General features: G+C 42.0%; 2 protein-coding genes across 3 annotated transcripts; both read left to right on the plus strand.

The window, feature by feature from the left end:
* Positions 1 to 5,098: 5,098 nt before the first annotated feature.
* Positions 5,099 to 17,528, plus strand: yeats4 (YEATS domain containing 4). Its single transcript, XM_080754474.1, has 7 exons — positions 5,099 to 5,315; positions 11,743 to 11,862; positions 12,507 to 12,573; positions 13,648 to 13,742; positions 13,884 to 13,973; positions 15,857 to 15,944; positions 16,640 to 17,528. The coding sequence occupies exons 1-7, from the start codon at positions 5,265 to 5,267 to the stop codon at positions 16,807 to 16,809; spliced, it is 681 nt and encodes a 226-aa protein (XP_080610600.1). The 5' UTR covers positions 5,099 to 5,264; the 3' UTR covers positions 16,810 to 17,528.
* Positions 17,529 to 19,880: 2,352 nt separating this feature from the next.
* On the plus strand, positions 19,881 to 57,389 carry LOC308308713 (N-acyl-phosphatidylethanolamine-hydrolyzing phospholipase D-like). 2 transcript variants are annotated; one of them, XM_080754163.1, is made up of 11 exons: positions 19,881 to 20,010; positions 33,170 to 33,239; positions 36,703 to 36,795; positions 38,087 to 38,227; positions 42,823 to 42,956; positions 45,153 to 45,252; positions 47,172 to 47,275; positions 48,530 to 48,695; positions 50,979 to 51,127; positions 53,155 to 53,269; positions 55,029 to 57,389. In XM_080754163.1, exons 1-11 carry the CDS (start codon positions 19,895 to 19,897, stop codon positions 55,158 to 55,160), a joined length of 1,320 nt encoding a protein of 439 aa, XP_080610289.1. In that variant the 5' UTR covers positions 19,881 to 19,894; the 3' UTR covers positions 55,161 to 57,389. The 2 variants fall into 2 exon arrangements, with proteins under 2 accessions (XP_080610289.1, XP_080610290.1); XM_080754164.1 differs by lacking the exon at positions 19,881 to 20,010 and adding an exon at positions 21,080 to 21,273.
* Positions 57,390 to 72,089: the final 14,700 nt, after the last annotated feature.

The following is a 72,089-nucleotide window of genomic DNA, read 5'->3' on the forward strand; positions in this document are numbered from 1 at the left end:
CGGCGGTTGGAATCCTGGCTCCTCCTGTCCACATGTCGAAGTGTCCTTGGGCAAGACAATGAACCCCTCATTGTCTCCAGACCAATGAGTCGGTCGGTGTCAGCTTGCTACCTTTGGTGCGTGAATGTAAAGTGAGGACGCTGGCGTCTGTCTACTCTTTGCCACTTCACCTCCCGATGAATGAATGGACCATTGTAGAATTGAGTTCGCATTCGCAACTTGCTACAAAAATGCAATCCATTAGGCCAGAGGTCTTCAACAGGGGGTCCGGGACCCCTAGGGGGTCCTCAGAGTTACTACAGGGGGTCCTCCAAATCTTTGTGAGATAGAAACTTTTTTTTTTCTCCTTTTTTATATCAACCACTTGAACCCTAGCGTCCATATTCTGAGAACTTTAGCCAAAAATAGCAGACCTACAAGCTCACAACGCCTCGCAGGCTATTTTTTGCTATTTTTGGTAGAGGGGAAAAAGAGCAGCACAGAGTGAAAGGTCAGGTTTATTAAGTATTGACGGTTCAAGTTGTTAAATATACAGTACAGTATGAAAACACAAATTGACATGAATCCAAAATATATGATGATCGTGCTGTCAAACGATGAAACTATATGGATACTATATCTATGAAAAGGTTGTGGGGGTCCCTGCTTCATCTCTCTCTGAAGACCCCTGCACTGCAGTGGTTCTCAAGCTTTTCAGCCTGTGACCCCCCCGGATAATCATATGAACTGGCCTGGGGACCCCCCACCCCGACAAGCACTTGAATGTAGGAGTTGAGGCATTCAACAAGTGCAAGTTCACTCAACATATGAATATTGTGTATATAGCATATCTACAAACGCGATGCCTTGTGAGCTTGTAGATCAACTATTTTCATAATTTCTGCCCTGGGGGCTCCCAACCCACAGGTTGAGAATCACTGTACTACTGCACTTGTGAACCAAGCTTTATTTGATATATATATATCTTTTGTTTGTTTTTGTTTTGGAGCCCTGCTGAATGATGCCCCATACCCAACTTACCTTGTGGTATAAATGAATAGAAAGGCTGGTACTGTATTTTGTGCATTTAGAATTTCTTGTCCATACACTGAAGAAGAAAAATAGAAAGGAAGAAGCAGCTACTGTATGGGTTCCTAGCGATCCAGGCACATACCACATAGAATCTGATCAGAGTCGCGGGTTCGAATCCCGATCCTGATGACCTTTGCTGCGTGTCACTCCCCATCTCTCCCCCCATTTCCTGTCAGTCTACTGTCCTGTCAATAAAGACATAAATGCCCAAAAACAAATCTTTGACTAGAAAGATGCTTGGTTGCCGTGACGTGAGTCAGACTTGCAAATTAATTCCCTCCTTGTCCCTTAATTTTGTGCCCATATATGGTGATCCCCGATATCATATCAATATTAAGCCCATATCTTGGAATGCCCATATGTGGACGTACTCTGTCAGTCTCATATGGTCTATGACGCCAGACATCTATGATGTCAGTCATCTCCATATTTGGGAAAAGTATAATTTTTTGCATTTTCCCTTTCAAGGAGGAGTAGCGCAGCAAAATAAAGTTTATCTGGAAAGAAAGATGGATGGAAGAAAGTCAGACAACTATAGTCTGGCAACCACACAAAAAGAAGAAGAAAATCAACTACTGTAGGCCGCAACTTCCTCACTTCACAGCTGCTGGAAACTACTATGATATAGCAGTATGTATAACTGTCATAGAGCTCTAATCTCCAACTGTTTTTAAAGCCACAATAAAGCCCTTTTGCTGTGACCTTGGCCATGGTGAGTGGCTTCAGTGGATGAGTGACCCAAGGACCTCTGGTGGTGGTGGCAGGAGCTTGACAGGGTTCATCCATGGCATGCAGTATGACACTGTATGCTATTATTAAGCACACCAATAACCATCACTTTAACCCCAAAGATGACATGATTTATCTTTTTTTTAACTCATCACTTTAACTCCAAAGATGACATGATCTATCTTTTTTGATTTTTTTTTAACCTTTTTTTTTAACCTTTTTAATACCATCTCATGCCAATCATTAATAGTCAGGGGATATTAATAAAACCTGAGAATAAATGTGTTACCAAACTATTTCGTCACCAATGTGTTTCGTAAAGGTCTCGTCTAGTAACATGTCTAACAAAGATTGAAATTCAAAATCCCTATGAGAATCTTTGACAGCTAGGGTAATTCTGGGTCTCATTCACTTACTATACACACTATACTATAAGGGAAAAGATTACTCCCAAATGGGATGTGAGGGGTCTAACTAGGTGTTTTTAATTATTCTGAATCCATTGCAAGCATTTGTTTTGCACGAATAACATTCATTGGGCTAAACACAGCCCAAAAGAAACGATGGTTTAGTGATGAGTCATCACTTTTCACAGTATGGGTTCCATTTTTAGCCCAAGGAATGTTTTTTTGTGTATATAGGCGTATGTAGTCCATAGGCCTATGTGGCAATTTGCAGATTTATAGATTTATTTTTGAGCGGTGCACCTGAAAGGAACTAAGCTCCAACATCTGGCTTTGTCTGGCCTCCAAAAAACCTCAGCTGGGACTGGTGCCTTCACTGCCTTGATCACGAGGAGCGCTCCCTCCGTTCTGATGACGGCGAATGGAGCTGGGGTTTGAAGGGCAATAGTTGTTAACAGGGACGTGCTGGCCATTGGGAAAAGCGGGACAACTCCCGAACGGCCGGTTCATTCCCGGCCGGTCCAGGGCGGCCATTAGGAAAAAACTTAAAATAAAATGATGGCCTTCGTTCCATTTTGGGGGCTGGGCGGCCAAGAAAGTAAATCGTCACTGTCGGGCAGAAACCTTGTATCTCCAAGTTTCAAATTTGTAAATTTTCTCGCAAAGCAAAGCCCTGCTTCATCATACAAGGCCGTCGCACAAAAGTAGTGAAAACAGCAGATCTACAAGCACACAACGCCTCGCACCGCGAGGCGTTGTGTGCTTGTAGATCGGCTGTTTTCACTATAGTTTAAATCATTTTTTAAATGATAAATACAAAACAAACAGTTTTGGACATACAAGGTTTCCACCCGACAACGACGAAATATAACTCATGTGATTGGCCCACTGGCTTGTCACTTGTAATGATCTGAAATGGCAAATCTTTGAGTAGCGCACAATGAGGGCCTCTCCAACTCTTTTTCCCGGGCTGAATCAGGGGCCCAGCACGTCCCTGGTTGTGAATCGCTATTACTGTATACAATCAACAGAAACCAAAAAAGGATTACATATTTCAAGAATGATAGATCACACTAAAAATCCTTAGCATTCTTCCTCCACACTGGGAGAAAAACAGCATCTGATGGAATGCATTTTTAAACGTGAGTGCACTAATCCATTGCATGCTATGAGCGGTGGGGTTCATTTGGTGCCGATAGGAGCTCTGCTCAATAATACCTAGAAAGCTGTGGTTGCACTGATGCAAGTCACGATGAATTCACTGGGAAATTAATTTAGTTTTACCATTTATATTAGGCTATGTATTGTGATGTCAAGTGGAGAAAAAAAGCTTGCACTTTTCTATTAGGCCTAGGCCAGGGGTCGGCAACCCAAAATGTTGAAAGAGCCATATTGGACCAAAGAAACTAAAAACAAATCTGTCTGGAGCCGCAAAAAAGTAATAAAAGCCTTATATATCGTCGTTGTCGGGTGGAAACCTTGTATGTCCAAAACTTTGTTTTGTATTTATCATTTACAAAATGAACTAAACTAGTGAAAACAGCCGATCTACAAGCACACAACGCCTCGCACCGCGAGGCGTTGTGTGCTTGTATAGATCTGCTGTTTTCACTACTTTTGTGCGTCAGTCTTGAATGATGAATCAGGGCTTTACTTTGCGAAAAAATAAAACATCCAAATTTGAAACTTGGAGACAAGGTTTCTGCCCGACAGTGACAATATATTAAAAGTCTATATTAGTTATATTAGCCTACTGTCAAAATGACTAAGTAGGCTACAAATACATAATGAGCATTAAATTCAATATTTATTCTACACATTTTTACAGCATTGGAAAGCGTTAAGAATGTTTGTGTCATGTTTGTCCTCCTACAGAAACCATATTAAAACAAAAAAATATATATATTTTTCCCTCTATCTTTTTCCCTTAATACATTTTTGAAAAGCTCAAGGGAGCCACTAGGGTGGCGCTAAAGAGCCGCATGCGGCTCTAGAGCCACAGGTTGCTGACCCCCGGCCAAGGCCTATATGTAAAGATTAACAAAAAGCAGGTTCACTTTGCGGTCCAAAAATCTCTGACCTAGAAGAATAGTGTGTTGCCTACACAGCGACCACACTAATAATAATAATAATACCACCACCGGTAATAATAATTAAATCACTTAATCCAGGAGTCTTCACCGGGACCCCTAGGGGGTCCTCAGAGTTACTAGAGGGGGTCCTCCAAATCTTTGTGTGATAGAAATTTGTTTTCCCCCCCTTTTTTTATATTAACCACTTGAACCCTAGCATCCATATTCCGAGAACTTTAGCCAAAAATAGCAGATCTACAAGCTCAACAACGCCTCGTGCTGCAAGGCGTTGTGAGCTTGTAGATCGGCTATTTTTGGCAAAGAGCTTTGGAGGGGGAAAAGAGCAGACTAAGTACAGTGAAAAGTCAAGGTTATTAAGTATTGATGGTTCAAGTGGTTAAATATCTGAAAACCCACATTAACATGAATCCAAAATACACTGATGATTGTGCTGTCAAACAATGAAACTATATGGAATCTATGATAAGGTTGTGGGGGTCCCTGCTTCATCTTTCTCTCAACTAAGGGGTCCTTGACCTGAAAACGTTGAAGACCCCTGACTTAATCTGTAACTACAAATATCTTATACATCATGGGCATGATCAATAATCCATAAACCACCAGTGAGAGGCAGAAAATCTGTATAATATAACCACAGTTATATATTTTTTTTAAAAAGAAGAAAGAAACGACAAATCAATGCAGCAAATACACTAATCTGTCTCTACTGTCCAGTATGCCGGAACCTTTGTCTTTGCATGCTCTCTCTTCATGTCGGACCTGAAAGCACGTTGCACATTGCACGACGTGATTGAGGTACTTCCGGCTGCTTGTTTAAACGGCTGAAAAGATAAACATCATAAAACATGTGAACTTTGATGCTTCAATGGCACATTTATTAAACGTTCACAGATAAACAGTGTTGCCAAGTGTCGGTTGGAGAGCATACAACTGGATTAAGTGGAATATAAAGCTACTGTATCGTACTATGTTTAAAAAGATGGCTGAATTTGGTCCAGATTCCGGGGGTCGAGTTAAGGTAGGGTCTTTCTTGTTATAATATTGTCAATATAACAGTCATAATTTGTGTATTAAACCCTATTAAACACTAGCCATAAATCATAACTCTTGTAGGGGTCGCTTATATTGGGACGTTTACTCCCACCACGTCCCAATATAAGCGACCCCTACAAGAGTTATAATTTATGGCTAATTAAACACGTAAATATGACATTATTACCCTCAAATTAGACTAGAGTCAAAGGGAAGGCCACACAAATGAATGAATGAAGTTATAAAAACCAAGCATTTCTTGCTTATGTCTTCATGCCAGCCAGCAACAACTTAAATACTATAGTATTAGTAAAGCTATCTGCAATTCTGCATCCTAGCATTAGCGTTTCCTTCTAACGCTATGGACCAGAGCAGAGCTACTGTATATCTGCATCCAAGAAATGTCATCGCTATTAATTAGTTAATGCTATCAGCATCTAAGTTGCAATATCCTCCATTGACAGCACATGAGGGGATCTCATCCATCCCAAATACAAAAAAAGGTATTTATTTATTGATGTATTGGTTTTTGTACTAATCTAATGAGGAGAGAATTTGAGGAACACACACATGCCATGTTTCAGATTCAGGAGGATTATTATATTTGTTTTACGTTTTGTTTTTCCAGATATATTGTTAGTGTGGTTGCCTGACAGCCTCGACAGGGCAACACACTGCAGTCCTGGGGAAACTTTATTTTTTCCACTAGATAAACCTTTTTGTGAATCAGATTTGATTGATTGATTGAAGAATTTATTAGAAGTTTGCAATAGAAAAAAGTACAGTTTCATGACAGTACAAATCACTGGTACAAGGTCAACTAAAAGGAGATCCTAGAAAGCCGAGGCTTATTTCCACAGGAACCACACTTTAAGTATCTCATATAACATTGAAAGACAGACGGATAGAACATAGTACTTTATCTAGGATAATATCAGTTTCAAAAGCATAACATCAAATACAAAAGGCAGAATACAAAGAAAAAGGGGGGGGGAGCATGGGGGCTTAGTCTATTTACAAGTCACGGGTAGCTGCTGTCTGAAGGTGACTTTTCATACCAATTTTGAAGGAGGCTAGGGATTTGCTCTCCTTTAGGGCTTGTGGAAGGGCGTTCCACATGTTGATGGTATAGCAGGAGAACGAGTTAGCGCCTTGTTTAGTGTTAAATCTACGCTGATGATGATTAGTGGAGCTGCCTCTGGTGTTATGATCGTGAACATCCTTGACCTTTAAGAAGTAGTTTGTCAGGTACATGGGAATCTTGGAGGTGTAGTGTATCTTGTACACCAGGCCCATTGCAAGATGCTGTACTCTGTCAGCTACTTTGAGCCACCCCACGCTTTCGTGGTGATGCTCGGTAAGGTGGGTCAGAGGAGGGAGACCAAGCACAACCCTAATTAGTTTGTTTTGGGCTGTTTGGAGCTTTAGCTTTAAGGCAGCTGGGGCGTCGCGATACCAGACAAGGACTCCGTAATCAATGAGGGGCCCAATAAGAGCACCTCCTAGTGTCTTTCGGGATTTAATATTGATCAGTGGGGCAACTCTTTGCAAGAAGCGAATTCGTTGATTGACTTTATTGATTACCTTGGTGGTCATTTTTTCACTGGATAGGTTAGCCTCCAGGATGCAACCCAGGTAGCAGATGTGGTTTTTTCTTTCTATCACAGTGTCACCTACTTTAATTGTGAAGTTCTCAACTAGGCTAAGTTTCTGACTAGATCCAAAGAGGATACATTCAGTTTTGCCTAGGTGAATTGAGAGTCTGTTGTCATTGAGCCAGGTGCAGATCTTGTTAAGTTCACAGTTAAGGGCCTTTTCAACCTGCAAAATGTCTCTGCCTGAGACTAGGAGAGCCGAGTCATCCGCGAACAGAAACAGATTGCAGTCACAAGCAGATGACATGTCGTTTACGTATATTAAGAACAACAGTGGTCCTAGTATACTCCCTTGAGGTACTCCACAGTTTACTGGGAGGGGGGGGGACAGGGTTCCGTTGACTTCCACCATCTGTTCCCTCCCCACCAAGTAAGAGTGCATCCATCTCACTGCTGTGCTATCAAGACCAATAGCTTTGAGTTTTTCGATCAGAATAGAATGATCGACGGTGTCAAATGCCTTCTGGAGGTCCAGCATGACCATGCCACAATATTTGCCATCGTGAATTTCACGTTTGATGTAATCATTCAAATAGATGAGGCATGTATCTGTGGAATGGGACTCTCTGAAGCCAGACTGGAACTCGTAGATCAGTTTATTCTCTTCAAGATATTTAGCCACCTGTTCATAGACAATTTTTTCCATTACCTTAGAGATGGAACTAAGGATTGAGATTGGCCTGTAGTTGCCAGGGTCAAGTTTACTGCCTTTTTTGTGCAGGGGGGTTACCTTGGCTAATTTGAAGTCCTGGGGGACATAACCCTGCTTGATAGATAGATTAATAATATGGGTAATGATTGGGGCAATGGTGGCAGCTGAGTCTATGAGAAATTTGGGGGCAATTTTATCATGGCCAGCGGCCTTGAATTGAGGTAGGGTGCGCAGTTTTTTAAACACTTCATCAGTTGACACCGTGGCAAGTTTAAAGTTGTCTTTGCATACCCCAAGGTTCCTGTAGAATTTCAAGATGTGCCTAACACCAAACAGCCCAGATGGAGCGGGCAGTTTATTGACCAGATTTTTGGCCATGGAGGTGAAGTAGATGTTGAGATTTTTGGCTACATCAAGACTATCCGTGAGGAGGGTTATGGGAGTTTGGATGGATATGTTGTTGGCTATGGATCTGAGTTTAGCACCACAGCCTAGCTGGGTTTTAAATAGCTTCCATAGGTCTCGTGGTTTGTGGATGTTTTCCTCAACTTTCTCATCCAAGTAGTTTTTTTTGGCAGAAAGGATGCCATTGGAAATTGCTGTAAATCAGGAAAAACATTAGAGGAGTGGTGCTGGCTCCAGTATTGGTTGAGCTTCACATGAGAGTTAACTTGCTACAGCAGGGATCTTCAACGTTTTAAGGCCAAGGACCCCTTAGTTGAGAGAGAGATGAAGCAGGGACCCCCCCGACCTTATCATAGATGCCACATAGCTTCATTGTTTGAAAGCACAATCACCAGTGTATTTTGGATTCATGTCAATTTGTGTTTTCAGATATTTAACCACTTGAACCGTCAATACATAATAAACTTGACCTTTCACTCTGTACTTAGTCTGCTCTTTTTCCCCTCTACACCAAAGATCTTTGCCGAAAATAGCCGATCTACAAGCTCAGCTTGTAGATCTGCTATTTTTGTCTTAAGTTCTTAGGATATGGACGCTAGGGTTCAAGTGGTTGATATAAAAAAGAATACAAAGGTTTTTATCACTCAAAGATTTGGAGGACCCCCTGTAGTAACTCTGAGGACCCCCTAGGGGTCCCGGACCCCCTATTGAAGACCCCTGTGCTACAGAATATAGACATGGCAACCACACTTGCAATTTCCAATTGCATCTTTCTAGTTAAATTAATAATAAGAACATAATCATGATTATAGCAACTAGACCTTACCCGTTCGAAGATATGTGCTCCAAAATATGTCAAACGCACCCGGTGAAAGTGTGAGAGAGAGAGAGAGAGAGAGAGAGAGAGAGAGAAACATTCCTAACTGTGAGAGAAAGGGGTGTGTGTGTGTGGGGCTACAGATCCCATGGCCTGGAGGAACGGACCGTAACCCTGGCAACAGACAGCAGAGTTCAACAGAAGTGGTTAAGAAAACGCTAAGAAACTGCTTTAATTTGGGAGAAATGAAATTCGGGCTCCGTCAGCGTTGGTATAATGCTAATGGCTAATACCATGTGAACTTTGGTATCAGTTGCTGAAGTGAGTGAATAGATAAACGTAGATAAGCGTGAGCGTTAGAGCGTTAGAGCGTGAGCGTTAGAGCGTGAGTTTGCTCCTTTATTAGTAGGATATAATGTCAAACACAGGTTTAAAATAGCAATTTCTCAAAAACATCCAATGTCCCTGGGACTCATTCAAATGACCAACAGTGAGTCTCATTCAAATGACCTACAGTGAGTCTCATTCAAATGACCAACAGTGAGTCTCATTCAAATGACCTACAGTGAGTCTCATTCAAATGACCTACAGTGAGTCCCAGGACTATAAAACATCCAATGTCCCTGGGACTCATTCAAATGACCAACAGTGAGTCTCATTCAAATGACCTACAGTGAGTCCCAGGACTATAAAACATCCAATGTCCCTGGGACTCATTCAAATGACCAACAGTGAGTCTCATTCAAATGACCTACAGTGAGTCCCAGGACTATAAAACATCCAATGTCCCTGGGACTCATTCAAATGACCAACAGTGAGTCTCATTCAAATGACCTACAGTGAGTCCCAGGACTATAAAACATACAATGTCCCTGGGACTCATTCAAATGACCAACAGTGAGTCTCATTCAAATGACCAACAGTGAGTCTCATTCAAATGACCTACAGTGAGTCCCAGGACTATAAAACATACAATGTCCCTGGGACTCATTCAAATGACCAACAGTGAGTCCTGGGACTATAAAACATACAATGTCCCTGGGACTCATTCAAATGACCAACAGTGAGTCCTGGGACTATAAAAACATACAATGTCCCTGGGACTCATTCAAATGACCAACAGTGAGTCAGTGAGTCCCGGGACTATAAAACATACAATGTCCCTGGGACTCATTCAAATGACCAACAGTCCCGGGACTATAAAACATCCAATGTCCCTGGGACTCATTCAAATGACCAACAGTGAGTCCCGGGACTATAAAACATACAATGTCCCTGGGACTCATTCAAATGACCAACAGTGAGTCCCGGGACTATAAAACATACAATGTCCCTGGGACTCATTCAAATGACCAACAGTGAGTCCCGGGACTATAAAACATACAATGTCCCTGGGACTCATTCAAATGACCAACAGTGAGTCCTGGGACTATAAAAACATACAATGTCCCTGGGACTCATTCAAATGACCAACAGTGAGTCAGTGAGTCCCGGGACTATAAAACATACAATGTCCCTGGGACTCATTCAAATGACCAACAGTCCCGGGACTATAAAACATCCAATGTCCCTGGGACTCATTCAAATGACCAACAGTGAGTCCCGGGACTATAAAACATACAATGTCCCTGGGACTCATTCAAATGACCAACAGTGAGTCCCGGGACTATAAAACATACAATGTCCCTGGGACTCATTCAAATGACCAACAGTCCCGGGACTATAAAACATCCAATGTCCCTGGGACTCATTCAAATGACCAACAGTGAGTCCCGGGACTATAAAACATACAATGTCCCTGGGACTCATTCAAATGACCAACAGTCCCGGGACTATAAAACATCCAATGTCCCTGGGACTCATTCAAATGACCAACAGTGAGTCCCGGGACTATAAAACATACAATGTCCCTGGGACTCATTCAAATGACCAACAGTCCCGGGACTATAAAACATACAATGTCCCTGGGACTCATTCAAATGACCAACAGTGAGTCCCGGGACTATAAAGGTAATGCTTCTGTGTTCTGAGAGGGCTCTCCCATAGCGAGTCACAAGTGATTCTTAGATATAAAACCCATTTAGGCCTAGAATTATTGAATGCTTTAACCAGTGAAAAATAGCAGATATACAAGCTCGCAGCGCGGCACCGAGTGCTTGTAGATCTGCTATTTTTGGAATTAGTCGTGAAAATGTGTGCAAATCTTTGAATATATATGTATTTTCAAAGCGAACGTTTGTAACTCAAATTTTGCTTCTGGGTGGTCCCTGGAACTAAATATTTTGAGATGGGGGTCCGTGTGGCCATAGTGGCCAAATAAATATAATTTTGGGGGTCCTTCACATGAAAAGGTTTGTGAACCACTGACATAGTAGTCTCTCAAGAACAGACTAACTGAGCTCCAGTTAAGTGAAAAGGACCTTTTCTTTGACGATGGCTGGCCAGATTGCTGACATAGAAACATGGGTTTTTTCAAAAGAATCTTAGAAGGATTCAAAAGACACTTATAGAATCGGGTCAAAATTCGAATTTTCACCATTTTTCAAAAATAGCAGATCTACAAGCTCGCAGCGCCGCACTCGGTGCCGCGCTGTGAGCTTGTATATCTGCTATTTTTCAATAGTTAAAGCATAAAATATTGATACACAATAATGTGTACCCGTTCTAAATAGGTAAAACCCAAGCTGTACATACAGTAAGCTGCAATATTGGAGAGTTCTGTTTTATGAATGGGCTGTCAATGGAGCGTATTTCAACTTCAATGCAGATAACATTTCATTTGAGTTGCTTGCGGTTATCTTTATGCCTGAGGGTCTGGTAGTTATGGTCTGGAGACATATTTATGTCATTCTCATTTTTCATATGATTTCTATTTGTTGTAAAGGGGGTGACGATTGTAAAGCCAATAGTGTTTGGTAACGTTGCTCGTTACTTTGGGAAGAAGAGAGAAGAGGATGGTCACACACACCAGTGGTCTGTTTATGTCAAACCATACAGGAACGAGGTACTTTATTATTATTTTTACTATTATTAATAATAATTATTATTATATTTCATTATACACCAGTAGTAGGTTTATGTGAAAACGTAGAGAAAGATACATATCGTCCCTGTCTGGTGGAACCCTCATCATATGTTCAAAAATTGCTGATCTGCTATTTTCTTATCCTTTTGACGCTATATTGTGATAAACGAAAAAACACTAAAAGTTTAAAGGAGCTATAGTCAACTTTTTCATTGTAGGGCCGACACTTTATTTACATCCTAGTCTATAGACTAGAATGTAAACAAAGTGTCGGTCTGACAATGGCCACAATGATTATTTCATCATTATTTTACGCTTTTTGTGGTCATTTTTGAATAGAAACACATATATGAAGCTTATTGTTTTATAAAATATTTTCGAAACATTATTTTTATTTTAGCATCCGTTTTTTAAGAAAAAGTTGACTATAGCTCCTTTAAATAATGGATAGAAGGGGTTTCTGCCCGACAACAACAGCAATATATTGTTATTATTAGAGAATTATGTTTAATACATTGATTGACCACGGCATTATCATATTTATCTATTGTATGTACGGTAGTTGTTTCTTTTTCTTTCTGTAAAATACCATGTATTGTGTTTGGTATGACTTCGTGTTCCAGGACATGTCTGCTTATGTGAAGAAGATCCAGTTTAAACTGCATGAGAGCTATGGGAATCCACTGAGAGGTCAGCACACATCAACACATGAATGTATACAAATGACAATCATGCACAACATAATTGTGATTTATCTCAAATAATTGTGATTTATCTCAAATAATTGTGATTTATCTCAAATAATTGTGATTTATCTCAAATAATTGTGATTTATCTCAAATAATTGCATCAGGCGATAGGGCTGTCACGATTATGACATTTTACATGACGATTAATTTTCACTCAAATAATTGCGATTAACGATTTAATTGTGTCTTTGTCATCGACAATTACATTTCTGTTTGGCTTGTAGGCTTTGAAGTTGCACATGGCAGATATGACACATAACCTAAATATACAAAGAAATTACTGACATATTTGACAACTTTATACTAGTTAAAAAAGAACATTGATAGTGGAAATAGCCGATCTACAAGCTCACATTGTGAGCTTTTAGATCTGCTATTTTCACTAGTTTTGACTTTTTTTAAAAATATATGAATATTTTTCAACATGGAAACGATTATGACGATTATGAAAAATAATCATGATTATGTCAAATAATCGCGATTAGACGATTATGTAATAATTGTGACAGCCCTATCAGGCGATATATCAGCGTCATATTTGCAAAAGCCCAGACACTGCCGCAGACAGCAGTGAATTGCAGACGTGTCAATCCGTCTGCTGGAGCTGCCTTTAAACTATGACACATCAGTGTTACAAAATGCCGATGTAGCAGTAATTAACCAGCCATTTTCACAGAAAAACACACTGACAAAACACCAGTATCGCAAGGAAATGATGTATTTCTGTTGACTGTAACTGACATTTTAACCTGTGCTAGGCTATAAGCCTGCAAGGTCAGCAAATGCTAGGCCAGCGAAACGTGCGGTCCACGGGCCGCTGGTACGAGACCGCTGCACCATTTATAATGTCGAGCCCTGGTCAGTGTGTATGTGAGGCTAAACTGTATCTAACGTGTGTGTGTGTGTGTGTGTGTGTGTGTGTGTGTGTGTGTGTGTGTGTGTGTGTGTGTGTGTGTGTGTGTGTGTGTGTGTGTGTGTGTGTGTGTGTGTGTGTGTGTGTGTGTGTGTGTTGCAGTGGTAACTAAGCCTCCTTATGAGATAACGGAGACGGGTTGGGGAGAGTTTGAGATCGTCGTTAAGATTTTCTTCATCGACCCCAACGAGAGACCTGTGAGAACTACTATCCCGCACGCACGCACGCACGCACGCACTCACGCATGCTCACTATAATACATGAGGCCACATTCAAATACATGCATGGAAGGAAACACATTATCTCTATTATGACGCGCGTGTGTGCGTGTGTGTCAGGTGACGCTGTACCACCTGTTGAAGCTGTTCCAGTCGGACTCCAGTGCCATGCCTAAGAAGACTGTTGTGTCTGAGTTCTATGATGAGATGGTGAGATGGTGAAACTCTCTTTAAACCCTATATTACTTTGTTGACCGGGGAGTAGGAATGCAACCGGTAATTACAGTTAAATTACAGTTAATTTAATGTATTCATTCTTTTTCATTCAGTCATTTAACCCATTCAACTGGGAATGCATCTATGTCATTATAGATGTGACCTGTTAAAAAATAGCAGATATACATCTGCTGTTTTGGCTATTCAAAAATAGCAGATATACAAGCTTGTAGTGTGTCACTTCGTGGCATGCTACACGCATGTAGATCTGCTATTTTTGAGAAATCGTGAACATATTATGTGCAAATCTTTGTATATTTTTAGATGGTGGGGGTCCCCAAATTATTTTGGGGGCCCCCAGATGATTAACTTAGGGTATGATTAAACGGGAATGTTTCTGTTATCGTTTTGGTGTCATTACCAAAACGTGTATCGCGTTTACACCTCGTTTTGTCCGTAGGGTTGGTGCTTTTACATGACAACGTATGAATTCACGCAAAATGCTATAAATGAGACATGCGTTGTAATTACGCTCCCAAACTCCATATTATCGTCTGTTTTCGCATATTGAGTCCCACTCCCGCAGCGCAGCCAAGTATATCAAGCCAACCCGAAGCGCTGCACTGCAGAGGCGTCAGTGGCAATGGCAGCATTGGCAGCTTCCATACCATGGAAATAATAAAATGTACTTCTTAAAATAAATTCATCATGCCTGTTGCTAAGGATTGGCAACATGACTGGTGTCTGGCATGCGTGCCTTTTTGGCACGTGCAAGACACCAGTCATGTTGCCATACCTTAGCTTTTGCCATACCTTAGCTTTTGCTGAATTGACGACAAGTCAAGTAATCAGTGATTACTCTGGTGGAATCTTAATGCGTTCATATAATAATCGATTAATAATCAATCACTATTTTCTTTTTCAAAAATACTGAAAATGGCTGATCTACATGCTCACAACATGTCTTATTTTTTGCTAAACGTTCGACTACATTACTACACACCCAGAATTGGGACACTTGGATTCAAGGGGTTGATCAGTGATATGGAGATGATTTAAACTAAGCTACAATCCGTTAGTTATTTGCATTGTCTCCCTCTCCCAATGGGGAACTATAAAAACTACCACCGTCTGAAGCCGTCTACTTCAAATAACTAGTTGGTGTCCTACCCGACACCAGGGTCTAAAGTCTGAATGGAAGAGTAAGAAGAGCACCTCCAACCATTGCAGATGTGCTAGTTATTGTATTAACAAACACTACCGTACAGATAATGTTTTTAAATAACGTTTTATTCATTATACCAGGGGTCTTCAACGTTTTCAGGCCAAGGACCCCTTAGTTGAGAGAGAGATGAAGCAGGGACCCCCACAACCTGTTCATAGATTCCATATAGTTTCATCGTTTGACAGCACACTCATCAGTGTATTTTGGATTCATGTCAATTTGTGTTTTCAGATATTTAACCACCGAACCGTCAATACTTTATGAACTTTACCTTTCACTCTGTCCTTAGTCAGCTCTTTTTCCCCTCTACACCAAAGCTCTTTGCCGAATATAGCCGATCTACAAGCTCACAATGCCTCGCAGCGCGAGGCGTTGTGAGCTTGTAGATCGGCTATTTTTGGCAAAGGTTCTCAGAATATGGACACTAGGGTTCAAGTGGTTAATATAAAAATGAAGAAAAAAAAGTTTCTATCACTCAAAGATTTGGAGGACCCCCTGTAGTAACTCTGAGGACCCCTTAGGGGTCCCCGTTGAAGACCTCTGCATTAGATTGTAATATTGTGATTCCATTAAGTAAGCAGTAAGCACATAGAAAGCATGGAGCTTCCGAGATAAGACAGCTGACCGCCGGTTGTTTCCTCTTTCATCTCAGATCTTTCAGGATCCGACGGCCATGATGCAACAACTACTGACCACCTCCAGACAACTGACGCTGGGAGCTTATAAACATGAGACTGAATGTATGTGAACACACTCACACACACACACATACAAACACACTGAAGTCTCGAGACTGTTTGATTGATTGTTTGTGTGTGTGTTAGGGCATTAACGAAAAAGTCGACAAGTCGACTCAGTTGACTTCATTACACAAGTCGACTCCCACCAGAGAAAGTCGAAAGTCGAAGTTGAAAAAAAGTAACAATAATACTTTCTATTGTGAAAATAGCAGATCTACATGCTCACAACACCTCGCGATGCGAGGCGTTGTGAGCATGTAGATCTGCTATTTTCACAATTTCTGCCTCTATATATTTGACTATTTGGACAATGTTTAATTTGCCATTTTAGAAGTATTAAAAAGTCCTTAAATTGGCACTTTAGAAATGTGCTGATACCCTCTATACACTTAAACTTTATGTTGGTTTGTTTACTGTTGAGTGAGAAAATAATGTTTCACATTAAGTTAATCATCTGGGGACCCCCCCAAAAATAATTGGGGGGTCGTGTGTGATGTGATGACGTCATCAAACGATAAAGTCGACTTCAACTCAACTTTTTACTGAGTCAAGTCGACTTGCAAAAATCACAAGTTGTTAATGCCCTAGTGTGTGTGCGCGTGTGTGTGTGTGTGTGTGTGTGTGTGTGTGTGTGTGTGTGTGTGTGTGTGTGTGTGTGTGTGTGTGCGTGTGCGTGTGCGTGTGCGTGTGTGTAGTTGCAGAGTTGGAGCAGAGAACCAGGGAGAAGCTGGAAACGGCGAAGAAGAGAACAAGCCAGGAGATCACGGAGCTGAAAGACAGACTGAAGGCCAGCAGAGAGAACATCAACCACCTGAAGACTGAGATCAGACGACTGGAGGAGGATGGAGATCACATGGACACCTGACACACACACACACACACACACACACACACACACACACACACACACACACACACACACACACACACACACACACACACAGCACATCGTTTTTACACGCAAACAACGAAAGCAAGAAATGTCTCGTCGCTGTCGGGTGGAAACCTTGCGTGTCCAGAACCACTGTTTCCCAAACAGTGGGTCACGACCCATTTGTGGGTCACGGACCAATTTTTATGGGTTACGACTCGAGTAAGAATCCAATTTTTCTTTCCTACAAAAATGTAAATGTATATTTCAAAAGATGGAAAATCGAATCTTTTGAAATATATCACTTTATTTTTAGAATAGAATTTTATAAATTGTCTATCAAACAAACAAACAAACGCATCTAAGAAATGACATAAATAAAATATAATAATCATTTAGAATTAGTGAAAATAGCCGATCTGCAAGCTCAGATCGGCAAAGCGATGCGTTGCAACTTGTAGATCAGCTATTTTCACTAGCCTGAGTCCCGGGCGAATGTCTAATTTCTCTTTCTTATCACAGGCTAAAAGGTTTGGGAACCACTGTCCAAAACCATTGCTTTTCAGGAAACGGAAAAGAGTGTTCCACTGGATCCAATGTAGTTGTTGTTTAGTTCAGTGGTTCTCAACCTTTTCAGGCCGTGACCCCCAAAATAATCATATTTTAACTGGGGACCCCCCACCCTGACGAGCACTATAAGAGTTGAGGAATTACATTACACGGTTCTATTGTGAAAATAGCAGATCTACATGCTCACAACGCCTCGCGTTGTGAGGCGTTGTGAGCATGTAGATAAGCTATTTTCACAATTTCTGCCTCTAATATTTGACAATTTGGCTGATGTTTGATGTGTCATTTTAGAGGTGTTAAAAAGTCCTTAAATTGCCACTTTACGCTCTATCCACTCAAACTTTATGTTGGTTTGTTTACTGTTGAGAGAGAAAACAATGTTGCACATTAAGCTAAGCATCTGGGGACCCCCCAAAATAATTTGGGGACCCCCCACAGGTTGAGAACCACTGGTTTAGTTAATACTTCATATCTATAAAAGTTGAAATAAGGAGATGCAAGGTTTCTGCCCAACAGCAACGATCTGTGTGACAGGAATAGAGATACTTTGATTTGTTTATGTGGTGTGATGTTTTATTTTTGTACAGTATTCTGGTCTGTTGTTTTTGTTTTCTGTTTTTTTTTATTCAGACAAGCCTCATGCACCTGTTGGCACCGTCAGTCATTTCACATTTTTTATACATAAAGTTGACGGGATTCAAACACCAACTGATGTGGACCGTTTCCTGTGCGAGTCGGAGTGAAACTTCGCTAAGAACACGAGAAATGAGTGCTGAGAAAATACATTTTATTATCTAATTTCTAAAATAAGTAGATATGAGGAAGACCTCAAACCTAGCAACTATCTAAATGACATGACGTGTAGACAAGTCCTCCAAAATGCTAGTGTCTATTTTAACCCATTTAGGCCTGAATTATTTAATGCTTTAACTATTGAAAAATAGCAGATACCGGTATATGCTGCAAGCTTGTAGATCTACTATTTTAGAAAAAGCATGGATCTTTTGGCAAATCTTTGAATATATCTTTTTAAAAGCGAAACTTTTTAACTCAAATATTTGCTTCTGGGGGGGTCCCTGGAACAACATATTTTGAGATTGGGGTCCAGTCCAAGGCCAAATACATGTAATTGTGGGGGTCCTTGACATGAAAAAGTTTGAGAACCACTGATTTATAAGAAGGATTTATAAGACATTTATGGAATCGGATCAAAAATATTCAAAGACTTGCACAAAATGTTCACTTGTGACAAAAAACATTCCTTGGGCTAAAAATGGCCCCAGAAAATGATGGTTTAGTGATGAAAAGTGATGAGTCATCACTTTTCATCAGTTTTGTGGGCGTTTTCTGGGGCCAATTAATGTTTTTTGTGCAAAACAAATGCTTGCAATGGATTCAGCATCATGACAAACCCCTAGTTAGACCCCTCACATCCTACTTAAAGCAGATGTTTTTTTCTGGGTATTTTCCTCCTGTATAGAAAGTCGATGGGAGCCCAACTTGATTTGGCCACTGTGGGTATTTGCAGTGAGCAGATTATGGTAGATTTTTTATCCTGGCTAGTAGACCTAATTTCCTGTCAGAATCAGTTGAAAAACTAAATAACACAATTTTTTCCAACCTCAGCTTTATTTTTACTGGACTAAACTGGAGGAACCCCTGGAAGACGAGATGATGCATCTCCTCAAGGGGTTTATCAAGTCAAATTTCAAAAACCGAGCTCACAGTGAATGAAAGTATATTCAACAAGTATTAAAACGGGTACACATTATTGTTTATCATTATTTTTTGCTTTAACTATTGAAAAATAGCAGATATACAAGCTCACAGCGAGGCACCGAGTGCCGTGCTGCGAGCTTGTAGATCTGCTATTTTTGAAAAATCATGAAAATATTTGAATCCTTTTAAGGTTTTTTGAAAAACCTATGTTTCTATGTCAGCAATCTGGCCAGCCATCGTCAAAGAAAAGGTCCTTTTCACTTAACTGGAGCTCAGTTAGTCTGTTCTTGAGAGACTACTATCTGTGGTTCTCAAACCTTTTCATGTGAAGGACCCCCAAAATTATATTTATTTGGCCACGGACCCCCATCTCAAAATATTTAGTTCCAGGGACCACCCAGAAGCAACATTTGAGTTACATAATACAAAATACATATATTCAAAGATTTGCACACATTTTCACGACTTTTTCAAAAAATAGCAGATCTACAAGCTCACTGTGAGCTTGTATATCTGCTATTTTTCAATAGCTAAAGCATCCAATAATTCTAGGCCCTTTAAGGGACCCACAAATGGAATGAATTAATAATTCATTTTAGGAACCTATTCTACCTCTTTCTCCATGGCAACCAACGTTAGCCAATCACAGCAGGATTGTCCCCCTGGCTATGGGATGTAGGAAGTTGAACTTCTAACTGGTGGTGGAACAACCCTTACACTTGTGTGCTTCAGTTTTCTTCTTCACTATTTATATTTCCACCTGTAAATATGAATGGACTCCGTGTTAAATATGTTATGTCGGTCGTCAGTGTTTGTGTTGAACTGTCGTAAATCAAACACATTCACTCTGCGTTCGAAGACATGTTTATTAGGAAATGTCACCTCACACAAGAACAAGAGTTCCAGGTAAGCAGCAGCATGTGTCAGAGTAGTTGGCTTTTGCAGATCTGTTCTTTTTGGCAGGCGACACAGTCATATTTAATACGAGCTACAATATAGTCAAGTTTTTCTTAAAAAACGGATGCTAAAATAGATATAATATTTCGAAAATATTTTATAAAAAAATAAGCTTCATATATGTGTTTCTATTCAAAAATGACGACACAAAGTGTAAAATAATCGTTTAGGCTACTATTATTCTTTTATTATTAATAAAAGGGCAAAGTAGAAGACTCTGCAGAGCCGCTTGAGTGACGACGTGAGATCAGGAGGAGGGTTGCCTGACGTCAGATCTATGTTACTGACGTTACATAGGAATTGGTGACCTGCAATAAATAGGTGGCTTCAGAAGTCGCGTTTTTTGGCAGATGTCAGGAAGGATCCGTCAAAATTAATGTTTGTATATAGCCGTTTAAAAAAAATCCGTCAAAATGTCACTGTTTCTTAATAAGCACCATATAAAAATCTAACCTGGCCAAACGGAACATCCAATATTAGTCTGGGATCACTTCACTTTTCGGGTTTGTAACCGGTCTGGAGCGGAAACCACAAAACGTCATGTTGTAGTAAAAAGGACTACAAATTAGCCGGAAAGATCAAACCGGATTCAGTTTTAACCCAAAATATTCCCCTGCGCTCAAGGACACACTTTTAGGGCCTACCTAATAAACTCCTTGATGCGGAGTTGTTTTGCTTTTGAAAAAAATCGTTTGGTATATGCATATTTTAGTCCAACTCGTAGCGACTGGAAAGACTACACTAGGCTACTCGAGCATTTTAATAGAGATTGGGGAAACAAACGGAGGGAACCAAATCAAAGCGACGCCGCTTCTTCTAGTGGTTTCCGCGCATTAGGCGGAAACCAAACGGCCTGTTGTGAACGAACACCAGGCTTTTTCTCAGAAAGCCTGGTGGGCGAGGTTAATCCAATATAGAAAAACATGAAAGCATCAGCAGCGACCTCAGTGGTCACATAATTGCATAGGTCACGGATTGCAATGTAACGCCCACACAAGCTGCTGCCTGCGTTTATCGAGTACCGACAGTGTCTCTTGTGTAGTGGGGCTATTAGTGTCCCTCCAGGTCATCTGAAAGCATAACTGACCAATGTAGACTATATTCATATAGAGCTGCTTAAACGACTTAAAACTACAGAGACCCAGAACCTACGTGTCTTCAGTGACAATTACTACACCAGCTGTTTGTTTGACTGTATACAACATATTTCTGGTAGGTGGAATTTAGGCTATATAAACCATGACATATTATGTATTCATTTATAAACATATATAACATTTGGGTTTGGAATTATGGACACGTCGGTTCCACAAATGTGCCTATAGCTGAAATGTGTCAGTTTGTGGACAATGATACAATATTGTTATTCATCAATCATCATCAGGTCTGTATGACGTCCTGGAAACTGCATGTTATTTATTGTTTGGAAGGGGATTTATGTTATTGTTATATATTTTTCTTTGCCAGTGTTAGTATTTCTCCTCTATTGATGCTGATAAATCAGTGTGTGAGAGAGAGAAACTTTGGTGTGAATTTCATTCGTCTTTCATGTTGTGACCCCCTCAGCATGTTTGCATCCAATGATCATTGTTTTGGCGCTGTTGGCTCACAAAAGCTCCATTGTTGCAGCATGGCTGTGCCGGAGAGCTGTGTTAAAGTCCATTCACTGAGCCTATAGAGGCTCGTCTACGCTCCATATGATTTAATGCACAACACTTCAGCTGTGCTGCATGCATTAGCGGACGGTGGCTGTCTTTGTTGTGAAACTGAGAAAATCAACTGTGTAATTTAACTCTGGGAGTGTGCAGATGCGTCCATGATTTATGGTTGCATCTACCCACCCCCACACCCAGAGTTATGATGAAATAACACTGTACAGCATTATGTACACTCTCTGATTTAAGCCTCAGGATTGTATAGTGTACTATACTGTTGCGTCAAACTCTAGCTGTCAGAGGGAGCATTTGTTCCAGGCCCTGGTCCCAGGGGGTCTCTGGTTGTGTTGACAGGGGCGTCACAAGGAGGGGGGGAATTGGGACTGAGTTACCAGGGCCCAAGGTGGAGGGGCCCTAGTAACTTTAGCTATTGAAAAATAGCAGATCTACAAGCTCACAGTGTGGCACCGAGTGCCGCGCTGCGAGCTTGTAGATCTGCTATTTTTGAAAAGTCGTGAAAATGTGTGCAAATCTTTGAATATATGTATTTTTTAAGCGAACATTTGTAACTCAAATGTTGCTTCTGGGGGGGTCCCTGATGCGTTATTAGAAATCTTAAAGGACAGCAGTCATCCCGCCCATTCCCTGTTCTATCTCCTCCCATCCAAAAAACGTTATCAGAGCATCTCATCGCACACCACCCGTCTCAGTAATAGTTTTTATGCTCAAGCAATCAGGTTGCTTAACGAAGAGATGAAAGCGAGACCTAGGTAGTCATGTGCACTGTACGCAGTTTTTAAACTGTACACTGTTACACTGTATGGTTTTTGTTGTTTTTGGGTTGTCTTGGGTGACTTGTTGTTGTGGGTTGATGTTTTTGTGTGTAATAAGGCTGAGAGTGCTCCTGGCACAAGCATTTCATTGTATGTCTGTACCTGTATGGATATGCATGTGACTAATAAACCTAAACCTAAACCTAAATGACACCCGAGCTCCAGGCGGAGCCGCTTGATTGTCCACGACACTGCAAGCGGCGCGAAGGCCAGCGGACCTTGGTCCTGCTCTTCGCCCCCGAGCGCCGCAGGCGCGAGTGGCCGCGAAGAGCGGGCCAGCGCCGAGTTACGAAGCCGTGGTGAATGCAATCGTTATATTTATGCCCAGGCCGTAAGGCCTGGGCAAGCCCACGATAAACGCCCTGTCCAAGCGACTACAATGGAGCGCTCCCTAGCTCCGCTTCAGCCAATCAAAAGCTTCGGTGGGCGGGGTTTCCCTGGAGCTCGGGTGTCATTTCCAATAACGCGTCCCTGATGCTAAATACTTTGAGATGGGAGTCTGCGGCATAGAAACAGGTTTCTTGCACACATTTTCACAAATTTTCAAAAATAGCAGATCTACAAGGTCGCAGCGCGGCACTGGGTGCCGCGCTGTGAGCTTGTATATCTGCTATTTTTCAATAGTTAACATTCATGGGGGGCCCGCAGTGAATCCTTGTACCCAAGGCCCAGAATTCAAGAATTCGGTGTGACGCCCCTGTGTGTGTTGATATCCGCCTCGGATGATGTAGTGAGCACTGAGCAGAGGAGATGAGAGAGTCCGGTCTAATAAACATGGAAAGCAAGCAGCAGACATCAACTGAAAAATCACGCCCAGCCCCAGATATTCTGAGGTGTGTGCGTACTTGATCCGATAGGACAGCAGAGGTGTGGGGCGTTATACTGCTGTTGTGGGACTGGTGCATGTTTGGGTCCCTCCCTAATTTACAGTACAGAATAAGACAGAATAAAGCCATAATAAGAAATAATGTGTTTGTAATTAGAAATATGTTTTCATTAGACAGAAACAAACACATGTATACCTTAATTATCCCTACATTATATTCTAATCATATAACACGGATCTTCTCAGGGTGCACAACATCTTTCATAGTGTTTGTCCAGTTTGCGACAGAATATCAATTGCTAGATATCTAGAAACGCTCAGGAAGAAATCGCCGAGCGCTATAATCGCGGCCAGATCTTCTCGCAGTGCTTTTCACACACAACAAGCAAAACATCGGCGAGCAGCCCGATCTTGCGGCAGATCGGCATTTTTGTCGGCGAGCGCCAAAAATGGTCGGCGACAGCACAATCGTCTCAAAAAGTTGGGCAGTGTGTTCGAGCCCTTGTTCGATTTCTAATTAGAACATAATGTACATAATTAAGGTATAACTGTGTTTGTTTCTGTCTAATGAAAAAATATTACAAACACATTATTTCTTATTATGGCTTTATTCTGTCTTATTCTGTACTGTAAATTAGGGTGGGACCCATGTTTGTTTGTGTGTTAGAGAGTGCCAGAACAAGAATGATGTCATTTCTCATCAATAATACACCAAGCACTTGAACTTTCTCAACCACTGGATCAGGGCCAAGCGTCAGGCGGATGAGATACTTTGACAGGGGTCGAGTTTATGCTTAGGAGTCCTAACCCCTGCAGTAGTTGTACAAATAGTTGATGTCATATTCGTTGTGGTGGTAGTAGTAGTAGAATTAGTACTGGTATTAGAGTTAGCATTAGTTGGGGCGTCCGGTGGCCTACTGGTCAAGGCGTATACCACATAGGCACCGCCACAAAGGTATGGTTGCCGCGGCGTCGCCGGCCCGATTCCCGATCCGGATGACGTTTACTGCATGTCACTCCCCATCTCTCTCCCCATTTCCTGTCAGCCTACTGGACCTCCCTTGGTCAATAAAAGCATAAAAAGCCCCAAAAAATAAATTATATATATAAAAAAAAAGAGTTAGCATTAGTTTCAGTATTACAGTAGTAGTTGAAATATTAGTAGTGTTAACAGTTTGAAAGATTTTTATTGTCCTGCAACCAAGGTGCACAGCCTTGGCTTTCAAGACACTGTACAACATACTGATACATTCATTACCTACACCTAGTACTATTTGTACTAGTGATTTCTATAAATAAATAGAGATTCTGTTCTGACTGTTATTGATTCCTCCTGTTGCTAAATCCAGGTGTCACAGTAAGCATGAAACACAGGATATGTCCATGTAAGACTAGAGTAGAGAGATAAAGAACAAGATGTAATAGACACTTGCAGTCAGGCTCTTGGTCTGAATTAGTTAATCTAAATATAATGTTCCATATATTGAGTTATGAATAAGTATGTAATGTAATAGTAATCCACAACCTCACCAAGCTCACAACGCGATGCGACGCGTTGTGAGCTTGTAGATCTGCTATTTCCACTTTTTTTTTTACTTAAAAAAATATGAACATTTTTCAACATGGAAACGATTATGACGATTATGAAAAATAATCACGATTATGTCAAATAATCCCGATTAGACGATTATGTAATAATTGTGACAGCCGTAATTGTACATTCCAGTAGTCTGTGTGTGAAAGTGCGTGCCAGTCGAGCAGGACTCGTTAATTCAAGAAAAGAACGGAACATATGAGGGCTTTGTTGTGGCTACCGGCGCAAAGAACTGACCAAGACACACATGTCTTGTACCGGGGGGAGATGATGAGTCTGTGGCTGAATGTGCTCCTCATTCCAACCAGCTCGTCCCAGAGGGAATGGGAGGTGTTCATTAGGGTAGCGCTTAGCTTCCTCCTCATCCTATTCACCTCGCGTGTTTCCTAAACCCACCAGGCTTGAGTTAAGACCCGCCTCGCGCAGAGGGGATGGGAGGGGTTCATTAGGATAGCACTCAAGCCTCTATCAGAGTCCAGGGTGAAGAGCTATTCACTTCACCGCGGTGTAGTTTCCTAGCTATCACCTAGTCTTTGTTATGTATTTTTAGGTGATTGCTAGAAAACTACACCGCGGTGAAGTGAATAGCTCTTCACCCTGGACTCTGATAGAGGCTTTAGCTTCCTCCTCATCCTATTCACCTCGCGTGTTTCCTAAACCCACCACGCTTGAGTTAAGACCCGCCTCGTGGAAACGCCCCTCTCAATAATCTTAAGTATGAAAGTGCATATGAACGTTAGACTTAGTGCAAAGCATTACTGTACCTACTACCTACCGATCCATTACAATAATACACGCAGCTCCCAAAGCCATATCCAAAATATAACGATCAATGTAACTGATAATCAGTAAGAGTTTATATTTTGAGCACAGTAGTGACAAATCAATAGCTTTCTCTCGCTGCTGCTGCTACTCAAAGATTTGCCATTTCAGATCATGACAAGTGACAAGCCAGTGGGCCAATTACTGTACATGAGTTATATTTCGTCGTTGTTGGGTGGAAACCTTGTATGTCCAAAACCGTTTGTTTTGTATTTATCATTTTAAAAATGATTTAAACTAGTGAAAACAGCCGATCTACTTGTGTGATTGTAGATCTGCTGTTTTCACTACTTTTGTGCAACGCCCTTGTATGATGAAGCAGGGCTTTGCTTTGCGAAACTTGGAGATACAAGGTTTCTGCCCGACAGTGACTATTTACTTTGTTGGCCGCCCAGCCCCCAAAATGGAACGAAGGCCGACATTTTATTTTTATTTTTTTCCTAATGGCCGGCCTGGACCGGCCGGGAATGAACCAGCCGTTCGGGAGTTGTCCCGCTTTTCCCAATGGCCAGCACGTCCCTGCTTTGATTAACTTTGCAGCCCTTCTGTTTATTGTTCAGGTGTACATCCAGGTACGTGTACACCTCTCTGTTGCTACAGGCCTGTAGCCTGCCCTCTCCAGTGTGTCCTTGTAACACCCCATGGCTGCCGCACAAGCCTTTTTCAACTCCTCCTAGACAGCCTTGCCCTCCATACCGTGAAAGCCCTCTTCCTCCTCCTGATCAACACAACAGGCCTATAAATGGACCCATTGATCCGGGGCTTGTTGCTGGAATAAAGCAGCATACCGTTCAGCTGGGGTACAATGCTCTCCTCACAGAACCTGATCGAGTGTGGAGCACAATGGCAGAGTCCATTGATGGCCTCACCGTAGACCTCCACAAATAAGTCCCCAGTCTGTTGTCCTGAAACACACTCCCTCGGCTCCTCTGACCACTGCTGAACCACCCTGGTGAGGGCAGACAGGCTGCCTCTTGACAACAGCCATGTATGTTGTTGCAAGCTTGATATGGTTATATGGTGTTAGTGGTAGTGTATGAAGGGGTAGTAGCAGTGTTGCTGTAGTCTTGGGTCGCGCACCCCCCGACGACCCATATCTTTTCTGAGCCGGGGTCTCGCACCCCCTCAAGTTCACACCTCGACAACTGTTTTAACAAAGAAACAAGCCTATATGCATATCAATAGACCTGTAGTGTATAGTAGGTGTTTAGCGACGTTCGCGACCTCCCAAACATTGAATCACCATTGCACCACTGCCAGAGTCTACTTTAGGCTAAACTGTCTCTATAGTCCTTTTCTGTCTACACAAAAATTTGGCTATAATGTTTATTATTATCAGTATTTGTCTTGTTTAAGCTTGTCTTGTTTACTGTTATAGGCTTCAAACACTGACAAAGTGAAGGCTAGACGTGAACGCTAGGCATATCGCATATGTACTTTTTATGGTCCATGCCACCCACCCAAGTTTAACACCTCCATTATTTGCTGCCAGGACCAACAAGTCCAACATGAAAAGAAACTAAGAGCACAATTTAAATATAAATCTGAACATACATGTTCTGTGGATATTTATCAATGACACCACGTCCATGTTCAATAGTCAATCAAAATGACAGGTGCGTTTTGCACATGACGCACACATAGTCTGACGTATGAATCAGGCCACACAAGACACACTGAACTAAACAGACATGAAAAGGGTCAAAGGCCAAGGCAAGCTGCTTTTTAATAATTATAGTCTAGATACACTGGACAACTTCAGGACAAATCTTTTTTTTTTTAATATATATATTATATATTTTTAAGATTTGTTTTTGGGCTTTTTTTTATGCCTTTATTGATAGGACAGTAGACTGACAGGAAATGGGGAGAGAGATGGGGAATGACATGCGGCAAAGGTCGTCCGGATCGGGAATCGAACCGGCGACGCCAGCAGGCATCATAGCCTAGTATGTGGTATGCACCTTGACCACCAGGCCAGCGGGCGCCCCACTTCAGGACAAATCTATGCAGGAAAAGAGGTTCTGCGTGAGGCGAGGGTTCTATAGTCAACCCAAGACACATGCATGTTCATTATGTTATGAACATGTGTCATAGATATGTTATAGCTACGTAGCCTATTTGATGTCACTCAACGTCTAGTAAAATAGTTGACTATTAGTCTTTTGTACTATTGTGTATCATTTGAAAAATAGCAGATCTACAAGCTTGCAGCGAGCTTGTATATCTGCTATTTTTCACTGGTTAAAGCATTCAATAATCCTAGGCCTAAATGGGTTAAAACATTTTCTTTCAGAGCATTTCTTAATGAATGACCTTATACTAGTTTGACCTTATACTAGTCCCTCCTCGCCTGTGTCCATGCATCGATTTGTTATGTCCTTCATGGATGAACCTTTTCTGACGTCCTATAATGACATTCCTCCTCAAAGCACAACAGGCTGCAACATAACGGCTGATCAATTATTAATAACTAATGCTTTAAATATGTGCCGCGCTGCGAGCTTGTAGATCTGCTATTTTTGAAAAATTGTGAAAATTCTTGCAAATCTTTGAATATGTTGACCCGATTCTATAAGTGTCTTCTAAATCCTTCTAAGTTTTTTTTTTTTTTTTTTTTAATATGTTTCTGTCAGTGGTTCTCAAAATGTTTCATGCCAAGGACCCCCAAAACTACATGTATTTGGCCACGGACCCCCATCTCAAAATATGTTGTTCCAGGGAACCCCCCCCCCCCCCCCCCCCCCATCTCAAAATATTGTATCAGGGACCCCCCAGAAGCAAATATTTGAGTTACAAATGTTCGCTTTCAAAAAGATATATTCAAAGACTTGCCCCCCCCCCCCAAAAAAAAATATATATATACATATTATAAATACGTACAGTATGTATCACGGTTTTTCAAAAATAGCAGATCTACAAGCTCGCTGTGAGCTTGTATATCTGCTATTTTTCAATAGCTAAAGCATTCAATAATTCTAGGCCTAAATGTCGACCTCCCATCACATTTGGCTTATCCATTATTCATATAACAATATTACAATGAATTATGATCGAAGTTGTTATTTCAACCTAATTTACGTTGTTCGGTTTAACGCGAAACAGCGTCTGGAGCGAGGCGTTTATTCAAGGTATTTAGTCACGCAGCTCAGCGAGGCCGTCACGCAAACTGTTGGCCACATTTAACCTTTTGAAATAAGCCTAAGCTAAGTACTGCATGGCACAACGAAGCCAGGCTTTAAAGCGTCAAAAACAATGAGCTATACTTGGTCTTTTTCTTGGTGCCGTTGTAGTATTAACATTGATTTATATGCAAATAGGTCTACATACAAGTTCAACAAAGACTATTAAGATGCTGAATGATACATAGTAATAGTGGCAGTTGTGATGGTAGTAGTAGTAGTAGTACAATTCCAATTTACAGTTTAGGCATTTAGCAGATGCTGGAAGAAATATGTAACAAAAATAGGCTAATGTGTTCACTTCCGGCAGAAAGCGTGAAAATTTGTACCTAGGGGTATTTTTGTGTGCCGAATTCAAAAATTGACGGTCCCAAGCACTTTTCCCATGGGATCTGGTGGCTCTAATTCACTTACCATACTAGGGGAAAAAGACCCCCCAAAAAATCTTCTTTAAATAGCATGTGAGGGGTCTATCTAGGGGGTTTTCATGATTCTGAATCCATTGCAAGCATTTGTTTTGCACGAAAAACATTCCTTTGGCAAGAAATGGACCCTACACAACTGTGAAAAGTGATGACTCATCACTAAATCATAGTTTTGTGGGGTCCATTTCTTGCCCAAGGAATGTTTTGTGCAAAACAAATGCTTGGAATGGATTCAGAATCATGAAAACCCCCTAGATAGACCCCTCACATGCTACTTAACCGATTTAGTGCCATTCCCGAGATATCTCGTGAAATGTACTCGAGTATCTGGAGTGCCATTCCCGAGATATCTCGCGAAAAGTAATATATTACTGTAACGGCGGATACATTACAGAGAACAATGGCCGGAGGTCCAGAGACGAAATCCATCGCTGATTTCGCATCATCACGGCTCCACGAGCACAAAATAGTCCCATCCATAACATTGAGGTGGACGGGGGATCTCATCTTTAATGTCCATTATCTCAAAACTACACTTTAGAAGCGAAGATGGAGGCAGATGCTCGCTTATAAAGCACATGTTAAAAAGGATCGATCCGAGCCGCCATGACACCACGTAAACAATGATCGATTCCGGCGCAGGACGCGATGACGTCAGACCGGAAGTGTTTACGCTATGGACTTCTGGCCTTCAAAATAAGAGTATAGCCTTTAACGGGGCCTGAGTGAGGCACTCTGGACTTTATAATCCGTTAATGTCTGGGGCTCAGAATGAGTTAAAGAAGATTTTTGGGGGGTCTTTTTTTCCTAACCCTAAACCTATGGTAAGTGAATTAGAGAAAAGTGAATTTGAGAAAAGTGCTTGGGACGGTCAATTTTTGAATTCAGCGCACAAAAATACCCCTAGGTGCAAATTTTCACGCTTTCTGCCGGAAGTGAACACCTTTTTCACATATTTCTCCTATTAATCCAGAGCTATTTACAATAATCAAGGTCAGCACAAAGGTATGCATGGCAATAGTAATCTACCTCTGCAATAGTCAGTCTAACAGTAGAATAACCGGGGAGGGGGGGACATCAAGGGGCGGCAGTGGCTCAGGGGTAGAGAAACCGTCATTAGAACATGGAGGGTTCCCAGTTCGAACCCAGGCTCCCCCAGACTTGGTGTGGAAGAGTCCTTGAGCAAGACTCTGAATCCCTAGTTGCTCCCGGTGAGCAGGTTGGTGCCTTGCATGGTTTCCTCTGCCATCGGTGTATGAATGTAATGCACAATCTCTGTAAATTGGATAAAGGCGCTGTATTTTTTTAAATCTGTACATTGAAACTATTCACATTATAGGTGAACAGTGTACAAACTAGGGATGAGGCCGAATATTCGGCACCGAAAATTTTCGGCCGAAAATGGCTAAAAATGCATTTTCGGTTTTCGGCTGGATAGCTTTTAAAACCGAATAGTTGAGCACCGAATAGTGTGAAGGACAGGGTCAGGGGTCCTCAATAGGCGGACCGCAGTCCATGTCCGGACCGCGGCACATTTCTGAGAAATCTCCGCACAGTTGTATCTGACGATCGGACTGACTGTGTGTGATGTGTGTTTGTGTGTGCGTGGGTGTGTATGTGCTGATTGTGCTGCTCATTCGCTCAAACACATACACAGGCTCACAAGACACACCCCTACGCCAATTTGCAAGCCCACAAAGCGTCGCGGGTGCAACGTGCTGTGGGCTTGTAGATCAAAGGTTTTCCTTCCCTCCGAGTCTCCGACGCAGTCTGCTCTCCATGCTGCTCCCCCCCCTCCCCTCTCCTCTCCTCTCCACACACTCATGCCGCTCGCTGCCTTAAAAAAGTTGCTAAAACCTCTTGGAAACCATTGCTCCCACTGGATTAATAACTTAGAGATCTTCTACCTTTGGCTGTTCAATTGGAGAGGACAACAGCAACACATTAATATCCACGATGTAAGGCTCCAACTGCTTGCATTAGACGAGAAATGGTCGCGAAACTCGCGATGCGTGATCATGCGTCTTTAACAATGTGATGTGTCGTCGCATATTATTGCCAGCTATCCTAGGCTGTGTTAGGTTAATAACTATGACTCGTTGACCCTGATTTGACTGGTCATTTGACATAGTCAATCAGCACAGTCAGTCTGGCTTGTGCAGTACGTGTGTCAACTAACTGAATGTCAAGTAATCCTCTCCCCCTCACGCTAAGTTCCACTTTATTTTCCATTCTGAACGACAAGCCTAATATTGCATTTATGCTCTTTAGTTTCCAATAATTAAACTATAAGCCAGTGTTTTATTGCTACACAATAAATGTAAATAATGTAGCCTACTCTACATGCATAAATAATTATCCATTCATCCATCCATCCATCTTCAACCACTTATCCAGCATCAGGTAGCAGGGGTAACAGTTCCAACTGAGATTTCCAAAGTTCCAAATAATAATAATAATAATTAAAATAAACAATTCTAATGATTATAATAAACATACATACATACAGTACATACTGTATAAATGTATCCGCCTTATTTCGCCTTCGCCTTTTTTTCGGACCTGGACCTGTTTCAAAAAAATATTTCTGGACCTTCAAGATTTGTATTTGAGGACCCCTGGGCCCTAGATCATTTTGCAACATACAGTATGTGCATTTGTTGTTGAAGGCCTGGCTGTTACAGCCCTTGTGTTTACAATAATATTTTGTTGTAGGCCTAGATCATTCTGCAGTTTTAAGCACCTTGTTCTGATGCACTTTTATCTCTGTAGGATACTACAGAAATAGTTGCACTATTTTGACTTTGTTTTATGCTAACATTGCAAAGAGAAAATATTTTATTTTGTTATGTGTGCATTCAAAAGTGAGAAATAAATGTTTTATGGAACCATATGGTGATTATTATTTAAGTTAGGGTTTGCCATAATCAGATAGCTTTACAACAAAGGTACAGCAATGGTACAAACATTTATTATACAAAATAAATTATATACATGTATTATTCGGCTATTCGGTATTCGGTATTCGGTGGAATGTTTCCAGTATTCGGTATTCGGTTTCGGCCAAGAATTTTGCTTTCGGCCCATCCCTAGTACAAACATGCAATCTAAATTACATTTTAGCCTTTGCAAGCCTGCAAGGCCTTTGAGGCTAGCTAGGACAAGTGCTATAACAAGTTTCACGGGTCTCTGGGGAATGTCCGTTGTTGTGATTAAATTGAACATTCTAGCCCTGTTTTGAATAAACGTGTGCGTGTGTGTGTGTGTGTGTGTGTGTGTGTGTGTGAGAGAGAGAGAGAGATGATTTCTACAGTACAGACTGCATTCAAATAATATGTAAATGGATACTGTATGCCTAACAGTGTGTGTGTGTGTGTGTGTGTGTGTGTGTGTGTGTGTGTGTGTGTGTGTGTGTGTGTGTGTGTGTGTGTGTGTGTGTGTGTGTGTGTGTGTGTGTGTGTGTGTGTGTGTGTGTGTGTGTGTGTGTGTGTGTGTGTGTGTGTGTGCGTGCGTGCGTGCGTGCGTGCGTGCGTGCGTGCGTGCGTGCGTGCGTGCGTGCGTGCGTGCGTGCGTGCGTGCGTGCGTGCGTGCGTGCGTGCGTGTACATGTGCGTGCGTGCGTGCGTGCGTGTGGGTGCGCGTGTACATGTGCGTGCGTGCGTGCGTGTGGGTGTGCGTGCGTGCGTGTGGGTGCGCGTGTACATGTGCGTGCGTGCGTGCGTGTACGTGTGTGTGTGGGTGGGTGTGTGTGGGTGCGTGCGCATGCTTGCAGCACTGCACTAATGGAGCAGGCCGCCTCCTCAGACCGAAAAGCATCAGATGAGAAGGCGTTGGACCTGGAGGTAATGTTTTACAACACAAATACTAAATGATACCATGTTGCTATACTACAGTATATGATGTGCTGTTCTAAGCACGTATTTCTTTTAATATGATGTGTTTAACCATTTTCAACCTGGCATCCCTGCTTGGGAATGTCAAAATTAGCCGATCTACAAGCTCACAATGCGTTGCAATGCGACAGGCTGTGGGCTGAAAAGTAATAAAGCGGATGTCTCGCCTCCCCCCACTTCTGTAAATCCGAAGCCTATGAAGCTTGATGCTTATCAGAAATGGAAATTCAAAAGCAGTGAATGGAAAATGGTGACTGAATGGAAATGACAGATGACAGCTTCCTGTCACCTTTTTACAGACTAGCCTTAAGGGCCGTTTATAGATGCCTTAATGGTCCACGTCACATTGATATAAACCAGTATGCGCACGCGGGTCGGCACAAAATGAACCCCACCGTTCATAGGATGCAATGGATGGCACTCGTGTTTAAAAATGCATTCCATCAAACTTTCAGATGCCGTTTTTCTCCCAGTGTGGAGGAAGAATGCTTAGGATTTTTACTGTAAATTCTCACTCTTGAAATATATAATCCTTAAGTTTCTGTTGATTGTAAACAATAATAGCGATTCAAAAGTTGTCCTTCAAACCCCACCTCCATTCACCGTCATCAGAACAGAGGGAGCGCTCCTCACTATTACGGAGCTACCAGAGCGTCTACTGCTCGCCCAGCTGCAGTCCATGAAGCCTAATTTATGCTCCGTCCTGCGACGGTGTCGCGCGCAGACCTCCAAGCTCAGAAGGGTTGCATTGGTGACGCGATGTGAGTTTGTATATCAGCTACTCTTGACGCGGAATACCGTTGCGCAATGAAGTATATATGTCTCGATAAGGGCGCTCCCATGGGAGCACCTCAATAGCACACAAGAGGAGGTTGAATAACCAGTGCTCCCCAAAACAACAGGTTTGGGGATCTGTTGGGAATTGATTACATGATACATTCAGCTGTGCATTCAGTCTCAATGTTTGTAAACAAATAATTGGTCTATAGTTACGTATGCGTGATTTTGTGTACGTTTTTGGGTGAGAGAGTACTATGGTAGATCCGTCGACATGCATAGTTCCTCTCTGCGTTATTTACGTGCCGACCCGCTCTCCACTCCAATTCTGCTCCCGTTTGGGCCGTGCACCACATTAGCCCAAAATATGTAGAACCACAGAATTTCTTGACCTGACGACCGACGTGATGTTTGGTATAAGCTGCTGTCTGTCGGCCACGTTATCGTGGTAAATGCAACTTCGTGAGGGACCGAGGTACAGATTAACCACACGGACTGAGCAATTATAACAAAACACAGTGCACTGACTGCACCCGTCTCACTGTTGGAGGACAGGCGGTGTGAGTGTGTGCGCGCGCGCGTTTGTGTGTATGTTTTCTCATGCCAATAAAGCCGTTTGGGGCTGTTACTGTGAGGAGTCGAGACGTCCTCTTCAGTGATTGCAATGACGTTCCTTTTTTCCTGTTTCTTGCTAAATTATATTTCTTGTTGGGACACATTGTTTCAGAACCGCTGTCATAAGGAATTGTCCTCACTACTGCCACGGTTGACAAAAGTTTGCCACGGGTAGTTCAAGTGTACGTACGTCTTTATCGGTTTTAATCCGTCGGGTTGAGTGTTGTCCGTAAGGTTACGGACAGAAACAATTACATATAGACCTACGGAGCAACCGGATTAAAATGTAATCCGGTTGATCATTAAATCACTCTCCCCCTCCGTTTCTTGTGTATTCCTGCGGTCCTTATGTACTACTATGCATGGTACTTAACACATCTGGTGCCAACCCCGAGTTTCCCGAGTTTGGGCCGTTTTTGAAAAAAAAAAAAAAAAAAAAAAAAAAAAAACAATTTTTTTTTTCACTTTTTTTTTTTGGACCTCCAGAAATGTATTAGGCATGATCGCGATCGCGAAATTGCATGTTTAACCCCCATACCAACCCATTCTTTCAAACATGGCAGCCATGTTTGTTTACATCTGAAGAAAACATAATGGCCCATAAATCATGAATGCCTGAACGGATTTCCAAGCAGATTTTTTTGTTTGAAAGCTGTGAACAGTGTGCACACACGTGGTGCATCAGCTAGGCATGGGCGTGCACTTTTTACACAATTGCGCAATTACATGGAAGTCTATGGTAACCATGGCAACGTGGGACATTGAAGAGAAAAAATCATAGCAACATAAGTGTTAAGGATTGTGGAGGATTGTCTGTTTTGTGAGACAAAAAAATCTGCTAAAGTGAAACATGTACAATGGATGAAACAACTGAGCATTGGGTGCACAACATTCTTACTGGAAAAAAATATGCTGTAGAGATACAGATTCTCAGACAAACAAGTAAAGGTCACAGGTTAAACAATTCGAAATATATATGCATACATTTTGTCAATAGCTATTATTTTTACACTATATTTTATTTTATTATGTTCATATATATATACAGTATATCTTTTTTTTATCATTACATTTTGTATTGCTTTCCACATTATACAAAAAATAACAACAACATAAATTACAACAACTTCAATCCCCCCTCCCAACCCACCCCTCCATTGTCCACACACAATTCACACATTCGATCCACAGAACTATCTACACATCAGGTTTTTCAGTTCAGATATCAGGTCCTTCCGTCCACAATGTCAATGTTCCTTGTTGTGCTTGATTAATCCTTGCCGAAGAAAGCTCCAGATAGGAAATATCCAGAAAGCTCCTCAGCCAATGTGTCTCTGAGATGTCATGAGGAGGATTCCATCTCTGAACGATAATCTTTTTGGCTGCTGTCAAACCCGCAAGCCATTATGTTTATATTTAACTCTTATACTGCTTTGGACGTTCCTGTTCGCCCCAATTCTCAAGAGACCTCCGCGCCAATACGGCGCTCGTTCGCGTTCGTTCGTTTACCTTGTTGATGTCCTTAAGCTGATGAGGGGTCGCGCCGCCGTGTACTGTAAACACATTTTCCGCGGTGATGGTGTAAAAAATCCATTATGCGTTAACATCAACGGAGACCAATTCACTTCCTTGTTGATTTCTCTGGCTGTGAGGCTCTGTGGCCAGTGACTGGTCTGAATGCAAGGCAACACATAACAGGCAAATTCACATTCATTCTCGCATGACGCCGCCCTCTGCTGCCTGGCAGACCAAAGTGCACTATTGCACAATCAAAATAAATAAATAAAATAAAATAAGTAAATGTCTATCTATCTACTATAACGTCGCAAAGGTAAGCCGCTTTTTGATGGCACCAGACCCAATAAATAAATAAATAATCTGGCAGTAGGAGAGTTAATGGTGTAATAGTTTTTCCATGTTCCTGTTGTGATTGTCACCCATTTGTTATATTTGTGTGTGTGTGTGTGTGTGTGTGTGTGTGCGTGTGCGTGTGTGTGTGTGCGTGTGCGTGCGCGTGTAGGTGACTGTTGGTGAGTTGGGTGGAGCAGAGGGTGAAGAAAATACGACTCTCTCCACTCCATCCAGGAGTTACAGAATGGACTACAGACTGGAGGTAAAGAAAGAATTATGTATGCGATAAGGTCTTGCTGCGCGGTCATTATGGCTTATATGGACACGACGGGGTAATAATTCCCCGAGGCGGAGCCGAGGGGAATTATCAGCCCGAAGTGTCCATATAAGCCATAATGACCAAGCAGCAAGACCTTATAGCACTTATTACCCGGCTAATACATAAAATTAATAATTTGACTCAAAACTAAAATCAAAACAAAGTATTTCCTTGTTTACAGACGGCTGAAAGTGCGTCCCCCCGAGCGCAACACGGTCGCCTTGGAAAACAAGGAAGTGCTGATCAAATAGAATCCATTTTCTGTTACTGCGTCGTCTATTTCTTGCTTCAAATGTTTTTAAAGACATTCTTCAGAGCAACGTTTGGTTGTAAATGTCGCTGTGTGTTTGTTTACATGGCTGACATGTTGGATACGGCACTAAAAACACACAGCGCAGCCTGAATACAGCAGCTGCTCTGAGCCTTTGATTAGGCAGCGGTGAATTATAGAGCGGAGCGGTCATTATACGCTCATAATTCACCGCTGATTTCAGCGCTCGACCAATCAGAATCAAGCATTCAACCAAGCCGGGTAATAAAAATCCTTTTCATCTCCTCTCATGCATCTCCCCTCATCACATTACCTCCTCTTCTCATATTGAATACATTTTGAATGCAATATTTTATTGATTCAACCCATTTAGGCCTAGAATTATTGAATGCTTTAACTATTGAAAAATAGCAGATATACAGGCTCACAGCGCGGCACCGAGTGCCGCGCTGCGAGCTTGTAGATCTGCTATTTTTTGAAAAAGTTGTGAAAATGTGTGCACATTTTTGAATAAATTTATTTTTAAAGCGAACGTTTGTAACTTCTGGGTGGTCCCTGGAACTAGATATTTTGAGATGGGGGTCCGTGGCCAAATAAATATCAGTTTGGGGGGTCCTTCACATGAAAAGGTTTGAGAACCACTGACATAGACATAGTAGTCTCTCAAGAACAGACTAACTGAGCTTCCAGTTAAGTGAAAAGGACCTTTTCTTTGACGATGGCTGGCCAGATTGCTGACATAGAAACATAGGTTTTTCAAAAAAACCTTAGGAGGATTCAAAAGACACTTATAGAATTGGGTCAAAATTCTAATTTTCACAATTTTTCAAAAATAGCAGATCTACAAGCTCGCGTGCCGTGCTGTGAGCTTGTATATCTGCTATTTTTCAATAGTTAAAGCACAAAATAATGACACACAATAATGTGTACCCGTTCTAAATTAATTCTATGTTGCGCTGGCAGGAGGAGGTGACGAGGTCGTGTCGGGACAAGCATGGCCGCTGGTCCAACCCTTGGCCCACGTGGACATTCCCCTCCTACAGCACTCTGCTGCGCTTCATGCTGCTGGACAAGAACCACAGCAACATACCTTCTAGTGCAGAGGTAACTAGAACCACAGCAACATACCTTCTAGTGCAGAGGTAACAAGAACCACAGCAACATACCTTCTAGTGTAGAGGTAACAAGAACCACAGCAACATACCTTCTAGTGCAGAGGTAACTAGAACCACAGCAACATACCTTCTAGTGTAGAGGTAACAAGAACCACAGCAACATACCTTCTAGTGCAGAGGTAACAAGAACCACAGCAACATACCTTCTAGTGTAGAGGTAACAAGAACCACAGCAACATACCTTCTAGTGCAGAGGTAACAAGAACCACAGCAACACACCTTCTAGTGTAGAGGTAACAAGAACCACAGCAACATACCTTCTAGTGCAGAGGTAACAAGAACCACAGCAACATACCTTCTAGTGCAGAGGTAACAAGAACCACAGCAACATACCTTCTAGTGTAGAGGTAACAAGAACCACAGCAACATACCTTCTAGTGCAGAGGTAACTAGAACCACAGCAACATACCTTCTAGTGCAGAGGTAACAAGAACCACAGCAACATACCTTCTAGTGCAGAGGTAACAAGAACCACAGCAACATACCTTCTAGTGCAGAGGTAACTAGAACCACAGCAACATACCTTCTAGTGCAGAGGTAACAAGAACCACAGCAACATACCTTCTAGTGCAGAGGTAACTAGAACCACAGCAACATACCTTCTAGTGCAGAGGTAACTAGAACCACAGCAACATACCTTCTAGTGTAGAGGTAACAAGAACCACAGCAACATACCTTCTAGTGCAGAGGTAACAAGAACCACAGCAACATACCTTCTAGTGCAGAGGTAACAAGAACCACAGCAACATACCTTCTAGTGCAGAGGTAACAAGAACCACAGCAACATACCTTCTAGTGCAGAGGTAACAAGAACCACAGCAACATACCTTCTAGTGCAGAGGTAACAAGAACCACAGCAACATACCTTCTAGTGCAGAGGTAACAAGAACCACAGCAACATACCTTCTAGTGTAGAGGTAACAAGAACCACAGCAACATACCTTCTAGTGCAGAGGTAACAAGAACCACAGCAACATACCTTCTAGTGCAGAGGTAACAAGAACCACAGCAACATACCTTCTAGTGCAGAGGTAACAAGAACCACAGCAACATACCTTCTAGTGCAGAGGTAACAAGAACCACAGCAACATACCTTCTAGTGCAGAGGTAACAAGAACCACAGCAACATACCTTCTAGTGCAGAGGTAACAAGAACCACAGCAACATACCTTCTAGTGCAGAGGTAACAAGAACCACAGCAACATACCTTCTAGTGCAGAGGTAACAAGAACCACAGCAACATATACCTTCTAGTGCAGAGGTAACAAGAACCACAGCAACATACCTTCTAGTGCAGAGGTAACAAGAACCACAGCAACATACCTTCTAGTGCAGAGGTAACTAGAACCACAGCAACACACCTTCTAATGTAGAGGTAACTAGAACCACAGCAACACACCTTCTAATGTAGAGGTAACTAGAACCACAGCAACACACCTTCTAATGTAGAGGTAACTAGAACCACAGCAACATACCTTCTAGTGCAGAGGTAACAAGAACCACAGCAACATACCTTCTAGTGCAGAGGTAACAAGAACCACAGCAACATACCTTCTAGTGCAGAGGTAACAAGAACCACAGCAACACACCTTCTAATGTAGAGGTAACTAGAACCACAGCAACACACCTTCTAATGTAGAGGTAACTAGAACCACAGCAACATACCTTCTAGTGCAGAGGTAACAAGAACCACAGCAACATACCTTCTAGTGCAGAGGTAACAAGAACCACAGCAACATACCTTCTAGTGCAGAGGTAACAAGAACCACAGCAACATACCTTCTAGTGCAGAGGTAACAAGAACCACAGCAACATACCTTCTAGTGCAGAGGTAACAAGAACCACAGCAACATACCTTCTAGTGCAGAGGTAACAAGAACCACAGCAACATACCTTCTAGTGCAGAGGTAACAAGAACCACAGCAACATTATACCTTCTAGTGCAGAGGTAACTAGAACCACAGCAACATACCTTCTAGTGCAGAGGTAACTAGAACCACAGCAACATACCTTCTAGTGCAGAGGTAACAAGAACCACAGCAACATACCTTCTAGTGCAGAGGTAACAAGAACCACAGCAACATACCTTCTAGTGCAGAGGTAACAAGAACCACAGCAACATACCTTCTAGTGCAGAGGTAACTAGAACCACAGCAACACACCTTCTAGTGCAGAGGTAACTAGAACCACAGCAACATACCTTCTAGTGCAGAGGTAACAAGAACCACAGCAACATACCTTCTAATGTAGAGGTAACTAGAACCACAGCAACATACCCTCTAGTGCAGAGGTAACAAGAACCACAGCAACATACCTTCTAGTGTAGAGGTAACTAGAACCACAGCAACATACCTTCTAGTGTAGAGGTAACTAGAACCACAGCAACATACCTTCTAGTGTAGAGGTAACTAGAACCACAGCAACATACCTTCTAGTGCAGAGGTAACAAGAACCACAGCAACATACCTTCTAGTGCAGAGGTAACTAGAACCACAGCAACACACCTTCTAGTGCAGAGGTAACTAGAACCACAGCAACATACCTTCTAGTGCAGAGGTAACAAGAACCACAGCAACATACCTTCTAGTGCAGAGGTAACAAGAACCACAGCAACATACCTTCTAATGTAGAGGTAACTAGAACCACAGCAACATACCCTCTAGTGCAGAGGTAACAAGAACCACAGCAACATACCTTCTAGTGTAGAGGTAACTAGAACCACAGCAACATACCTTCTAGTGTAGAGGTAACTAGAACCACAGCAACATACCTTCTAGTGTAGAGGTAACTAGAACCACAGCAACATACCTTCTAGTGCAGAGGTAACAAGAACCACAGCAACATAACTTCTAGTGTAGAGGTAACTAGAACCACAGCAACATACCTTCTAGTGCAGAGGTAACAAGAACCACAGCAACATACCTTCTAGTGCAGAGGTAACAAGAACCACAGCAACATACCTTCTAGTGCAGAGGTAACAAGAACCACAGCAACATACCTTCTAGTGCAGAGGTAACTAGAACCACAGCAACATACCTTCTAGTGCAGAGGTAACAAGAACCACAGCAACATACCTTCTAGTGCAGAGGTAACAAGAACCACAGCAACATACCTTCTAGTGCAGAGGTAACAAGAACCACAGCAACATACCTTCTAGTGCAGAGGTAACAAGAACCACAGCAACATACCTTCTAGTGCAGAGGTAACAAGAACCACAGCAACATACCTTCTAGTGCAGAGGTAACTAGAACCACAGCAACATACCTTCTAGTGCAGAGGTAACAAGAACCACAGCAACATACCTTCTAGTGCAGAGGTAACAAGAACCACAGCAACATACCTTCTAGTGCAGAGGTAACAAGAACCACAGCAACATACCTTCTAGTGCAGAGGTAACAAGAACCACAGCAACATACCTTCTAGTGCAGAGGTAACAAGAACCACAGCAACATACCTTCTAGTGCAGAGGTAACAAGAACCACAGCAACATACCTTCTAGTGCAGAGGTAACAAGAACCACAGCAACATACCTTCTAGTGCAGAGGTACCTGCAACTACATAACTCAGGGGTGGGCAGCTTTGATGATGGAGAGGGCCACTATATCTCCACACTCACTCCAGAGCAGTGTTGATTTTGTCGACTAAAACTATGACGAAAAATGTTTGTTGACTGCATTTTTTTTCATTGACGAAAACTAAATAAAATCTAAGCTGTGATGACTAAAACTAAGACTAAATATATTGACAATTTCGTCAACAAAATAAAAACTAGACTAAAACGTTAGAGAGGGACTAGTGCTGAAGAGAGTCATTTTATGTTTGGTTGCTCCCAGGTGTTGCGTGTTGAAAATAGCAGATCTACAAGCTCGACGCGTTCGCGTTGTGAGCTTGTAGATCGGCTATTTTCAGCACGCAACCAAGTGTAAAATCAGCCATTATGATGCCATCAAGGCCTGCCAAAATACAGTTGACTAAATCAACTGTAGATATATTTAGTTGACTAAAATTAGACTAAAACTAAAACTTTTCAGGTGACTAAATTATGACTAAAATTAAATTACATTTCATTCAAAAGACTATGACTAAAACTAAATCAATATTTGCTGTCAAAAACAACTGCTCCAGAGGGCCACGTTGCATATTGTTACTGTCGAGCAAAAACCTCTCATCTCCAGAAGAGTAGCAAAAATAGCCGATCTACTGCGACGCGTTTTGAGATTGTAGATCTGCTATTTTTGCTACTGTTGTTTTTGCTACGAGTTGGAGCAGAGAGCTGGCCAGATGTTCAGAAACGCTCTGGAAGCTCTCGCCGAGCTCTGGAACAGCGCAATGGTCTTCTCGCAGAGGCTCTCACACACGCAAGCAAAACCTCGGTTTTGTCGGCGAGCGCCAAAAATGGTCGGCGAGAGCATAATCGGAGCAAATATCGTGTGTGTAGTAGGCTAGCCTTAACAGCAACATAACCTACTAGTGCAGAAGTAATTATAACTAACTAACAACATCTCTCTCTCTCTCTCTCTCCAGGTTCTGGACTCTGAGCTGCCAGTGATAGTTCCATATTTTGTCCGGGGTCCTTCATCATCAGACCTGAACAGCGGTGCTCCAGGTCTCCGGGTCACCTGGCTGGGCCACGCCTGTGTACTGGTGGAACTGGATGGGTTAGTTCAGTGGTGCTTCATCTTTTTGGGTTGCAGTCAGGGGCGTCAATTGGGTATGGCAGGGGTATGCAGCTGCCATACCCTGGTTCCACTTTTAAACATAAATCCATGAATGTCTCTTTGTCTATCTGCGCCGGTTATTATGTTGTTAAATTACAGTAAAATAACTACAAATGCAAAATTTTACAAAATGGTCACTTTAACAAGGTACTATGATTATATTCTCCACACTTGTATTCTCCCCATCTTGACAAAATGATATATTCCCAGGTTCCGCAGGTCAGCTGCACAGGTGCAATGCATTATTGTTAATTGTGGCACGTTTACTAACATGACAAGTTTAGCTGCACTTGAACAACCATTCCAGGCTGCCATATCCAGCCCAAGAAACCTTAAAAAAAAATTCAGACATTGTGAAAATAACCGATCTACATGCTCACAACGCCTCGAGCATGTAGATCTGCTATTTCAAATGTAATGCCTCTTTTTCATGAGGACTCCCATCTTTGCCATACCCTAGCTTTTGCTGAACTGACGCCACTGGTTGCAGTACCCCCTTATCCACGAGTTTCCTACGCCCCATAGTGCATTGCACAGACGTCTGTACCAAGCTTCCGGCGCCGATTTACAAGCTCACAACGGGTTGCATCTGCGACGCGACGTGAGCTTGTATGTCTGCTGTTAAACCCGGAAGTTTGGTCCTGATAGTCTCCAGTAAACTCCCGCGGAAACTTGTGGATAGTGATTTCCGAAGCCAAGTACCCCCTTCCCCTGGCTACAGCAACATTGACATCAAAAGTCCAGTTCCAATGCCAATACGTTCAAAATAAAACACTTAATGGCAAATGAACATTGCTTTCTATTCAATAAAAGTACTACTAGTCAAATTGATGTAATTTGGTTTAGAAATGTACAGATGAGCAGGTTCACACAAACTCTGTCAATGTTTTATCATTAACCATAATTAAAATGCATAATCCCATTTCTAGTTTTTTCCTCAAATACCCCCTGCAGTACCCCCACGTACCCCCATTTGAGAAACACTGGGTTAGTTGACCCCAATGTATATAACAGTGGTGGTCATTGTGAGTATTTATCCAACCTTAGTACTGTATACAGCGCTAGTTATCACAAATATAAATATTTATCGACATTTCCCCTCTGACCTCATGGAGCCTAGTATCCATGTTCTTGGGTTGGGGGTGTGCATCTCTGTTCTCTCTTTTCATATCCTGGGGGCGAACATTTGTCAAAAATAGCATCACAAATGTCATACTGTCACACAGTACGATGGCAGCATGTGAATCACAACACGTAAGGGATAAATACTGGCTCCGCGGGGGTTGTCCATATATAACATTCCGACGGACTGATAACTCCCCGAGGCGCCAGTTATCAGTTATCAGTTCGAAGGGATGTTATATATGGACAACCCCCAAGGAGCCAGTATTTATCCCACTTATTACCCGGCTACTAAATAAAATTAATAATTTGACTCAAAACTAAAAACAAAACAAAGTATTTCCTTGTTTACAGACAGCTGGAAGTGTTCCACAAGTGTTGCGCTGGGCGTCCCCCCAGCGCGACACGGTCGCCTTGGAAAACAAGGAAGTGCTGATTAGATAGAATCAGTTTTCTGATACTACGTCGTCTATTTCTCGCTTAAAATATTTTTAAAAACATTCTTGAGAGCAACGTTTAGTTCTAAATGTCGCTGTGTGTGTGTTTACATGGCTGACATGTTGGATACAGCACAAGATTCACGCAGTGCAGCTTGACTGCAGCAGGTGCTCTGAGTCTTTGATTAGGCAGCGGTCTGTTATAGAGCGGAGCGGTCTGTTATCCAGAAATAACAAACCGCTGATTTCAGCAACTGACCAATCAGAATCAAGCCGGGTAATAAAGGGCGGCTGTAGCTCAGGAGGTAGAGTGGGTTGGCCAATGCTCCATGGGTCGGCGGTTCAAATCCCAGCTTCTCCTGTCTACATGTCGAAGTGTCCTTGGGCAAGACACTGAACCCAAAGTTGCCTCCGGTGAGCTGGTTGGTGCCTTGCATGGTTTCCACCGCCACCGGTGTATGAATGTGTGTGTGAATGGGTGAATGTAATGCACTTTGTAAAGCACTTTGGATAAAAGCGCTATATAAATGCACCATTTACCATTTTACCATTTTATAAATAATTATAATGTCCATAGGTTGAATATTCTGACCGACCCCATCTTCAGCCAGAGGGCCTCGCCGCTACAGTTCCTGGGCCCCAAACGATACCGTGGACCACCCTGCAGCGTCCAACAGGTTGGTAGTGGGACCACCCCCAAGGCTATGCATAATGAAGAAGGTACAGTCAGCCTACGGGCTGGGCAGAAGCCATTGACCAGTGGTGGAAAAAGTACACACATTTTGTACTTGATTAAAAGTATCAATACTGCACTGTAGATGTACTCTGTTACAAGTAAAAGTCCAGAATTCAAAATGTACTTGATTAAAAGTATGAAAGTATTGGCATCAAAATGTACTTAAAGTACCAAAAGTAAAAGTACTAAATGTTTGAAAATAGTAGATCTACAAGCTCACAACGCGTCGCATTGCGACGCGTTGTGAGCTTGTAGATCTGCTATTTTCAAATAGCCAACTTATGAAATAGGGCTAAAGTGGTCCATGCATGTTTTATAATATTATAATTTATATCTGCAAAGTAACTAGTAACTTAAGTTTTCAAAAATTGTAGTGGAGTAAAAGTACAATATTTGGAACCGAGATGTAGTGCAGTAGAAGTAAAAGTATTGGAAATTGGAACTACTCAAGTAAAGTACAAATAGCTCAAAAGTGTACTTAAGTACATTACTTAAGTAAATGTACTTAGTTACTTTACACCACTGCCATTGACATGCATGGGAGCCAAAACCTTTAAACGGAAGTTAGTTGAAATACATTGAAGTCTATGGCAGCCGGTTGGACCAGCTTGTGAACAAACACCATTTATGTTGGTTAAGACATACTGTATCACAGATTGTTTTCCAATCAATTGTTTTTCGATGTGCACACTGTATCATTTTATTGAGGCATCTAAACAGCTGCATTATGATGACCAGGGGTGTTGTTGCCTGGATTATTCATGAAGCTTTCCCGGAAGAGAAAGATCCCATGATTGGCCGCTAGTTGCGCTGTTTTCCCCCCGCGAGGTACCAAAAAGATTTGTTCTCCACTGGACCCCATTCATTTTCCTCTTTGATTTTCTAACCTTAATAAACATCGTCATAAATACTTTATGGTTCCTGTCGCTAGTGAAAAACTGCCTTTCAATTACCATGATATGCGTTTTGTGCAAATATGGTCCCATTTATGTTAAAATTGATGATAAAGTTGCGGGGGACGTGGCCAACTAAACTGATACCAGCTGGCTGTGTTCTTCTTCGTGTGCTATATTTCGGGAGGCTCAACACCACATTCTCCCATGTATCCCTGTGGTTGCACGTGACCGTTGGCAGCCAATACAGTAGCATTCCTTATGATTCCTGGGGTACCATTCAAACAATGATGGCGACACCCATACAAGGGACAAAAAAGCACAATTTTTGCCGCATAGAAACCAATGGCTTCGCATCGTCCATATTTATTTTACAGTCTATGATTATGACATGCTCTGGACCAGGGGTTCCCAAACTTTTTTGTCTCAGGGCACCCCATAAACATTTTTTTAATCCGAGGCACCCCTACATTATAATTTTCACTCCCAGCACCTTAGTATATTGTCGTTGTCGGGGGGAAACCTTGTGTGTCCAAAACCGTTCGTTTTGTATTTATCATCTATAAAATGTACTAAACTAGTGAAAACAGCAGATCTACAAGCAGATCGGCTGTTTTCACTAGATTTGTGCGACAGTCTTGTATGATGAAGCAGGGCTTTGCTTTACCAAAAAACGTACACATTTCAAACTTGGAGATACAAGGTTTCTGCCCGACAGTGACGATATTTTAGTGATTATGTTGCGAGGAAAACGTTGAGATAATAGCCATTTTGGTTAAAACTGACTGAAAATAACTTTGTACTTCAAGTTTAAAATGATACTAAATATTTTGTCCATTTGTCCATAAATTCCAAATATTATCAAATGATCTCGCGGCACCCCTGGACTGCCGTCACGGCACCCCAGGGTGCCCCGTCACCCACTTTGAAAACCCAAATCAATCCTCTGCTGTCCTGTCTCCTCCAGCTCCCCAGGATCGACGCTGTTCTGATCAGTCACTCTCATTATGACCACCTGGATGCAGGGACAGTGGCGAGTCTGAACTCTCGCTTTGGAGGGGACCTGCGCTGGTAATGGAGGCATGGAGCGAGAGATGTTTATTGTTTTATAGAATCATGCGTGTAGTATCTTTCAAACGTGTCTAGCGTCCACCCCTTGTAGCGGAAGCAGTATGAGAGTTTATATCGTGTGTGTGTGTGTGTGTGTGTGTGTGTGTGTGTGTGTGTGTGTGTGTGTGTGTGTGTGTGTGTGTGTGTGTGTGTGTGTGTGTGTGTGTGTGTGTGTGTGTGTGTGTGTGTGTGTGTGTGTGTGTGTGTGTGTGTATGCGTGTGGATGCGTGGATGGGGGACTTTTATAGCTACACTCCCCACAAATATAGTAGTAATTTGAAGTTTTCCCTGGTTCTCAAAAGAAAGATTATATTTTATGGGTAATTTGTTTTTAGAGTTAAGCCTACAATTAGTAAAATATTACAGGGTCAGGGTTCGGGGGAGTACTTATTTGTGAAAATAGCCAATCTACAAGCTCACAGAGTGCCGTGTAGAGCTTGTAGATTGGCTTTATTCGGTTCATGAAAACTGCACGTGTCTAAGGATAACTCAGGCTTTCGAGTTGAGGTTCAAATGTCAATAAAGTATAGTAAATATAGTAATAGAAGTGTGTGTGTGTGTGTGTGTGTGTGTGTGTGTGTGTGTGTGTGTGTGTGTGTGTGTGTGTGTGTGTGTGTGTGTGTGTGTGTGTGTGTGTGTGTGTGTGTGTGTGTGTGTGTGTGTGTGTGTGTGTGTGTGTGTGTGTGTGTGTGTGTGTGTGTGTGTGTGTGTGTGTGTGTGTGTGTGTGTTTGTTTGTTTGTTTGTTTGTTTGTTTGTTTGTTTGTTTGTTTGTTTGTTTGTTTGTTTGTTTGTTTGTTTGTTTGTTTGTTTGTTTGTTTGTTTGTTTGTTTGTTTGTTTGTTTGTTTGTTTGCGTGCGTGCGTGCGTGCGTGCGTGCGTGCGTGCGTGCGTGAGAGTTTGTCTAGCTATACTTCTGGGGACTAAACGCATGTTCACACAGTCACCTGCAGGGGACCTCTGACAGTGTGGGGACAACAACGGTTAGGGTTAGGGGTTAGGTTTAGGGATAGAGGTTAGGGTAAGGCCACAGGACTTGCATAAAAATTAATGGAAGTCTATGTAATGTCCCCACAAGTGATTTAAATATATTGTGTGTGTGTGTGTGTGTGTGTGTGTGTGTGTGTGTGTGTGTGTGTGTGTGTGTGTGTGTGTGTGTGTGTGTGTGTGTGTGTGTGTGTGTGTGTGTGTGTGTGTGTGTGTGTGTGTGTGTGTTAGGTTTGTACCCATGGGTCTGATGGATTGGTTGGCGAAGGCGGGCTGTGAGAATGTCATGGAACTTGACTGGTGGGAGGAGAACTGTGTGCCGGGTCACGATGACGTCACGTTTGTCTGCACCCCTGCTCAGCACTGGAGCAAACGCAACGCACTGGACGACAATAAGGTGGCCATTATTATTTTCTTTGTAGAATTGACTTTATCCACCTGTTTCCGCGGGAGTTTACTGGAGATTATTTGGACCTGTTTGGACCACACCTCCGGTTTAACAGCAGACATACAAGCTCACGTCGCGTCGCAGATGCAGCCTGTTGTGAGCTTGTAAATCACACTCGGCTGCGGCGCCGGAAGCTCGGTACAGCGTCTGCGCAATGCACTATGGGGCGTTGGAAAGTCGTGGATAGAACGTGACTCAAAGTAAAGCCCTTTGCACACAGGCGCGTTTAACCGCACGGATACAACGGACAATATAATTTTTTGAAAAGAAAACAATGATTCTCTATGACCTCATGCACACCGGCTCCGAATTAGCCGTGCGACGAGTGGCTGCCGCCGTGCGTTTTTTTCTCGATCGAAACCAGTTCGATTCGTGCGTCTTGTCGCATGCGGTAAAAAACTCATCACTCCTTTTATGACTCCTTTTTGGATCCGCAGCGCCGATTCCGCACAGCCTTGCACACCAAATCCAATGCGTTTTATTCATGCCGCAAACGAAAAAAACGCAACTGTCCTGTGTGCAAAGGGCTTTAGAATGGGGTTTATTTATTTTTCTTGATTAGAAATTGGCAAAACCACTCTGGAGGCTCTCTTTTAGCCTATAAACGAACACAAACAGAGCTGATTCTGAGTATAGAACCCTGTACTGTTTTTTTTTTTTTTTTTTTAATACAACTGTCAACTTGCTGTTTATTTAACTTTTTGAAGATCTGGATCCAGATCCGTAGATCCAGTCCAGCTTTTTTTTTTCCCTATCAAAACAACAACGTTATGAACATGTTTTGATACCAGTGCACTTACTCCTGGACTTAGAAATCTGTGATCGGTGTTCTATACTAGATACTGTAGGCACAAAAATAAATCAGAAATTTGATCGATTCATTTTCATTCTTTCTTTCTTTTAAAGCTGACAAAGCTTTTTTCTTTTTTACATATTTTATTCAAAGAGACAGGTTTGGGTTACAAGGATAGAAAAATAGAAATGAAAAACATCTCTTGTTTTTATATTTTCTCCCATCCACCCCTCCCCTACAAGGCCGGACAAACAGACAATATGAACATACACACACACACACACACAAGTAAAAATAATAGTAACAGCAATAACGACAATACTAGAAAAAATCAGAGCGGTGGTTTCCCCCCCCCCCACCCCCCCCTTCCCCCCCTTCCCCCCTGTGTGTGTGTGCGTGCGTGTGTGTGTGTGTGTGTGTGTGTGTGTGCCTGGTCTGGCCTGGCCTGAACAACAGCGCCCCTCCCTTAACATGTGTGGTCATAAAAGGTACTGCAGGCCTGCAGGCTACATACAGACACACACGCACACACACACACACACACACACGCACGCATACACACACGGCCACGTATAGGAGACGGTGTAACCACCGCTCAAAAAGAAAAAAACCTGTAGAGGAAAATGATTATAGATATTACAAATATCTATAATCATGATATATAAATGAAAATAAATAAAGTAAAATAAATACAAATAAAGAAATTGCAAGTGTATACATATATATATACTGTATATATAGATAATGAGCCCAATATATGTGACCGAACACAGCTGAGGGCTAGTCATTGAAATTTCTTTAATTTTCATTTTTGCATTTCATTTGAAAGCTCGGAATCATAGCTCCAAAATTATATATTGGTTGTGAAGATTGACCAAACAGTTTTGTAGATAAAGCTTATAGAGTTATGCCATGCAGAAATACTAGATCTGAGAAATTCAGCCTTTTAGATAAAATGTAACCTGCAAAATGTGAGGTTTCTCTTCACATTAATTAAAAAAAGTCTTATTTACATGCAGAGTTAAGCTCTGGCGTTTAAGTGAAATGTAGCCTGATATTTATGAAATGCTTTTGTGGCTTTATCACATTTTAGAAAAAAGAAAAAAAAAGTAATTTCAGGGCTGGTCTAAAGGTGGTTGCACACTGCTGCGTTTTTCGGGCCGAATATCGGGGTGAATTTTGGAGCGGGTGAATAAAAAAATCAACCTCACGTTATGTCAGTCACGTTTGCACACTGCCGCCCGTTTCGCGCACCACTCGGTCCCTTGCTCTCTCTATTTCTCTCTCTCTCCTTGCCCTGAAAAACGCATTTCGCAACGTAAAACGCAGAAGTGTGCAACCAGCTTAAAGCTGTGCTTTCCGAAATGACTGCCCCTCTGCTATGCTGGGACACATATAGATAATGGGCTCCTGAACTTGGGTTTCTTTTGTGTGGTCAGTCTCTGTGGGGGAGCTGGTCAGTGTTGGGTCCGGTCCACCGCTTCTTCTTCGCTGGCGATACCGGATACTGTTCCTCCTTCCTGGAGATCGGGAGGCGCTTTGGACCCTTCAACCTGGCTGCCATCCCTATCGGAGCCTACCTGCCCAGGTCTCACACACACACACACACACACACACACACACACACACACACACACACACACACACACACACACACACACACACACACACACACCATATACCCCATACGTGGCATCAGCTCAGCTATAGTCTCACCTCTGCTCTACACCAGTGGTTCTCAACCTGTGGGTCAACCTGTGGGTTGAGAACCCCTCAAATAGCCCAATAGAACACCATAGTGTGGAGCAGGGGTGGGCAACTTTGATGATGGAGAGGGCCACTATATTTTCACACCCGCTCCAGAGGGCCACAATGCATATACAGTCAAAAATTGCCGATCTACAAGCTCAAGAACAACGCCTTTTGAGCTTGTAGATCTGCTATTTTTGCTATTTCTGAATTGGAATCCCGAATTCTTTTTTTTGCTATTTTTGAATTGGAATCCTGAAATGTTAAACTTTTATTTAATTTCCAATGCATTTATATGTTTTTATGTTAACTTTATGAACTTAAATACAAATACATTGTGCATAAAAAAAGACTAGTACTAGTCATTAAGCTACTAATATAGACTGAAGTAATTAAAGCGGGTCATATCTGCATGTTTGGAATCGTAACAGCTGAAATCAATAATATATCAGTATTCAGATATTAACCTGCGGGCCGCATTAAGTGAAGGTGAGGGCCGCATGTGGCCCCCGGGCCGCCAGTTGCCCATGCCCATGTATGGTGTGGAGGGACAATTCAGACCACATTGTCGAACCGCTCTTCTCTTCTGCCCACAACTAGCGGATAAGAAAGGCGGGGCACGGGGGCGCAGTGGTTAGCGCTTCGCCTCACAGCTAGAAGGTCCGGGGTTCGATTCCTGCCGGGGGATGCTGTGGGTACTGGGGGCGTGTTCATCCCTCCGCGTCATCAGCACCCACACCCTAGGTGGGGTTGGCGATAGGGCCTTTCTGTGTGGAGTTTGCATGTTCTCCCCGTGTCTCCTAGGTAATCCTGGTCTCAATAATGCCTCCCCCTGGCCAGCCGGGGCGCCTGATGGAGGGGAAAGGAACTGGTTGGAATAACGTGTTCCTTCCATGTGCTACGTCCAAACCAGGGAAATCCCCACTGTCAGGTGAAAAGAAGCAACTTGGACTCCTCATGCATAGAAGGAAGCAGTAGGTCAGTCCGTTGTCTCCCCAGGCGCGGCAGAGGGAGAGCAGAGCCCAGGATTACATAGGCAATTGGCACTGGGTGAAAAAATGGGTTACAAAATCGTGGGATAAAAATTATAAGAGAAAAAAAAAAAAAAGAAAGGCGGGGCTACTAAAAAGCAACTAGAGCCCTCCAAACCTTTGCAACGCCGACGGCACCGTTCAATAGAAACGAACGTGCTGTGAGCTAGTCTAGCTCCGCCTTCTGTCTCATTCTTCGAGCGCATCATGATGTCGCTAATGGAAAGGCGAAAAATGTGTGTAGAAAGGGGCCAGTACTCTACACACTACCTATTGGAGTTGGAACCCTAATAGTCCAGTCGTTATATGAAAAAACCTAAAACAAATTGCAATAGTAGCAAACTCAACTGATTTTGTATCCTCAATATGTCCTTAGTGAGGGAAAAAAAGTCCCAAGGAATCCCATCAGGGGAAAGTTTTGAAAACGACCTACCTACCTTCACTTACTATACACTACACTATAAAGGAAAAAATGACTCCCAAAAAATCTCCTTTAAGTGGGATGTGAGGGGTCAAACTAGGGGTTTTTAATTATTCTGAATCCATTGCAAGCATTTGTTTTGCATGAAAAACATTCCTTGGGCTAAAAACGGACCCCAAAAGACTGTGAAAATCACTAAACCATCGTTTTGAGGGGCCATTTCTTGCCCAAGGAATGTTTTTCGTGCAAAACAAATGCTTGCAATGGATTATATATAATAATAATATAATATAATATAATAGTGTGTGTGTGTGTGTGTGTGTGTGTGTGTGTGTGTGTGTGTGTGTGTGTGTGTGTGTGTGTGTGTGTGTGTGTGTGTGTGTGTGTGTGTGCGTGCGTGCGCGCTCCTTGCAGGGATGTAATGCGTGGACAGCATGTGGATCCGGAAGAAGCTGTTCAGATCCACATAGACGTACAGGCTAAACACTCTGTAGCCATTCACTGGGGAACATTCGCCCTTGCATATGAGGTAACTGTGTGTGTGTGTGTGTGTGTGTGTGTGCGTGCGCGATAGGAGCACAAAAGCAGTGTGATATACTCAGGGGCGTCACACCAAATTCTGGGCCCTGGGTACAAGGATTCACTGCGGGCCCCCCATGAATGTTAAATATTGAAAAATAGCAGATATACAAGCTCACAGCGCGGCACCGAGTGCCGTGCTGCGAGCTTGTAGATCTGCTATTTTTGAAAAATCGTGAAAATGTGTGCCAAGAAACCTATGTTTCCATGTCAGTGATGCTCAAACTTTTTCATGTGAAGGACCCCCCATCTCAAAATATTTAGTTCCAGGGACCCCCCAGAAGCAAAATTTGAGTTACAAATGTTCACTTAAAAAATACATATATTCAAAGATTTGCGCACATGTTCACGACTTTTCAAAAATAGCAGATCTACAAGCTCGCAGCGCGGCACTCGGTGCCGCGCTGTGAGCTTGTATATCTGCTATTTTTCAATAGCTAAAGTTACTAGGGCCCCTCCACCTTGGGCCCTGGTAACTCAGTCCCACTTTCCTACCCCTTGTGACGCCTCTGGATATACTGTAAAAAATAATACACAAGTAACACGGAAGTGGCGAGTGGCGACCACCAGGTCAGAGCTTCTAAATACGGCACAAACTGTGTGTCTTTGGCCAACGACCATGGCGTTTTTGAGGCGATGAACAGCGGTAACGTAATCCACCTGTCGCTAGCACAGCGGTAACCGCCTCTGCCCCCAAAAAGACGCAGCTGACTGAGCAATTGTTGATTAGCGTGACTGACAGACAGACATAGGCTCGGCGTTCTCATACTAAATGCTTCCTGGCGGTCGCAATAACCAAATACCAGTGTTTTAAAGTAATTTATTAATTTAAATACAATTTTGAGGTGTTTGTACTTTACTTGATTGTTTCCAATTAACAATACTTTCACTTCTTCTCCGTTATATCTCGGATCCAAATATTGTACTTTTACTCCATTACATTCATTAGAAAACTTTAGTTACTAGTTACTTTGTAGATTGATTATTATTACAAAACATACATTAACCACTTCTATATATTTCGGCCATTTGAAAATAGCCGATCTACAAGCTTACAAGCTCTGCGTTTGTGAGCTTGTAAATCTGCTATTTTCTAAAGATTTGTATACGTTTGAAAACTTGAAATGGGACATTCTGCATCATGAGTACTTTTATACCTTATACTTTTATTGTATACTTCTGTACTTTTGCTCAAGTACATTTTGAATTCCCTTTGCATTTTGGATTTCTTTCTCGAGGCTGCCACCTTGTGGGTCAAATCCAAAAACACAGATAGAGTGACATCACTCTATCTGGAGATAATCATCCCCTCCCCTTTTTCCCCTTTCACCCAATACATGTGGGTGTGGCTAACTTCAGCTGGGTCACCACCCACAATGACAACCAGGCATATTTAATGAACTGGTGGGTGTGGCGACATACAAACGTAATTTTAACTCTTTCTGTACACATTTTTGCAAAAACTCTTCCTCCTAGTATAATCATAATACCTGATAATCATGTTTTAGGGGGAGGGGGGGGGGGGGGGGGAATTCATGGCACTTACTTCACTGGCAAATACACTGTCAAGAATGCCTTTTGACGCCGTCTCTTTCTCCACAACTTCTCTCCATCAACCCCTCTACCCTTTCTACCTCTCATTCAACTTTTCCTCTCTCTATCCCTCCCCTACCTCCCCACATCTTCCTCTGTGAATCCCACACACACAGCCCTACCTGGATCCTCCTCTCCGTCTGAAAGAGGCGTTGGAGAAGAAGAACTTGCCTCCCGACATCTTCTTCACTTTGACCCACGGGGAGACGCGCCTGCTGACGTCACCGCACAAGGACGTCCTCCACTGATGACATCATCAGAGGGACGGGAGGTCTTCCGCTGATGACATCATCAGAGGGACGGGAGGTCTTCCGCTGATGACATCACTGTGTCGCACGCCGACGGACTCCCAACTCTATGAATGTTTCATCATCATAGTGGTCAGGTTTCATTCTTTGTGTTCCTGACCAGAAAGACACTTTAGAAAGCTGAGAGGGAGACAGGGTAGAACGGATCTACAGTATACCGGTGTGTGATCTAAGATACTGAGTTTCCTATACACTTTTTGTTCAAATGTTGTGTTTTATCAACTTTGTCAAGTTTCATAATGCAGTCGAGTGCAGTATTAAAGTGGCAGTTGCCAAATATTTTCTTTTTTTAGAAAGATTTATGGGGGAAACGGTTATGCTTAAAATAGTAGCGATTATAGAATCAAATTCTGCATTCTAAAACCAGCTGCTTGGCTTGTGTGCTTCGACTAAAAGCACAAAAGTCATTTGTGATTCAATCAAAGAATTATTCCGTTCAGCCGACAACGGCGCAGACCGTGGTGTTGTCGAAGCAAACGTTGAGCGGTGACTTTCACTGATGGCTCCTGCATTGGTTGCAGGAGCCATCAGCCACCCCCCCCAAAAAAGTTGGATAACGCTCACTGTAAATGTTACAGCGTTTATGTGTTTATGATGTTTTACTGTGTAAAACACCGGGGCAGAATTCAGTCGAAGGTTCAAGGTGATTTATATTTTCAGTAAGTTGCAGAGCATGCTAGAGTCCATGCCCAACATCTTTTTAAGCCTGATGTTTACGTACGTAGTTGTGCAAGGGTGTGGCACACTGAAAATAGGCGATCTACAGTATAAGCTTGTATGTCATCTCTGTCTGGTGGATGTCCAAATAGAGGTCTACACGGGTCCAATTTTACGGTGGCGGCTCCGACCCGGTACCGAGGTCACTGCTTGTGAATGGACCCGGCACCCGGCTCGGACCGGGTCGGTTCCCGGAAAATTTCGGATCTCGGACCCACCCGAAGACCTCTATATCCGAAACAAGTTAACGTTTCAGAATTCGAGTTCAGCAAGAACAGCAAAAGTAGCTGATGGACAAGCTCAAAAGGCGCCGTTTCGAGCTTGTAGATCTGCTACTTCTGTGTGATGCTGTAGTATGATCACTCACTTACTTATGCTATTCGCCCCATAAGCCCATATGGCATAGATCAGTGGTTCTCAACCTGTGGTCCCCAAATAATTTTGGGGGGTCCCCAGATGTTTAGCTAAATGTTAACCTTGTTTTCTCACTCAAAAGTAAACAGACCAACATACAGTATACATGGTATCTGCAAGTGACAATCTAAGGACTTCAAAGACATTTTCAGTTTTAGTACCTCTGGTCCAACATATTGCTCAAATTGCCAAATATTAGAGTCAGAAATTGTGAAGATAGCAGTGTTGCGAGGCGTTGTGAGCATGTAGATCGGCTATTTTCACAATGGAACAGATCAAGACAAACTGAATGTAATGCCAATTCCTACAATTCCAAATGTCTGTGAAGGATGGGGGTCCCCAGTTAAAATATGATTATTTTGGGGGCACAGCCTGAAAAGGTTTGAAGACCACTGGCATAGATAATGTTCCTCCACCTATCACGGTCTTTGGCAGCCATTTGTTGCCGTGCCCCATGAAGGACCACTGGCATAGATAATGTTCCTCCACCTATCACGGTCTTTGGACCACTGGCATAGATAATGTTCCTCCACCTATCACGGTCTTTGGCAGCCAGTTGTGCCGTGCCCCACGAAGGACCACTGGCATAGATAATGTTCCTCCACCTATCACGGTCTTTGGCAGCCATTTGTTGCCGTGCCCCACGAGGAGACCCATCATAATGTTCCTCCACCTATCACGGTCTTTGGCAGCCATTTGTTGCCGTGCCCCACGAGGAGACCCATCTCCAGCCTCTACAGTTGATTGAGTATGATCAAGTAGGGCGTTAATTTATGAAAAACACAAAAAGATAAAATATTGAGATAATTATAATTATCTGCCCGACAGCAACAATATAGCCCAGGGGTCTTCAACAGGGGGTCCGGGACCCCTAGGGGGTCCTCAGAGTTACTACAGGGGGTCCTCCAAATCTTTCTGTGATAGAAACTTGTTTTTCACTTGAACCCTCGCATCCATATCCGGAGAACTTTATCCAAAAAGCTGTGAGCTTGTCGATTGGCTATTTTCGGCAAAGACGTTTGGCGTAGAGGGGAAAAAGAGCAGACAAAGTACAGAGTGAAATGTCAACTTAAAGGGCCACTTCACCTCTGGGACAACCCTATCTTATTTTATTGTTGTTTGGGACACGATCAACACAATCCTGAGTTGTTTTTTGTGTTCAATCTGTGTTTTTAGATATTTTAGTATTTCAGCATGACTAGTGATGCATTTTGCATCACCAGTGATGCGTTTTGCATCATATGATGCAAAATGCATCACTAGTACATGCTAAAATATCTCAAAAAACAGATTGAACACAAAAAATTCTCAGGATTGTGTTGATCGTGTCCCAAACAACAATAAAATAAGATAGGGTTGTCCCAGAGGTGAAGTGGCCCTTTAAGTATTGACGGTTCAAGTGGTTAAATACGTATCTGAAAACACAAATTGACACAAATCCAAAATGCGCTGATAATTGTGCTGTCAAACAATGAAACTATATGGAATCTATGAACAGGTTGTGGGGGTCCCTGCTTCATCTCTCTCTCAACTAAGGGGTCCTTGGTCTGAAAACGTTGAAGACCCCTGATATAGCCTATCTGAAACGACACCCGCACACAACTCAAATCAGGCTTCGGCCTGCTGTGCAGAAAAGCCATTGTTTGACCACCAGGAATTCAACTGAAACCTGCGGTGGTGTGACCTGCTCAGGTCCTCACTGATGTGAACCCAGGGGAACCTGAAGCCTGAATGACATTTTGTGTTCTAACCTGCCATCGAGACCATGAATGGGTTTTAGATGTCACATTGAACGTTTACTCCCATTAAAGGGCCTACACCATGCTTTTAAAACTATATTTTTTGTATAAATATATGCTCAAAATTGAGTCTTAGACAGGTCTTAACCCTCAAACACACACTCTGACCATTCCTTTTCTTTCTACTAGCTGTGCTATTATTAGGCCTTCAAGCTGCAATACCAAAACGGCCTTTGTTTGCTCAGTGGCGCATCTAGTGGGGTTTTTTCCTCTCCTCTCCAACGTTGACAACAAATATATTGGGCCAATTAAAAATAGGATAATGTTGCAGCTCTGATTATTGATTGATTGAAGACTTTATTAGAAGTTTGCATAGGAAAAGGTACAGTTTCATGACGGTACAGTTCACTGGTACAAGGTCTACTAAAAGGAGATCCATGAAAAGACTAAGCTTATTTCCACTGGAAACCATTGAAGTATCTCATATAACATTGAATGACAGCCTACTGTAGGCCTATGTTGTATGATATAAGCCTACTGTCAAATGACACAGGGCGACCGTTGCTAGACCACACATTAGAGAACGTTAATCTACATTAGACAATCAACCCCACCCGCATTGTATTTATGTATAATGTATAAAAATGAATGAAATTTAACAGCCCATTTATTTATTTATTATGGCGATAATGTACCATCTGCGGTGCAGATGAAAACGCTCCAACCAGGAGGAAGAGGAGCCGGTCGAGCGACCAGACCGAGCGTAGTTGCCCGACGTTAGGTGCACCGTCTCGGGCTGCGCTCGCGGGCCGCTCGCTCGCCACGCGAGCCCGGCTCGGTCGCCACGCGAGCTCCGGGGATCGCGGGGCGCCCCGCGAGCGGCCCGCGAGCGCAACCCGAGACGGTGCACCTAACGTCGGGCAACTACGCTCAGTCTGGTCGCTCGACCCACTCCTCTCCTCCTGGTTGGAGCGTTTTCAACTGCAGCGCAGATGGTTCATTATCGCCAAAAAACATTGTTCTACCGTGAGAGATACGTAGTATGCAGTGAAGAAAAGAATATAGCCTGGTTTATAGGCTGTTATATAGCCGGGTATAAGGACCGGGGTGTTTTACTCACTCTAGCCGCGAACATTGACAGAAGAGGCGGGCTGTGAAGCTCTCTCAAGCCGGCGACAGGGAGGGGAAAACCGGGGGTGGGACAGCGATAGGAGACGCGTGTGACGTCACATGCGTCAACTCTCAGAACAGCACTGTTCTGAGAACCCGTGGAAAGCTTTTCAACTCTGCCTTCCCAAAAACAGAGAAAGACACAATGGTCAGAAATAGGACTTTGTGAGGATAGAAGGTGCCAGTGGGACCCCAAAAAAAGGTTTTAAAATAGAAAAAGTGAAATTTCATGGTGTAGGTCCTTTAAAGGAAACATTGTTCACTTCTGTACCAACGTTTTCAAAATGTTTTGTTCCTTTTTTAATGGATTCAGAATGGGTGTTAGTAGTGGACTCTGCCATCAAGAGTTGTCTGTTTAGTTCAGCTGGAGTTCTCAAGGTTTTAATCAGGCAACAATGATGACAATGAACATTCCAACCCTTAACAACAAGAGACCAATGATCGCTAACCCCTGTCTATATGATTGATGTATTTGACTTAGTTGTAATAAAATCTTGAATTGGAAATGGTTGTGTGGAATCTTCTTGACTTAGATTTCCCTCAGGATTAGTCAGGAATAATATTGTAAAAATCCAAATGGACCGACGAAAGCAATTTCATTTGACGATTTGAAGTTATAATGAACATAATGAACACTGATCATCAGTGCGTAATATATAGTTGCTGTCGGCATTCCTTTTTATTATATATATATATATATATATATATATGTCACATTTAGTTTCAGATTCAGTTAGATTGAGAACAGGAGCGCTCGTTTTTGTGCACAAGGTGGAGCAGGCGCCGCCTCCTTCGGGGAACTAGGAATAATTTGACTGAGGTTAGGATTAGGGTTAGGTTTAGGCATAGTTTTACTGAGGTTAGGTTTAGGGTAAGGTTTAGGGTAAGGGTTAGGTTTAGGGTAAGGTGAACATGGGGACACGGCCAATGGCCATAGACTGTAAAACATGACATTACAGCTCCACACAGCACAGCAGCTCTGATGGACTAAGAACACTGACATCTGCTGGACATATCAAGTACCTGCAGCTCAAATATAGGCATTCCAACAGAATTCATTTCCATATTATTATTGATTGAAGATTGAAGAATTTATTAGAAGTTTGCATTAGGAAAAGGTTTCATGACGGCAAAGATCACATTTGATAGTAAGCTTTACAGCGTATTTACACAGAAACCACTTTATGTATCTCATTGATTGATTGATTGAAGAGTTTATTAGCAGTTAGAAAAAAGTACAGTTTCATGACAGCACAAATCAAATATAACATTGAAAGACAGACGGATAGAACAGAGTACTTCACATAGGATAACATCAATTACAAATGCAGATACAAATTATCCATCTATATCCATTATTATTATTACCCATAATAATACTATTATTATTATTACTTGCACAAGCAGAGCATGCAAGTACTGTAATCGGCTGGGTATGTACAGTCAGGCCTGTCAATGCTCCTGGATTTCCCAGGAGTCTCCTGGATTTTGACCCCTCTCCTGGGAATCTCCTGGATTGGCAAATCTCCTGGATTTCTCCTGGATTTGGTACCAAACTCCCCAAATTCACCAGAACACAGGAAATTACAAGATGAGAAAGTCATTTTTAAGGATGTCTTACTTTGCTTCAGTCATCACATCTGTACACCTACATTTGGCATTTTAAGGCTGAAATTGTACCCATGCTAGTAAAGCAAGCCTGATAAAAGTATCAAACATGCACAAAATTCACCAGAACACAGGAAATTAAATCTACTATGTTAAAATGTTTCTGGGGGAGGACCCTCAGACCCCCCGCTTTAGGAGTGGGGGCATGCATGCAAGATCATACAGATATACACTTGAGTAATGACTTAAAGATGAGAAGTCATTATAAAGAGGTCTTATTTTGCTTGATCATCAAATATGTAGGTACATTTGGCATTTTAAGGCTGAAATTGTACCCATGCAAAGCAAGCCTGATAAATGTATCCAACATGCACCAAATTTTACAGAACACAGGAAAATATATATCTGTTAAGTTTTGGGGTGAGGACCCCCAGACCCCAGTTGGGGAGTTCCGCGCACCCCCAAAAAAATCTAACCTCGGTTCGAAGTGAAGCGGTGAATTTTTATTCTATGTGTTCTAGAGCTATGAAATCTGTGTTCTAGACCTATATGTGACGGAGGTGATCCGAACCTCCCCACCTGCTTCTGGTGGCTCCTGGAACAACACACTTCGAGATGGGGGTCTGTGGCCAAATAGTCATCATTTTGGGGTTTCAGAAAATTGTTGGGATTTAGAAGACTTTTTTTTTTTTAGAATTGTTCTCAGGTCTTGATGTGTTAATTAAGTGGTTAAAACCGCCTCACCCCCCCTTCCAGGAATACTCTAACTTCTGAACTAGGCCATTAACGACTTGTGATTTTTGAAAGTCGACTCGACTCAGTAAAAAGTTGAGTTGAAGTCGACTTTATCGTATGATGACGTCATCACATCACACACAACCCCCCAATTATTTTGGGGGATCCCCAGATGATTGACTTAATGTGCAACATTTTTTTCTCACTCAACTGTAAACAAACCAGCATAAAGTTTAAGTGTATAGAGGGTATCTGCACATTTCTAAAGTGACAATTTAAGGACTTTTTTATACCTCTAAAATGACAAATTAAACATTGTCCAAATTGTCAAATATATAGAGGCATATATACAAATAGCCGATCTACATAGATCTGCTATTTTCACAATAGAGCCGTGTTATACCAAATGTAACGCCTCAACTCTTAGTGCTCGTCAGGGTGGGGGGTTACCAGTTAAAATATGATCATTCTGGGAGTTGCGGCCTGAAAAGGTTGAGAACCACTGTAATATTGGATCATTCTGTCCTTGACAATAAGCAATCCTACTGTTTGAAGACGCACACATGGAGCAAAAATAATGATAGAAAAAAATACAAAGGGTTTTTTTTTTTCAACTTCGACTTTCGACTTTGTCTGGTGGGAAGTTGTGCAATGAAGTCGACTGAGTCGACTTTTCGACTTTTTCGTTAATGCCCTATTCTGAACCCATGACTGTGGCCATTGATTAGATTAGAGTTTGCACCGTTTGAATCAGAGTGTCCACCTGCTGTCTGTCTGACATGTTTTTGTTCTCAAACACATGGACCCTGTCACCACACTGCTTAACTATGCTCTGCAGGTGTGTGTCTGAGCCCCTCACAAATGCTCCCAGATCAATGTCTTCAAATTGTAGGTTTTCCCCGCGAGTAAAGAGAATAATAGTTTTTTCTCTCATTCTCTGGCCAAAAGCTTTCTTCAAATTGTTCAGTATGTCTCTCTCGCCGTCTGTGAATCTGCCCACTTGCATCACCAGCAAGTAAACACAAGATCCCGACTGACAGAGATTTTTGCACTTCTGCATTTCTTGTTTGCTTCTAGTTTTCATGTTTTCATCAAAGAAGTCTGGCGTATCAATGACAGTAAAACATGTACCACCTACAGTACAGTTCTCCTTCTGACACTCTCTGGTAACTGGCACTGAGCTGACTCTGGATTCAAAATGTTTCTTTCCCAGGATTGTATTTGCACATGCACTCTTTCCAGTGCCCGTCTGTCCCAGCAGAACAATGTTGATGCCATCTCCTGTGTTGGAATTTAAGAAATGGAAAAATAAATATGATCACTGATTCATCATTCATCATTGACTAAGGATATCCACCTGAGGTGTATCGGTGTATCTGTGTGTGTGTGTGTGTGTGTGTGTGTGTGTGTGTGTGTGTGTGTGTGTGTGTGTGTGTCTATGTTGTCCAACAGCAGGCACGGCTGCAGATTGACATGATACGCCCAGTGGCGTCAGTTCAGAAAAAGGTAAGGTATGGCAACATGACTGGTGTCTACTGTCTTGCAGTTGCGCCTTCACCTTAGCAACAGGCCTGATACATTTATTTTAAGAAGTACATTCTATTTTTTCCCCCCAAAAAGGTCTATGGTTTCTTGGGCTGGATATGGCAGTCTGGAACAGTTGTTCAAGTGCAGCTAAACATGACATAATATAGTAAACGTGCCACAATTAACAATATGCATTACACCTGTGCAACTGACCTGCGGAACCTGGGAATATAACATTTTATCAAGATGGGGAGAATAAAAGTGTGGAGAATATAATTACAATACCTTGTTAAATTTTGCATTTGTAGTTATTTCAATGTAATTTAACAACATAACCAGCTACGATAGACAATGAGACATTCATGGATTTATATTTTAAAGTAACTTGTATTCTCCCCCCTGGACCCAGGGTATGGCAGCTGCATACCCCTGCCATACCCAATTGACGCCCCTGGATACGCCAGTGTTGATAACTCATGATTTTAGGCAACTGTTTAGCATGCAAACAAATAACGATGAATATATTAGGACGGTCACCAGCACTTTCGCCTATAACATATTCGCCTACACGCATTTGGTCCTTTCGCCTGGCATTTCACCTACCTGTCTGAGCCATTTCGCCTACCCTCAATTCTGCTGTCAGACTGTCCATGTTTTCATATTATCTCTTTGTCATTTAAATATTATAGTGACTGTGACAGTGGTGTCAAGTGAATCTAACAGTTTATTTGACATTTATTATTTACATCACATTTTATTCCTAAAAAATGGCAAAATAGTTTTTTATGCCTGTTGACAGGCAAGGTTGATTCTATAGGCTATTTAGGTGTAGCATATATCTTACATAGACCTACCGGTATATAGGCTAATAGCCTACAAATATATTTTGTATAGCCTAATGTTAAAACAATATAGGCCTACAATACTGTTCATTTTACAATACTGTTCAATACTGCACCAAAGAATGTATAGTATCGGGACATGGATTAATTAATTATTTGGGCGCACCTGATTCCAATAGCTCTGTATTTATGTGATTACTATGGAGTGCATAGGACAGCCGTGTGTAGGTTTGACATGTAACACCACTGTCACTATATTATTATATTTAAATGACAAAGAGATAATTTGCAAACATAGACAGTCTGACAGCAGAATTGAGGGTAGGCGAAATGACTCAGACAGGTAGGTGAAAAGACTCTCCTCCAAGGCGAAAATGCCAGGCGAACGGACCAAATGCGTGTAGGCGAATATGTTATAGGCGAATATGCCTGACACCATTAGGACATACCTGTCACTCCTGAGTCAGACTCGAGATCGTCTTCTCCCATATGCAAATTCATTACAAAAGATTGTAATGTATTTGCAAAGAAGTTCCTGATGACGCTCCAATAATACCATAGACCAGACTGAGGTTCTGGTCTTTGACGGCGATCCCTAAAATAAAAGGGCACAAACTAAAATGTTTATCAGAAAAGAACAGGGGTCATCGATCGCCTTGTTGGCTTGTGGTGGACATTTTTGTCAAAATTCAATTTTTGCGACGGACATACAAAATGAGCGGACATTAACAGAAACACAAAGTGATAGCCCTGAATTCCCACAATTAGGTCTGTAACTCTGAGAGTGTACAAATAGGCTTACATTTGCATTCCATTTGTACACTCTCAGAGTTATGGCGGTCCTTGCAAATAAAACGTTTGAGAACCACTATTACTAGTGGACTCATAATGTGCCATAGTGTCATAGTAAATCAGTGTCATACATATTCTGAAAACATAAAAAAAAAAACGGAGACTTGACGGTCAGTAATTGGGTCTTATGATCAAAATATGAACATTATAATGCAGGGGTCTAAAACGTTTTCCAGCCAAGGACCCCTTAGTTGAGAAAGAGATGAAGCAGGGACCCCCACAATCTTTTCATACAGTAGATTCCATAAATAGTTTCATCGTTTGACAGGCTGCGCAATCATCATTGTATTTTGGATTCATGTCAATTTGTGTTTTCAGATATTTAACCGCTTGAACCGTCAATACATAATAAACTTGACCTTTCACTCTGTACTTAGTCTGCTCTTTTCCCCTCTACACCAACAATAGCCGATCTACAAGCTCACAGCTGCGAGGCGTTGTGAGCTTGTAGTTCGGCTATTTTTGGCAAAAGTTCTCCGAATGCTAGGGTTCAAGTGGTTAATATGAAAAAGGAGAAAAAAGGTTTCTATCACACAAAGATTTGGAGGACCCCCTGTAGTAACTCTGAGGACCCCCTATGGGTCCCGGACCCCCTGTTGAAGACCCCTGTTATAATGTGTAAAACAGGAAATCTAAAATGTGCCATGGACAAGGCCAAGTCTTTGCCACGGACACATTTGTCTGTGTATGGACATATTGATGACCCCTGGACAAGGACAATTTCTTCTTGACACATCTCATTCTGTGCCAAATGCCAAAATGGCTCCAAGGTAGCTGTGCCACGGTTTTGTATGTTTTTCTTTATTGCGCAATCAAAAAAAATGTTTTTTTTTTTATATAAATTTTTTCCCCCCACAGAAACAGACACAGTTGTTGTGATTCGGTGGCAAAAAGAATTTTGTCAATCAGACAAATGGTTCCAGAGATAGAGCTGTTTGAATGAAAAAAAGTGTCCATCCACTAGAATGAACACACATTTTCTCAATCAGCTAAACGAGGGAGCCAACACACAAACAGAGAAAAGCATCTCTCTGATCCCAGGTTTTTTTTTTTTTTTTTTTTTTAATACAAAAAACTCAAAAGACGTCAAAGTCCCTTACCAAACAATTTCTTCACCAATGTGTTCGTAAAGGTGTCTAGTAACATATCTAACAAAGATTGAAATTCAACATCCCTAACAAAATGTTTGACAGCTAGGGTAATTCTGGGTCTCATTCACTTACTATACACTGTACTATAAGGGAAACAAATCACTCCCAAAAATATGCTTTAATTTAAGTAGCATGTTAGGGGTCTAACTAGGTGTTTTTAATTATTCTGAATCCATTGCAAGCATTTGTTTTGCACAAAAAACATTCATTGGGCCAAAAACAGACGCAAGAAAACGATGGTTTAGTGATGAGTCATCACTTTTCACAAGGTGTATGTTTTTGGTCCAAGGAATGTTTTTCGTGCAAAACAAATGCATGTTACTAGACACCTTTACGAACACATTGGTGAAGAAATTGTTTGGTAAGGAATGTATTCCCAGATTTGACAGGTATTCTCCAAATTCTCCCTGACTAATAACTTATGGCTCTGCTACTTAGTGCACTGACGTTTGGTCGTATTGTTCCTCCACCTCGCTGTCCCTCTTCTCTCTGCCGCTGGCTTCCAGTGTCTCTACACTCCCATCTAAAGAACAAAGCATAAAATGCAGAGACAATAACGTAGGCATCCAAAGACAATTCAATAAAAAACACACCCAATGTGAAGTGAGTGGTGGTTGTGCTTGCATAACATCTTCAGACTAGGATTTGAGTCTAGGATGTACAGGCTATGCTACACACACACACGTTTTGCTATGGCAAAACACTGAGGAAAAAGGCTACAGACATACGACATATGACATCACTAGACAAACATGATGCTACGTACACACATTTTACTATGGCAAAACGCTGAGGAAAAGGGCTACATACATACGACATATGACATCACTAGACAAACATGATGCTACGCACACACATTTTACTATAGCAAAACGCTGAGGAAAAAGGCTACGGACACACGCACAGCCACTTATAGGAGCGGTTTGCACCGCTCAATTATCCAAAATGATCCCCTTTTCTCCTTTACATCAGATGGGGAATATCAGTCAGTGTAATCAACAAGATGAGAAGTGTGGTCATATCTAGATAAGACTGCGCAACAATGAATTAATCCCGGTGTTAGTCTAGCTATTTAATTTCCCCATCTGTTGAATTATTGTCTCCACCAGCCGAAGGCTGAGGGAGAGTATGTTTTCCCCTCCGTCCGTCCGTCCGTCCGTGCGTCCGTGCGTCCGTGCGTCCGTGCGTCCGTGCGTGCGTCCTCGCAGTTTGTGAACAGCTAATCTCAGTCACCGTTGGCCCGATCGCTGCCAAACTGAGCACACACACTCCCTGGATGCCAATCTAGAACCTCTGCCCCACATTTTTCAAATCAGCCTCATGGTGGCGCTATAACAGGCCGATTTGTGTGGCCTGGTTGTTACCAGCTAATCTCCGGCGCTGTTGGCCCGATCGCTGCCAAACTGAGCACACACACTCCCTGGATGCTAATTCAGAACCTCTGCCCCACATTTTTTAAATCAGCCTCATGGTGGCGCTATAACAGGCCGATTTGTGTGGCCTGGTGGAGACCTGTGCTCGGAAGAGCACTGCTTCTAGTTAACCTCTGTCACAGCCACGGTCATGTTAGGCGGGTGAAAATACAAAAGATGCCATTCATTAAATGACGTTTTCATAGATTTCTTTGGGATCTTCCTACAGGATGACGTTTGAAACTGACCTTTTTAGAGCTTCTCAAGAAAGCAATCTTATTTTCTGTGCTCAATGGTTTTCAAAATATTAAATTAGCAGTGTTTTCTGTAATAATATTACTACCGGTATATTACCGCATATATTAACTTCATAGAATAGTCTTTGATCAATGAGGCTACTACCTTCAATGTGATTTACCCATACTGTACATAGAAACTATAGACATTCCCAATTTAAAGTATGTATACCGTATTTAAGTAATCATTAAAGTACTTACAGTGAGTCATTTTCTTCTGCTCTTGTGGCAAGAGTTCCTCCTGAGAGATTTGCTGGAATCTGACCTGTACCAGTTTAGTGCCTGTTCGTGTAAGTATTTATGGGGCGTGTTGAAAGTCATCTGTAATGTTAGAGAACACAATCATAATCGTCATTACACAGGTTAAACATGCTCGGCTTCACTGTAGAATGACAGAGGACCTGAAATGGAAGAGATATCTTTTGATATCAACTCAATTCTGTCATGCCTATACTTATGTAGATGCCCTGTGCTATTCAAGGCCATGATGAATAAATACAGTGAGGAGCATGATTGCCTGGAAACCTTATTAAGAAATGAAATATAGATGGTGTAGGCCTAGATGCAAACAAGGCGAAACACCTGGGAAAGAGCAAGTCCCCAGTTTCAAGACCTGGATGGCAGGCTGTACCAAAGGACCACTGCTGAGAGAGGGTTCTGTTGGTTTGGTTCTTGTTTGCTATTTCTTTAGTTGATTAGACATGTTTTGACCTGTATTGGCAAATTTGGCATTGTATTTGTAATGGATAATTCAATGTCTGTAGGTGTTGTTCTTGAGGGGTGTAGTACCCCGTATTAATAGAGGTGATGGTTTAGTCCGGGAGGTTATTATGTATGTACCAGCTGGGGGAAATTGGCAGGTTTTTAGTTTTTTGTATCTGCCAGCGTGGGGTTATGTTGTAGCCTCTGAGTGAAATATTTGTACCTGGTGTTTAATACTTCAGTAAAATGGCACAACTTTGAAACCATATCTGCCTTGCTGTACTCCTCCGTCCTGCTTACCATTCTGAATGTATAGGTCTGAGTCACAAAATACTTATAGATGATACGGTAAAAACCTGTAATCTTGCTTTCAAAGTAAAGACAACATTTCACTCATCTATGGCAAAAAAAACAGTCATTAACACAGTGAGAGACAGAATGGTCCACAGCAGGGACACATGCAGTCTTCCCTTCCAGTTGCCTTTGTTGTTGCACCCACAGGAGGTGTGTGTGCGCGTGCCTGTGTGTGTGTGTGTGTGTGTGTGTGTGCGTCATTTCTTGTGCGTTAGTTGGAAAAGGCCAGTAGCCAGCCCCCCATGTCATACACATACAGTACTGTTTATACAGTACGGGGCGGCAGTGGCTCAGGGGTAGAGCGGCCGGATGTTCCCAGTTCAATCCCGGGCTCCCCCAGAGTTAGTGTCGAAGTGTCCTTGAGCAAGACTCTGAACCCCTAGTTGCTCCCGGTGTGCAGGATGGTGTCTTGCATGGTTTCCTCCGCCATCGGTCTACGAATGTGTGTGAATGAATGGGTGAATGTAATTCACAATCTATGCAAAGCGCTTTGGATAAAAAAGCGCTAGCCTATATAAATGCACCATTTACCATTTCAATTATCTACACTGTAGCATGAAACTTGTGACATGATTATTTATGACACTACATTCCTTTAAATCATGTCATGCCCTTCCATTATCACTCATCATCTGTTTTGACTCTCAGGTTTTATAATTCCTTGGCATCTGTACAACCCACAGTAATGTTCCAAGACAGAAACCTACGTACTTGATCTGGTTCAACTGGATCTCATCGTGTCCTCAAGTAACACTGTCCTCTTCAAAGCAGGCAATCTGCACAATAAACAACTTACAACATTCACCCACCTTTGTAGAGTTAGGAATACAGTTCAGTTTATTTTTTTTTATTTTATTGTTTAGAAATAATTAAACATTTTTTTTATATAAATGAATTTGACATAAGCAAAACAAAATGTACAGTCAGGTATTTGAATTCCTTCCATGACGTTATGCTAAGGAAACAAAACAGATAAATGATGAGTGATTAGATAATGAAGGGCATGACAGGATTTAAAGCAACGTATAACTGTAACTACTTTGATGCCAGTGTCATGCCACAAGCAGGATAATTAAAAATACACATCCTTAATTAGGGTTGCGCTTGGTCTTCCATCTCAGACCCACCTTACCGATCATCACCACGAAAGCGTGGGGTGGCTCAAAGTAGCTGACAGAGTACAGCATCTTGCAATGGGCCTGGTGTACAAGATTCACTACACCTCCAAGATACCCATGTACCTGGCAAACTACTTCTTAAAGGTCAAGGATGTTCACGATCACAACACCAGAGGCAGCTCCACTAATCATCATCAACGTAGATTTAACACTAAACAAGGCGCTAACTCGTTCTCCTGCTATACCATCAACATGTGGAACGCCCTTCCACAAGCCTTAAAGGAGAGCAAATCCCTAGCCTCCTTCAAAATTGGTATGAAAAGTCACCTTCAGACAGCTACTACCCGTGACTTGTAAATAGACTAAGCCCCCATGCTCCCCCCCCCCCTTTTTTCTGCCTTTGTATTTGATGTTATGCTTTTGAAACTGATATTATCCTAAATAAAGTATGTTATCCGTCTGTCTTTCAATGTTATATGAGATACTTAAAGTGTGGTTCCTGTGGAAATAAGCCTCGGCTTTCTAGGATCTCCTTTTAGTTGACCTTGTACCAGTGATTTGTACTGTCATGAAACTGTACTTGTTTCTATTGCAAACTTCTGATAAATTCTTCAATCAATTCAATCAATCAATCAAATGATAAGTGGCTAAATAGTTCACTTTAAAAAAGAAATAGCTCGTCGTGCTTATTAGCTGGAATACTGCAGCAGTTAAATACAGTGTTATATCAGAATGCTGCTTATTGCTAAATTGAGGGATGGGGATTTTTATTAAAGAAATGGCAGATATGCAAGTTCACGGCGTGTTACTTTCGTGCCACGCAGCGAGCTTGTACATTTGTTATTTTTTTAAACGTTTTGAAAAATCTTGAAAGTGTTTAAATAATTTGGGGTAATTTTTAACATATTTATCCTCTCAGGGGTCCCTGGCACAAAGCATTTTCAGATGGGGGTCCGCAGTCAAATATGTATATCAATTTGGGGGTCCATGGCACGAATGAGTTCCAAACTATAAGGCATTTTTAGAATCAGACTCAGGTCTGGGTTAACAATTGTTGCATCATTTAAACAACTAAAAGCCTATTTGTTGACTGAGGTCACCCTTGGATCTATAGTTGGTTGCCTCCTTTTTCCCTACACCACATCTTTGTTGAAGAAGATTGTAGATCTACTTTATTTTATAACATGTCGAAAAGAGAGTAACACATTTATTTTTATTTCAGTTAACTAAAATGTTTTTCCATTCTAGTTTTCGTTTTTTAGTTAGTTTTCGTTTACTATAATAATAACCTTGACACACACACACACACACACAGACACAGACACACACACACACACACACACACACACACACACACACACACACACACACACACACACACACACACACACACACACACACACACACACACACACACACACACACTGTGCCACTACATACGTACGTACGCATGCACACAGAGCTGCTGGGATGAAGACATTGGTGTGTACATTACCCCACTCATTCACACTTACTCTATTCAGCTGTCTCAAAGATGATATATTTCACATATGGTTTGAAGATACAAACATGGCCAACTGTACAGCATTGTACTACTATATTTCTGCACATAAGAAAAATATATAACCAAGTACAAAGAGCTATCATGATTATATCTTTTTCTTATTTACAGAAATATAGTAGGTAAATAATGGATGATAATATATTGGTGTTTTTTGGTGGCTGTATATTATGCGTATATATTATGTATATACATAAGTATACATTATTACTTTTGTAAAGGTAAAAATGTTCAGCTTTATTTTAGTTTTAGTTTTTTTGTCCTGTTTTTTTTGTTTTGTTTCTTAAAGAGTTTACTTCCTCTGCGGTTATCCTATATTAGAGTGATAGTGACAAGGTTAGGCAAAACAAACCATGGGCTTCAGCCTATACCTACCGGTATTTGATCAAATCATAAGAAATTCATGTGAAAACTAGAAGCAGTGCTCTTCCGAGCACAGGTCTCCACCAGGTCAGGTAGGTCCTGGTGGCGCTAAATGTGAAAAGGGTGCCGCCTTTGGACTTTAACGGCAATGTGACGCTGCATGCATGATTTGAGGCATTTTGTTCCAAAAAATGTGTTTGGCAAAAGTCAACCTGCCTGTGGCGCTATAACAGGCCAATGTGAAAAGAGTGGCATTTGTTCCTTGACCTAGTGGGAATGTGCGTGCAGAATTTCTCTGTAATCGCAAG

This window comes from Nannobrachium achirus (genome assembly GCF_963921795.1).
Source record: "Nannobrachium achirus genome assembly, chromosome: 23".
NCBI classification, from domain to species: Eukaryota; Metazoa; Chordata; class Actinopteri; order Myctophiformes; family Myctophidae; genus Nannobrachium; species Nannobrachium achirus.

Coding starts and splice junctions, on each gene's coding strand:
- yeats4 (XM_080754474.1), top strand. CDS start 5,265: ATGTTTAAAAAGATGGCTGAATTTGGTCCAGATTCCGGGGGTCGAGTT. Junction 5,316..11,742: donor ATTCCGGGGGTCGAGTTAAG/GTAGGGTCTTTC, acceptor TTTGTTGTAAAG/GGGGTGACGATTGTAAAGCC. Junction 13,743..13,883: donor TCGACCCCAACGAGAGACCT/GTGAGAACTACT, acceptor CGTGTGTGTCAG/GTGACGCTGTACCACCTGTT.
- LOC308308713 (XM_080754163.1), top strand. CDS start 19,895: ATGTTATGTCGGTCGTCAGTGTTTGTGTTGAACTGTCGTAAATCAAAC. Junction 20,011..33,169: donor CACAAGAACAAGAGTTCCAG/GTAAGCAGCAGC, acceptor GCATGCTTGCAG/CACTGCACTAATGGAGCAGG. Junction 42,957..45,152: donor GTACTGGTGGAACTGGATGG/GTTAGTTCAGTG, acceptor TAATGTCCATAG/GTTGAATATTCTGACCGACC.